We start from the raw sequence: 72,089 nt of genomic DNA, 5'->3' as shown, positions 1-72,089 counted from the left end.
TTCGGAATTAAGAACATCATTTTGAAATAAATTATAATGATCAATGACTTACTGAAAGTTTTAAACTTTCATTGTGATATGATTCGAAAATTTTTTATCAGGCCATTTTTTTTAGTTTGTGTCGTAATCATGAGTGAGAAACGGTGTTAGAAACTCCTTTCCTTTTTTATTGTTTATTTTTGGAATTGTTATTATTTTTTAGCTAAATTTGAATTTCGAACCACCCCCCCCCCCCCCTGGACGGGCCCTTCGCACGGGCCTGCTCCTTAGGGTAAAAGTTCAAGACTAAAAACCCTCTTTAAATAAATGTACAACAACAACAACATCTGATTACTCGTGTACGAATAATAAACCAAAAGTGAGTAACAATTTAAAAAACCAATCAAATCTTTAATGCGAGTTGCTCAAATTAACTGGAAATTGAATCGAACTCCGCTGTTTTATTGTCCTTTTTCCATTAACAGGAAATATACCGAAAGGGCCGACTCGAGTGTGGTCTTTTAGTTCCTACACCTTGAAGACTATGACCTACTCTCAACAGACCGATCTTAACCCATTCATTCACGTTTATGCAAACGAGTGCCATGCGCCGGCTGACATTTTCCGCAGTAACCCGTCAAGTTGCCAAGGGTTCTCCCGGGTTCATGAATGGCCATAAGTCACCGGGAGTCGTGGGCGATCCAGCCAGGCAGCTGGCGTCTATTGGTAATGCCATCAATAATTGCCGAGACACCGGGATAATCCCGTTTCAGGGTGCCAAGTGCAGCATCTTCCCTAGGCAGCCGGTCGGTCATTTCCATTTGCAAAACCGGCCACAATCTAGTTACTAGGAGCGACTCGATGCGACCGGGGTGGAATCGGTTGATTTATTGGTACAATGATTTATTCGCAGCTCCTTAAACGGGAACAGTTTTCTCCGCCATTCACGCGCCGTGGCCAGTTCGACGACTCAAGAGGCTACCTTAGGCCCAGCGGACGACGGAACAACCTAGACGACATGCCTTTTCCCAGATGCCATTTTTTCGCATGACTCTAGATTATATGGCCATTTTATTAGCCGTTGTAAATCACGCGCCCGGGGTACCATAAAATGATTAATAAAGCCCGGGATATCTCTTTCCGCTGCCCGGGGCTAGTGTAAGAACTTAAACGCGAAGATTATGTGTAATTAAGGGGCAACTTCGACGTAGGGCTTCCACTCAGTCCCGTGTGCCTTTTTCTTCATCCGTTGACTCTCATCACCTCCGGAGTAAATTGAGTGCTAATTTCATTCGATGGAAGCGCGTGAAAACTGTCAACACGTATCGCCAGATTCATCTGAAATTAATCAGATATGGGGACGCACGGAGTGTTGGAGTTTTCTATTTAGCTCTCATTTGGTTCAGCAGCAAAAGTTCACCCGCGGTTGATGTCTGTTTGTGATAGATTAGATTGAGCCATACCGGCGAGATGTTGACGAAGCTGTATGGGGCTGCAGTTAGCTTAATTGAATTTTAATTGCTACCACTCTCGCAAAATCGCAGTCAACCGATTACTTATCGTTCATTGCGATCCTTTAACATGGCCGTATCTCGCATCGCGGGAAATGGAGCAACATTCCTCGCCTTACAATTGGACTGGTCTTCCCGCGCCTCCATCCGCTACTTATGATGGAGATGATAAGTGATGAAAACGTTTTGAATTTTTGCCCCCCCCCCCTCCCCTTGAATAATGTGAATCAATCAGCCTTGTTAGATTATCAATTCAATACGGTCGGAATTTAAACTTTTTTCCCAAAAACAAAATTCAATTAAAACTCTAAAGCTACATCAGCAAACTCACTTCGTTCATACCATAACTTATTCAACCCTGTCAATACCTCCTTTTGAAAACCTACTCCCGCAAACCCGCGCTAATAAGACATTGAGTGCATTTTCTGCGTAGTTGGGCATGCGTTAATTATCCGGGCCCCGTTTAGCCACCTCGAGCCAGTTTCCGTAATGGCAGTTTTTAGTGAGATTGATGGCCACCGTTCGAGGAGCGATGCTGGGAAATGCTGATGAGCTTCGCATTGGTTCGCGATAGACAGGAAAGCCTATCGTTTACCGGAGCAATTGGCCAAAGCTATACGCGTTGACGCTGGCTGGCGAGTCGTCAATTCATCAAAGGTGAACGAGCTTTTGGTGCATGCATCAGATAGGGGAAGTCTAAGGTTTTCACTATAAAAGGAACTACCTATCATTATTGCAAACATTTTCAGCCACAATCCAAACCTGTGCAATGTCAAATAAAGATGAGCTGAAACCTCAAATTATGAATTGCAGATTCAATTCTCATGCAAATCTTTAACTAAAGGTCATGAATATCAAATTTTGGGTAATTTCTGGTTTATTTTTTGCATCAAAACTCTGATTTGAAATCAACTTCCTTTATCTTTGTTCGGAGTAACGTCAAAAAGTGTTGCAAATCGTGTGTTAAATTTAAGCTTGGTTGAGTACGCTATAACATTTTTGAACATGTTAATTTGTGAAATTAAATTTTGAATTTATAAAATTAAACTTTAGAATTTAAAGCGATTTTCACGTTACTATGCGTTTTTTTCCATCTTCTCCAATCTAAAAATTTTACGCCTGATGCGCAGAATAAAAATCTAGTTGACGATAAAAATGAAAATCAAAACTGTGTGAAGCTTTGTGTTTGAACAATGCAAAATTTTAAACGTTTTCAAATTTGACGATACAGTTCCTTTAATATTTGTTGCTTATTCCATAAATGTTTGAGGGTTTTTTCAAAAATTAACGCTAGAAAGTCCCAATTTCAACGAGATGTAAATTTTGCTGATTTCTGTATTATTTTGATGAACGTTCAAAATTAAAGACTTTATTGATACAGTCAAAGCCAACCAATAGATTGAATCAAAGCAAATGAAATTTTCCTTTAATTTAACAAAACAACGATATAAGAAAAGTTCAGGCACCGGTATTTCGAAAGCAACTTATTTTCTTATTCCGTGAGCGTTTTCAATTGATAAGGAGAAGATAGTTGCTTTCGAAATACCGGTATCTGAACTTCTTTTATACTATGGTTGGAATAAAAGGAATTATTCAACAAAGTAGGCTCACAAGACACATTAGAAACAACTGATATTTTTGAAGACCTCTGTCAAGATGAAACTGCACAGTGGTCCAGCATGGAACTTTATCATGACTTAATCATAAATTTATTACGAAGACACTTTGGAGATAGACAAATGGTGTCTTAAGCAAAAATGCTCATCAAACCATGCGTTTAATGTGGGCCGTGTCATTCATTCACATAGTGAGAGCCAGAATACACTCTATCATTTGTCTATCTCTTAAGGTATCTTCGTTATTAATTTTGTCATGTTAAAACTCCGTCCTGGACCACTTTTCACTGTCATGAGGTTATTTTGACATATCATACTTTAAATTCTACTGTTCAGCATCGATAATGCATTATTTGAAATCTTGGCTTTATTAAAACTTATCATACACCTACTATAAGTAAACTCGTGTCAATTACGCAAGGAAGATGAGTGAGATTCTAGCCTTGTTATTTTCAAAAGACGTATCATTAAATGGAGCAGGCGTGGTCCTATGGGCGGGGAGGGGGGGAGGTGATCGGGGTTACCCCCCCCCCCAAAAGCGGCCGAAAACCGTTGCAAAGTACTCGCAAACGCTGGATTTTATATAAAAATTAAGAACTTTTCCTAGTAGGTGTACTTTCGAATTCTCAAATTTTTCTACTCCGTGGGAGGTTTTGTCAATAAAAGAATTTACTAATCACTTAATAGATTAAAATTGAAAAAAAGTCGGTCCATCGAACTAAAACAGCAATTCCCTAGACCAGCGGTCGGCAACCTTTTGAGACAGAAGAGCCAAAAATTGCAAATTAAGGAAATGTCAAAGTTTCAGAGAGCCGCAATTAATTTTATCGCTAAGATACATTGCATCCTGATGTTAACTCATTTTTATTATCCTTTTTCACAACGCTACTGATTTTCGTTGTTTTATTGGCAAACGAAAGCGATTTTCTTTCTTCTGTTTCAATACATTTTCATAACGAGTACAGCTTAGAAACGTTGAAATTTTGGCGATTTACCATTGTGACCTAATAAAATTTATCATTTTAAACTTTGGTGCCATTCTTCCCTAACACCTTTTCCCAGATAAAAAAAACACTTCCGATGTGTTCTGTTGAAATATTAAAAAAAAGCATTGAAAATTTTATATAATGAAAATGTATGCAACAAGATGTAAATTAATATAAAAAATAACTATACGAGGGTTAGTCACAATTATTTTTTCTTCAAATTCTACAAAAAAAGCCTTAAATTTTTTTGGGTTTTGTACATCCGTTAAAATCCATAGAGGTTCATTTGTTTGTTATGCGCATAAAACTATCATTTTAAATCGATAAATATTTTTCGGGCCCTAGCATAAATAAACCAACAAATTTTAATTCATAAATACTCATTTTACGGATTAAAAAAAACTAGTCGAAATTTGACAAAATTTAACAATCGGTCGCGAGACGTGGTCTATAAAATGTGGTTATAAAATTTCTTTAAAAATTTTTCATTACAAGCATTCCGATTCAGCTTTCTAGTTCTCATTTTAATTTCTGATAAAATTAAAAAAAAAAAAAAAAAATATATATATATATATATATATATATATATATATATATATATATATATATATATATATATATATATATATATATATATATATATATATATATATATATATATATATATATATATATATATATATATATATATATATATATATATATATATATATATATATATATATATATATATATATATATATATATATATATATATATATATATATATATATTTCGATAACGAAAATTTAAGTTTAAATTCTCAATTCTGTTCAAAATCCCTTCCAAGTTTTTTTTCCTTTATTATAGAGACTATCAGCCTCGGACTGGTTTGTCTCTTTGCTTCCAAATTGTTTCTTCTCCATACTAATGAAATCTAAAAAATAATGTCTAAACCTCTGAGTCTCAAATATATCATGGATTCAGATTGATCCTTCTGTCAAAGTTTCTATGAATTCTAATCACAAATTCATATTCTGAATTTTTAAACAATTAGTGATTTGGAATTTAATTTATTTGATTTATTCAACAGATATTTTAATTTGTTGAATGAATTCTCAGTTTTCACTTCATTTCGTAATGTTAAACATTATAGTAGTTTGTTGGTGGTTTCCTGGCCGAAAATTTTGACAAATTTTAATGATATAAGATTCGTTGTGTGAATAATTTATTCTTATTTTTCAATATATCAAAACAAAACAATTTCAAATATTTTAAATAGTCAATAAATCATTTTTAAAATACTTTTAATTTTTGGCAGATTTGCTGTATTTCAGTGTATCTTGAATTTTAGGAATCGCCTAGAATAGATTCTACCGATGATGTAGAAATATGCTGGGGTCCAATGAAAGTTTTGATGGGTATCTCGCATCTTCGTGAACAATAATAAATCTTGCATAATAATAGACATTCGCTGTCTTTCATTTTTCAACGAATCTTTTTTTTAAACTCAAATTTTAGTTTTTTGACGTTATTTTGGTCATCACTTCATAGAAAAAACCGAAACCAAAATTCTCATAAACACTTAGAAATCAAAATCAACTTTTAGAACAGCCATGACGTTTTAAAAATAATTGCAGAATTATAAATTAGGTTTAGGATTTCCAAAAAAAAAGATGTAAAAGTTGTTAGAAGATATATTAAAGTTTATGGAAGAAAATCCTTCTTTACCAAATGAAGTTTCTTCTTCGAATAAATACCTTAAAAATATTCATATTATACATGAAATTCTAAAATTAGACCAGCACTCAGTTCCCGGTTTACAAAAATATTTTTTGGCAAACTTGAAAATTTCGTTCACTTGAACTCATGTTCAAAATTAGAACGAAGAACTAGATTTTTTTTCATGGGTTTGAAAAGGAACATTGAGAGATGGAATTCAATATTTGAAAAATTTAAAAACAAAATGTTTTAAAAAAGACATTTTTATGCACAAAATATTATTAGCAGTATTCAAAGCATTATTAAAATCATCATCTGATATTCATATTTGATCAGAATGGTGATAAATCAAATTTATTTTTAAAATATTCAATTCAAGAAAAACAAACTCAATTTCATAATCTTAACAGTGAGGACTTTATTTGACGATTAAAAAATGCTCGGTTTTTATCCGCTTAAATCAGAAAATCAAATTCAACGGAAAACTTCCCGTGTCAGCGATGAACAATTTCTCCAGGCTTCCAAATGCTATATCAGACTTTTATGAAGAACGTTAACTGATTTCTTAATTTCAACTTGGTTGCAAACTGACAAGATGCTGTTAATTTGTTCTATAGTAGTTTTTTGGTTTCTTTTTTTAATAATTCGTTTATTTGAAACGGCTCACACCGAAGGTCAGTGTTCCGAAAATCAATCAAAACAAACACTCAGGATGCGTTTCCTGTTGGAAACATTCTGATTGTATAATGGGATAGCGCCTCTCGCATGGCTGGTATGCAATCTCGATCAGCGCTCCGATCAGCTATGCAAACCGAGTCGCATCATTCAGAATCATCGGTTTAGCAAACATCGCATATCGGAGATGAGTGAGATACAAACTGATCCATTCTGAATGTAGCTCACTCAGTATCTGCATGAATTATATGAAATTCAAAATTATTTTATGCAGGACGAGAAAATCAAACAGTTGTGCCACACCATAAATTCTCAGTAGTTTCAACGTGACGGACGACAGTTTAATAAGAGAACTTGTAAAAATTGAAAAACACGGCGAAAGTGATCAACTTTCCCTCACAAACACAACTACAATTTGATTTTGATCATACTGATGTTAAAAAAAACGTTATAACAACAAATAAATTTATTAATTTGCTATGTATCTAATCAAACAAAATACGCTAATGATCGGCTTCATGTATCACTCACTCACTGCCCGATCCATTCACTTCTGATCGAAGACCAACATGATACGCCATATGCATTTCGCATTGGTGAGATTCCAATTTGATGATGGTGCTGCACTGTTTTGACAGCAAGCATCGTGCGAGGTGATCTGTATTTTAGCGATGAATTGAACGATCGATGATCGGGTAGGTCCAGTAGCAATCAATAACGAAACCCGACCGCTGTACCTTCAGATGCGAAGTGCAATCAGACACATTCATTGAAAATGAGTGATTTTCGGAACACTGCCGAAGGTTTTAAGGAGCCAAAGTCAGTTTTTTTATTGTTAAGAACTAGAATGATATAGGGAAAATAGTAAAAGATTGTTTAAAGACAGAGGTTTATAGCTTTTAAGAAGAGGTAGATTTTGAACATGTAATCAAGGTTTATCACAGCTAATACATCTCTTACAGGGGTGTAGGGTAGGGTTACCATACGTACTCTTTTAAGAGTACATGTACTCTTTTTCGATCGAGAAATGGGTGTACTCTTCTTTTTGTGAAATAAGACCACATGTACTCTTTTTTTGTTGAAAGACATTTGATCAGAAAAACCATTGTATTTTTTCACATTGTTTGCAGTATCTACGAAAGGAATACAGCTCACAAAAAATTATTTTAACATCTTGTTTCAATAAACATGAATTTGTAGTCGTTATAAACAATGAGCGCGATTAGCGCCTCTGAGTATGCAAACAGTTGCCCAAATTTTGGGAATAGCACATGAATATTTTAATAGAAAATTTATAATTGTCATGTAAGTCATATAATCTCCAAGACGATTGCATTGAAATATCAAGGTACCACCAAAAAAATGTACAGTAGATCCCCGCCTATCAGAGCTCCGGTTATACGAGCTTCTGCGTTGTCCGAGCCACCATTTTTATACAAAATCCATGCAAAAATGTGTTTTATCATCGCGATATTTTGTTCAGCTATTAAATCGACGATTTTTGCAAGTTTAAAGTTTAAGTATGAGAGAAACGTCGATTCAATAGAAAAATAAAATCCATGTAAGAACCGAGCTATGCGCTTGGATGGTATGCAATACTAGAGCAAAAGGATCAGGTTTGTCAATGTATTTCGTTGGATTCGAGGATTCACTGATCGCGTAAGCGGGTGTATATCCTTTTGCATACCATCGGGGCATAAATATCGATAAATTTATGTATCAAACTGATGGCTGGGATAACGAGGGAGCTTAGAAAACTAGAGTTCGGATAAGCGAGGTTCTACTGTTTAACGTTTCTCCTGACTTTTTGGATAGATGATCACAATGTACTCTTTTAGGTATTGCGGGATATGGTAACCCTAGTGTAGGGTGGTTTTCCTCGGGCCCGGAGGGAGTCCAATAAATTCGCTCTGGCGGCTAGATGGACCTCACAATGGTTTCTTTTGGAATCCTGGGAAATATTATCTGAACTGAAGGAACTTATGTTGCGTACGTCCGTTTACTCTAGAAAATTTCGAGGATTTTCAAAATTTTCACACATTGAGCTAAAGAGCCGCAGTTATACATCCAAAGAGCCGCATGAGGCTCGCGAGCCGCAGGTTGCCGACCTTTGCCCTAGACCGAATTTCACCAAATAGCTTTTTTTGAGGTACTTCCAGCAATTAATTCGAATTTGCTGACCATATACGCAGCAGCCATAAGTTTGGGACCCCCTAGAAAAAGCTAATTGTTTGGCCATATCTCAGTCATCTTATGGCATATTGCATTTTTTTTTCATCTCATTCTAAAGTCTATGAACAAAACCTTCTTCGTATATTATTGGCAAAATGTATATGTTAACTTAATATGACTTAAACTTGGCTTAAAGATGGAAAATTTCCAAATAATCGAACTTTATATTTAAACCCGATCAGTTCAGAGTTGGGTAGACCGAATTTAAAAATTTGAGTTGCATTTAAATCTTTTTTCATTTTAAATTTTGTGCTAAAAAATTCCATAGTGCTTTAAATAGATAAAATAGCTACCTAAGTTATCGATCAAATGTTATTTTTCATTGCAAAGTCAGTGTCAGTTATTTTTCATTGCAAACTCGGTTTTTATACAGAATGCATCTCCGAAGCCCATATTTTTTCTGAATTAGAGATACCGAAACTGATAAAGATGCATTTAAATTTCAGAACTTTTTTTTAAAATTATTTCTTCTTTTGGAACGTTTTTGAAAAAAAAGCTTTGATTGTATTTGCCTCGACGTTGCAAAAATGATCGATTTTGATTTATTGATATGAAACAATTCTTCATAGTTTATACATTTTTCAGATTTTTAGGATTTTAATTTACATGTTTTTACGTTCGGAAAAAAATACAAATGTTTGATAAATTTATGGCAAATGGGCAAACACATCAAATTAAAAATGTTTGACCATAACGAAATAAGTTTTTTTTTAATTAATCATTTATTTTTCATTCGAAGGCTCGTTTATTGTGATATTTTACGTCTTTCATTAGCCTTTATGCATTTACACCCCTTTGGCTCGTGAAGCGTCATACATTTTGAGCCGTTATCCGTTTATTAAAAAAAACCATTATTCAGTTTTGAACTTTCAAAATTAAGTTAATTCAGAAAGAAATGGTTACGATAAAGTTGTTCTGAGACCAATATAATTTTCTTAAAATGCTGAAAATACTACTTCTGAAACTAAAGGTAATGAATAAAATCTGATAAAAAACCAGAAATTTATTTCTAAAATCCTTCTTAAAGCATAGGCTCCAAACACTTGCCCAAGTTTTAATTTGACCAAAACGGCTGAGCGTCAGGTTTCACACCAATTATATCGTCGATACTGTTTTTAGCTCATCTTCACAATAATATTTAAAATTTTGAATAGAAATCCAGCCTAATAATTAAGGTTAAAAAATCCACTCTGAATCTGAAAGTTTGGCTATTTCAATTGCAACTGATTATGACTTTTCACTGAAATATTGAAATAGGATTAACTTTCAGAAAACAACTCTTTATTTAATATTCTTTTATTTCATCCAAACATTATACAAAAAGTTTGGAAATATTAAGAGCATGAAGCAAAAAATACAACTTTTCACTTTTTTCATAAAATATTTGTTGCAAATTAGTTACTATTTCGTTGGATTCAGTTACAATAAAATTAAAAATCTAGCATGAGAGCTTGAAATTCAAGAAAAAAAAACAAATAAAAATGAAGTTCCAAAAGCCTCATATCCGAGAATATGATTTTGTTGATCTTATTTAGAATCAAACCTATATTCAAAAATTGAAGAATTGAAACAAAAATTAATAATAATTCGACACCTTCGAACAACGATTCAGCAAAATACTTCAGAAAAACAATAAAATATTCAGTTTTTTATTCAAAGCAATCATTAACGATCACTTTTCTCAAATAATTGTTTTGGAATTGTTGCAAATGAGAATCATTAAAATTTTTGTGAGGGTCCCACGTTGATTCGAAGATGCCCAGTAAAAATATTGTGGATAACTTGAAGATTTTTCAACCAAAATGTGTGTTTAATTTTCGTTTGTGAAATGACATTTTAACGGTAAATTCCTTTGAAGAATTCTTAAAGTTATAATAAACAACCAGTTGTAAAAAGTTACGAAAAATATTTTTTTATCAAAACCTTTTTGCAGTGAACATCTAAGATTCGCAGGTTTTTTTTTTATAAAAGGACGTCAAGATAAGTATGTTGAGAAAATTTGTTATAAGTTTTCACTATTTTTCTCTAATTTCAAATTTTTCAAATTACAAACATACAAAATACATGTTTTATTTGCAACTGTAAACCCTCCCCTCCCCCTCTCTTCCACTATGTTTCTCAAAATAAACCTTTTTTTCGCCAAATATTTACGATCCATCTTATTGACTGATTTTTGAAAAAATTTGGAAAATCACCCCCCCCAAGAGCCAACTCTAGGACCGCCCCTGAAATGGAGAAGCTTTGATCACTTTTTTCATTCATTATTAATTAGCTTAGCTTAGCTTAGCTTAGCTTGATTAACTACTCACATCCACCTTAAACCGTAAAACCCGAAGTGCATGGTTGTAGAAAATGTATGCATTGCTTGTTCCAAAAACATATGATGATAACAATCACTTCGAGGTCCACGATCGCTGGCGTGGCTTAGTAGGCAAGTTCCACATTGCCAATGGTTGCTACTCCGTGATTGACCGAGGCCATCAATTTTGTTCAGAGGTCAAATGAATGGTGCTTGGGATTAGCAGCTCATTCACACTGCACAAAACTGATGCTCTCTCTTTTAACGTCAATAACGGCGCCGGCCACGTCCTAGTAGTCAATAGATAGATTGGAAGAAAGAGAAAAGGATGAAAGATCTATTTTGTGCTTTAGGACCGAGGTTACCTCTGCATCCTACCAAAACAATTTTGGTTGAGAGAGGGTTTGAAGGAATTGATTGGGAGACACTTTTGACTAGTGTTACGGTGAACCTTAAAAATTATTTTCCTAACTCCTATTAGTTCCTATTGAAAGCTTTCAGTTCATTAAAAGGCTTGAGTATGTTAAGTTTAATGGTGACCAAAATTAACTATGAAGGGACTCTAAAAATTCTTGTTTCTTATTTCGAGAGAAAATTTTAATGCATAGTGCCGCAAAAATATCGAAACGACTTAAAAAAGACTTGAAGTATGGTTGAAAACTCCACAAAGTTTGTTTTCAATTTTTGAAAAAAAAAACTTATCAAGAATGTTAATGCTGCTTTTTATTCCCAAAAGCATGAAAGTTAAAATTAGCAACTGTCGTTTCACGAAGATAATCAAGCAAAAAACTTTCATAGAAATTGTACACAAACGTCTATCAATTTGGCTATGAATAATAAAACTAATGCACTCTGTTATTATAAAATGCCAAATATTAATCGATTCTCACCGATAAAAAATGAAACCATTTGTAGAATTCCACTTGAAATCAATACTTGTCCAGAAAGTTTTGAGTAAATGCATTGAATTGCTTGAAATAATTCACCCTGACCCAGAATCTAAACTGACATTGTAAATTATCATACAAAGTTGATCAATAACATAGGAACTACCGATTTTTCACAAAATTCAATCTAAAGAATGGGCTTTATATAGAACTGAACATTGTTGTACACAATTTCATGAGATGAATGTATATCAAGATTCTAAAGACAATGTGAAAACCCATTTTTATATCATTTGTAATTAGAAATTCTTGTCCCATTTCTGTGTGGGTAAAAAAAACAATTTGATTGTATGTAGTCGGTACACCAATGAAAAAAATGGAAGTGTTCACTTATCTTTGTTCCGTATTTCGATGTCTTTTCAATCCTGTAAGCCATCATCAGGAAGGACAATTTTGTAACCTTCACATTTTCAATTTTTTAAATTAAGAACAATTTCTCAAGCTAAAAAAACACTTCTCTAATTAAAATTTTTTACCAAGGAAGTCAATCAAGGTACTCTTAATTCCATCACAGCAAATAGAATTCCAATCAGATTATTTTCTAATCAAAATTTTACAAGCTTGTAAAAACTATGTTAATAAGATAATATTTACTGGCTTTGCCATAGTCTCCCTCTTCTCCCACTAAAAAAAAAAAAAAAACAATACTCATCCGTCTTTCTCGATTCCGGATCCCTCGGTTCCATTCTTGATGGTATAGGTTTGTAATGTCCTTGTCACTTGAAGAGTTTCTGCATCTAGTCGTTCTGATCCGGTGGGCATCATTTGAATCCAGGTGCATCAGCTTTTCCAGATGCTCCTGCTTTCCGCAAATTCCGGGGGACAATCCAAATTAAAATAAACTGATTTTTCTTCAAAATTTTGTTTTCATATTTCTATGATTTTTCAGCTGCAAAAAACGTGTCCGTCACTCACAAGCACAGCCTACCGAGTTTTTTTTCATTCATTATTAATTAATTTGAAAAAGTCTTTTTTGTTTAATTCAAAATTAAAAAAGTGGCATGGATTTTTCCACCAATGTTCAAACAGCTAAATATTTTCGTAAAATACTAGAGAGCTCTTGAGTGGGGCGAAAATAGTGAGAGAAATTTTATTGTTACCATATCATATTTTTGTCAAGCATCGCACCGCCAATGTAGTTACGTCGCTAGAACCGGTATGAAATTTCCTTTCTTTTGCATATAATATTTTTGTCTAAACCTTACGATAACATACTCAAAATCCAGTGCAAAGCTGAATTTAGGTGTAGGAATTGTATCAAAAATCCGAATTGATGAAATGTTTGAAAAAACAGCTACCTTTGAAAATTCGTCATGAATTATGTATTTCGTGTTTTTAAAAATCTAAAGATGCCAAAATGTGACAAGTTACGTCAACTTTCCAATTCATTTTTTGAAATTTTTCTACTGTAACAGGAACAGCTTTAGCAGTTGATTGATTGAAAAGTATGGGTTTTACACAACTTTTTTACATTTTTTGTGGCCATGATTTTTAAAAAAATTTGATAAAAATTTCCGTATGTGCAACATATAGCTTCTAACTTCAGCTTTCTCATGCACTTAGTGAATTTTTTTTTCGAGCACTGATGAACAGATTTATAGCAATTTTACTGAAGCATGTTTATTCATAAAAAAATCTTGGACTTAACATAACTTTAAAATAATTGATTGTAGCTGAAAATTTGAGAAACATATTTGAGTCACATTATAGGCTTTTCAAAACTATGAATCTCAAAGAAATCGGTTAAGAAACAAGAAATTTTTAGCGAAAACAGTGTAAACCGTCATTAGACCGCTCGCGGTATGAATAGGTATACCACATGCGTTATTCGAAAACCACAACACTTAGAAAAAATTTAAAAACGCAAAAATACTTGCATTTTGAAAATTAAAATAGTGCTGTCGTTAAATTTGCGAAAAAAATTATATCAGGTGTAATCATCATTCAAAGTTCAAAAACCGTCATTTGACCGCCTCCGGTACGTTTAGTGTTAAGGCAAATACCCAAGTTTTTAAAGGTATTGAAAAAAAAACATAAATAATTGATTTGCTCAGTCCGCAAAATGCGGTAAAACTTCTGCATTGCTCACTCTTGGGGCCCCTTAACTTAAATTTGAAAGAAACTATCCGTGATATTTTTTTTCACAGGGGCCTCCAAGCTGTTATATGTATTATAAGTTTTCATTTCAGTTTTCTAGTATTTATTTCTTTTCTTTGATTTTGGGGGGTCCGGAACATTTCCCCCCTCCCCGTCATCCAGCCGTACAACTGTGTTTTGAATCAAACTCTTCACCTTAAAAAAAAAAGAATTCTTACAAAGTTAATTTTTAAATTTCACTGAGTTTTTAGTTCTGGGTTAAGTTACTTATTTCATATGTTCGTTTTTGCTTCAGAATGTTATTAATTTTAATATGTACCTACTCATTTATTTTGGTTGAATAATTATCACTAATCGTCATATTACATAAAAAACTGACTTCAATTTCAACTTTCCTTTTTTATACCACAATAATCTGAAATTGAGATATCACTTCGGAAAGAGGCTAATTAAAAGACCGGTAGCGTCAAACATTTGAACGATTTTCAAGAAACGTTAAACTGTGCTATCATTTCTTTTCCTTGCTTCGCCTTCAGGGCACCGTAAGAAAACAATCTTCAACCATTATCATCGTCGTCTTCGTCATCTTTATCATCATTAACCGGCACGTGATTGCTGTTTTGCGATCATTTAGGTGTTTCTTTTTTTTTTTTTTTTCAATTGCTCCGTCGAGTTTGATTCGACGATCAGCGTTGAAAAGGTTGTATGACGACAAAAAAAAAACCGAAAGGAACAGAGACATCAAATTGTTTACCTTACTTTGCTTTTCTCCCACCTTGAATAACATAGCCTCGGGGCCCCGATGATCTGGATCTGTCACTTTAGCATTGTCATCATCCCGTTGATCATCATCATTTAAAGGGAAAATTACAAAAAAAGAAGATAATAACACGAAACATGATCGCCAGAGATTCCAGTTGAACAGGTGTATCATCGCGTGGAATAAGTTTTCTACTGGCAATTATAAGCGATCACATTTTAAAGATTCTTTTAACTGAAGAGAGCCTAATGATAATTCTTAATGAACAACCAAGTAAAGTCAGGCAGGAGCTGTTCATTTTTGAAGGACACATTATCATGAAAGGTTGGCATAATTGTTCCAAACTCAGAAACATTGTGTCGCATTTATTTTCAATGTTATTAAACAATTTTCGAATAAAAGCTCACACCTTAAAAAATGAATCACAACTTTGAATGTGGCTCAGAACTCAAAAGTAAAGATTTTTTCAAGTGTATTAATTTGATAGCGCTTTTGGGATAAATGTGCACTGTTCACTCACTCACAATTCTGTAATTCCATCATGAATTCAAAATTTGAAACAACTCATATGTCATTCCAAAAGGAACCGTCACCCTAGTTCTCCGGGGGACCGGAATTGGTCATAATTTTACGACCAATATTGATACCTGATCCATTGATCAACGCAGCAGTAAAAGCGTTTTACAACCACTTTGGCCCCCGGACGATAATGATGATGGAGATGATGGCTGGAAAAAAGAAGCTTTCATTTGTTCGTGACAGCTTTTACTGATTTGCACATCGATGGCTGACTTGCGGGCTGTAAGTCAGCTAACCGACCTCGGTTGTCCTCCGATCGATGGTCCAGTTTTAATGGATCAACTTTCCGCTCTTCATGGTGAGTGACATAAACGCGGGGTGACCAGTGCCTACTTAGTTATCACTGACTGGCTGCTAGGGAACACGGTTGTGCCATTGAGGCTGACTGACTGACTGAAACTCTCGGCAGGTTCCCAGTCTGGTATTTGTGTAGTATAATTATCGGTCGATAATAATGGCAGCATCGATATAATCAGGACAAACAAGAAGCTGCTGAAATGTCCGTCCGTACGAACGTCTGATGGGTGATGAAGAATGGTGGCTTCATAAGAGCAAATTGAGGCAAAAAAAAAATTAAATCTCTGTTCACCGAAAGACGACGCTACGGACGACCGCGTCAAGTTTTCTAGTTCCCGTCCTGTCGGATTACCCGCATTTTCTTTCATCGCAGAACTTTTCAGGGACTAAATGGCATGGTTGTCAATGGCGCCATGACTGTCGAATAGTAATTTAGTGACAAAAATAGCACATGCATCTAAACTTTCTGCAAAGAAAAGTAATCAGATCATAGGAGTTTCATCGATTTTAAGAAGAGAAAGCTGCAAAATGAGTTAAGAAGATCACCTAGAAAGCCATCGAAAGATCATCTGTGTAATCTCTATGTTTGGTAGAACAAAGGCTAATTGAAGTTTTCGGTCTTGTTTACGTCAATAAAACAGTAATATTTTTCAGTTTATGTATTATCAACCGAGGGATTTGTTCACCTATGATTAACTATGAAGCAGGTTCCTTCCGAACAATGCTTACATTCTTGTAACCGAACTTGAAGCTAGGTACTGATAAGTTGTCAGTACCTTTTAACATTATCCTTCGATGTTTCTTATGTTTTTAATTTTTTTTTTAATTTTATTAAACTGCTAGTGATAGTTATTCGTCCTAGTTCAAATTCAATCGACTCTCTTTTTGTTCATGAAGAAGGGGAGAAGCAGGCTATATACGCATATTAAACAAAATACTGATTTAATCAAATACCTATTACATCAAATAAGTGTACAAAATTTCTATACACATGAGCAGGCATCTGTTTTATATACATTGGAGTAATTTTTAAGTTGAAATCTCCGCCAGTTTTCGGGGAATCGATTTTAATACAACTGTTGTCCAAAATGCTGAACCTCAAACCGTCTGGACTAAATGCGCCTATTCAGGTTTTGGGCTTCCAGTTCAAATTAATCCGACATCCGACGTTTTCCTTAAGCTTTACATTCCAGGGATTCTGCTAGGATTCCGAAGAAAAATCTTGAGCCATCATCTTTTGGAAGCATCTTAACGAATATGTTCTGCAATAGAAAAATATTAATATCGCAAGAACGTGCTTGAAGAACGCTGAACTGAACCCAATTCTTATGGTGATGCTAAGATAAGTTTGCCAGATTGGCCGGTCTTACCCGAACTTGCCAGGAAAATTGAAACAAAATTTTGGAAAAGTTTTGTCCGGCCCGGTTCCCTGGATTCTGTAGAAAAAGCCATGATTTTGCACAGATTTATTCATGTTGTTGTTGTTGTTGTTTTACATTTATTTAAAGAGGGTTTTTAGCTTTAACATCTACTCTCACGTAATAAGTAACATTAATTTATATTACATTTTTTCGAATAAGCTTTTTTTAAAGAAACTTTACTAGATTGTTCATACACTCAATATCATTATTGATTCTATCACTGAGATTTTCACTAATCTTGAAATGCTTTCTTGAAACGTCGTATGTTTTGCATTTCGTTAAAATATGTTTGATAGACAACGAGGTATTGCAAGAGGTGCAAACTGGTGTAGGATGTTTCACTATCAGGTGCCCATGAGTCAATCGGGTGTGTTATTTATTCATTTTATTTCCAATATTGAAAAAAAAAAGTTGCATCAAAAAACAATTTATTAGCAGGTTAAATCTAAATCATCACTTATTCAGAAGTCTAAAATAAGATTTGAAATCTGCTGATGTGTTTTGATGTTAAAATATATTTTCGAGTGAATTATTTTTGATTTATATTGAATAATTCAGTGATTTTGACCAAATTTGATTGGATATTGCCCTAGTTTTTTGTTGAAAATTTTGAAATTGTATACCCGGCTTCTGCCTGGTTTTAAGATTAAATTGCTCAGATTCGCCCAGTCTGGGTATGTCTGGAAAATATCTGGCAACCTACAACGCTAAGAACTAAACGAGTTTTCTTGTCTTATATAAACTTTAAAAACATGCTGCTAATTTTGAGAAAAAAAACATTATATTTAAAGGATTTCCTGTGTTGAACCAATTGAGGCTAAGTTGAGGTTTGAGGCAAAAATGACAGGAGATGAAAATGATCGATAAGAGACTTTGTATTTTGCGTTTTCTCAAGCACGGACCTACTATTTTGAAGCGGTTGAATCGGAGAAAGTTAAGTCTACCATAACAGTTTTCTCAAGAAAAAGCGGGACATTTCGATAAAAAAGCGGGACGGCGGGACATTTTGTAGAAAATCGGGGCATGTCCCGCTTTTGCGGGACGGATGGCAACCCTAGCTAAGCCCTTATATTTTTTAAGTTCATTAGAATGAGAATTAAAACCACGCAAGTTTTTGTTTTGAGCTTCCTTACGTATAATTTTTTACAGTTAAAATATTACATCGAAAGGTAACAAAAACCTTTCATGAATTTTTAATTTTTTTTTAAGTTGATTAATTCATGACACTCTTTTTTGCCTTATGTTCAAAGCGTCTCACCCTCAAAATGCATTGATTTAATATGTTGTTTTGTCAGCCATTTTGTCACACGGCCGTAGGCGCTTTTAACCCGCTAGGCGCATTTAGGAACACTTTTCCAAACAATTCACTTCAGGAGTATCACAAATACATGAATGATTTTGAAATTTTTATTATTATAAGATCAAGAGCTTATCTTGGACCACCCTGAATCTATTGCCCAGTATTTCTCTCTTTAAACAATTAATCATAAAAAATGACAATTTTGATTGGAAGCCTTGGTTAGACCTATTTGTGTCAAAAATTTTCGTGATATATTGATATTAGAGAGAAATATTGCATTAAATTTATGAGTATCAAAAAAGGGATAGGCTTAATAGCGGTACGTTATTTCAAACAAATGGGAAACTTGTGCCTAGCCATTTTTTTCACAGATCTTACAATATACCTGAGCGACCATGAGAACCTTTAAAATTATTAAGAAAATCATTTCAAAATAACAAACATTTAGTGGTAAGAATAAGGTTTAGCAATTGCTTCGGTGGCATTTACTTAGCTCGAAATCAAGCAAAAGAAAAGCTCAAAGCATTTGCTTAGTTTGGTATGAACAAACATTTGCTTAGCGAATGTGTGCTAGAACTTTAGAACTTAGCTTTTGCATTAAAAAATAGAGCTATCCAACAAGCAGAATCTGTAATTTTCTCAAGTAAATTAAAATAAAACGATCAGAAAATTGAAAATTACGGCTAAAAAAGCCACGATCTCAGCGGTGCGGGTAAGAATGATCGGAAAGTATTTTAGGCAAGCTCTAAAAAGCGCAGGTCGAAATGATCGTTTGTTGATAGGACAATTCCAATTGGTCTATCGTGCAAGAAACAGTTAGTTCACCTGAAAAACAAAATGTTTTATCAATTTTAATTAGCTACTTTAAAATCAATAAAAAACTTTTGTTTTGTTTAAACTTAAAAAAAAATCGTTAAAAATTATTAAAATGTTATTCCAAGCTCGGGCCAGTTGGGAATTTTTCACTATTCCTGGTAATCTGGAATATTTGCTATTCGATTTGTTCAATTTCATGTAAGACGAATCATTCCATACAACGCCAGGAATATGAAAAAAATTGGGTTTTCTTTTTTTTTTGTTTATCCATGTTGAAAATGCCTACTTGAATTGTTTTGAAGTGCAATATTGCCAATTTGATAAAATTATGACGTTATAAAAGAATGATTTATTAGGATTGTCTGCTACCGAGCATGCTTAGAAAATAAAGCGATTGCTTGAAAATTTGTCGAGCAATTGCTTCAGATTTGAGCTTTATTCATACCAAACAAGCTTGTTCTAAAAGTAAAAGATTCTGTCAGAGAAAACAGCTGTCAAAACAAACTTTATCCATAGAAACCGCAGCAATTGCTTCAAGTGACTACTCGACTACTCGATTTGGTTTAGCAAAAGCAATTGCTAGGTTTTTTTTATACCACCTATTAGCCTATTTCACCTGGCCTTGCCAGGGTGCACAAAAAATATGAGTCAAATTTGTCGTTTGACTTTTCAAAATTATGGAGGCTTTGTATTCATAATTATAATGATTTTGGCCTATGTTTGGCCATTTAAGCTTTGTGAGTTTAGTTAGTCTTTTTCAAGTCAACTGTTACCATTCTAGTTTGGTTTAATTATAAATTTCTCAAAAGACTTCCGCTGAAACCTTATTGATGTCATACTCGGCATGTTGATAATTGTATGTGCTTTTTTCGCTGTTTAATTCCACACTGTTTTGTAATTATTTTTTGTTATATGTTGAAAATTCTTCTAATACTTTTTGAAGTTATCTAAAAACACATAATCACAGAAACGAAATAACCCAAAATGTTATGAAAAAGGTGAGGTTTGAGTTATATTTCGATTTCTCTACTCTGTGATACAACAATTCCAATAATTATCGTAAAGACATCATTTGATTGAATTTGCTGTACGAGACGGTTTAAGTTTTCTCATAATTAGATGGTAGAACTGACACGATTGATGATCAATAAAAACTCACAAGTTATTAACTAACCAAAGAAATTGAATTGAAAAAAAAAATAAAAGCTTTACATTATTTTTTTTTAAGTTTCATGCGTGGGATTGGGTTTAAAGTTTTCCTAGAAAATGCACGTTGAATTGTATAATCCTCCGTTTGAATTCATACACGTTCTTTAAAGCGGTAAAATTGCAGCCTTCAACTAACACTGAATTTAATTTTCCTCTATGATGATCGGCTGAGCGGTGTGGATTTGCATAAGATGCATACAAACAAAAATAGTCTAACTCATCTTTATATACTAGATGGCATGAAGCCTGTTCAAGTGGAAATTTTATTATTACAGACCCCGTTCGTTTTTGGCAACACGCTCGTAAATTTTATGTTGCCAAAATCGAATGTTGCCAAAATCGAACGGTTTTTTTGTCACTTTTTTATTTTAAATTTTTATTTCAAATTATTCAAAATTTATGTAAAACCTTACATTAGCATAAAAATTTTCAATTTGGCTTAATTATATTAGTTTTAGGCAGTAAAACATGGAAAAATTCGTGTTTTTTCCAGTTTAAAACTGTTATAAATAAGCCGAATTGAAAAATTTCATGCTAATATTACGATTTTCATTAATTTTGATTAATTTGAAATGAGAATAAAAAATAAAAAAGTGCCAAAAAAAACGTCTTTTTTGGATGTTGCCAAAATCGAACGGTTTTTGCTCGGATGTTGCCAAAATCGAACGGGGTCTGTATTTATATATTTATTTAATTCCATAAAAAATTAAAACGCCTATAAAATTGGTTATTTGGATTTTCAGAAAACATGAAAGTATTATATCAAATTTATTATATATTATAATTGGTGTTGAATGAAGTGAACAAATTTGCTATCAATCATATTTAAACTTCATTTTTGTTCAAGAATTGTAGTACTGTTGATATTTGTGAAGTAATGATCAACAAAACAATGAAAAAACTATTTTTTTCCAGGATTTTTATTTTGACGACTGTTTTATACCAGATTCATGCATTGTTTTTTTTTTTTTTTTGTTATCTAGGGATTTCTATAGTTGATTCAAAACGATGTTTTCAAGAGGTTTTAACCAGAATTGGTAAAAAGTGCCAGAAATTATAATTATTTTACTGTAAAATTATTGCTTCTTTGAAGTTCTTTGAAATAATAATGAAGAGCTGCAGTGTTACTAAAATAGGTACGAGAAGAAGAAATCATGATAAATCCCACGCATTTTGCAATTCACTTTTGCATAAAATCAACAATACTGGTGGTTTTTGTAAATTTAAGTTCGACTAAAAGATAGAAATTATAAATTTGTGTGTATTACTTGGAAAAGTAAATAGTTTTATTAAAACTATACTTGATCCCATAGATGAATCAGTAAGATTCTCGTGGAACGAAAACAATTGGTGATTTAAATATATATAAAAAAAAAAGATTTGATACTTTTGAAAGGGTATTGATCCTTTATTGAGGGAATTTTTATGAATAGCAAAAATCAAACAAAATCGATCATAGATGAAAAGTTCATTGACTATTTTTGGCCATATTACTTTAAAAAAAAAGTGTTTTTACAGCCCTAAATTATGCCATAAATATGCCAAAAAATTGTACTTGTATAACAAAATCAATGTTTTCAGTCCATTTTCCTATTATGAGAATAATATTAAAATCTGGATAAATATGAGTAATCTTGTGCTTAGCGATGTACACGATTTAATTGGAAGAAAAATAAATGTGTTTGGAGACTACGGATCAAATAAACTCATAACCAACAACAAACTTTTTTCTTAAAAAATTAAAAATGTTCATCATCATTTTGAAAATATGGCATTTTGAATCTCATATTATGCTCTAGCGATTTACAAATCGTTATTAGTATTTAGTATATTTTTAAATATTTTTTCATGTTGGTGGAATCATTTTAAAGTGATGCAAAAAATGTTCTATTCACTTAGTGTTAACTTTTCAACCAAAGATCAGTTAATCAACAAATAATGTTGTTGAAATTTCAGGAGCTAACAGCATAGCTTTATGCTCCTTCTAGCACATTTTTCAAGAACATTTATTCTCTGTAAGACTTTCTGGTTTAGAGTTAGCAGCTAAAGAATCAAGTCACCCCAGATATGATGTCTCTTCATTCTTTTTCACCTTAATAGGGAAAATATACAATATTTCATCGAGTCTTTTTTGGTAGAATTGTATGTTTTGTCCATGCATATCAACTAAGAAAAGTAGATTCTTATTATTAGATTATTTCAATTAGATTTCATTGCGTATTGATGTGGTATTTTATCATTTTCTTTGAAAAATAACAAAGTTATGGAGCTTTGAAATATGATTGTTTTTTACAAATAAATCAAAATCTATCTCGAAAAATAAAGTTTTAGAAATCTGAAAAAATACATGTGTTTTTAACTTGCAAAATTTAAACAAATTTTAAATTTTGTGGAAGATATAATGACCCCCGGCGCAAATTGTCAGATAATTTATAAAATCCCCAAACGTCACGTTTCGTTTGGCAATGCAGTAATAACACTACTATCTATCTTTAAAAGAAAATTTGAACAAAATATATCATCAGGGTAAAGAGTGAAGAAAATTAAATTGCAGTGACAATGCACATGCATCTCGTTTGGAAAGAATTATTATCGGTTCTGTATATGTGAAAAAATCGTGATTCATGAAACCGTTTGAATATCTGAATTTGACGTTTTAGCGGTAATAGAATTTATCAAATTGCCTACTTTCATATTTATATAATGTGTAATGATGAAACAAATATTTTCGGTAGGATTTGGATCCGAAAAAAACGATTTTGGTTCTTCACTATTTTGCCAGATTTAAGTTTTAGGTGACAGCACAATCTTGCTGTAAATCTAAACTCAATCCAATTTTTGTTTCTCCAGCTTTTATAAAGCCTGCATTTTTCCATCATATTTTTTGGTTGTAGTTCACTCTGAAGGAATCTTATCTAAGTTTGCGAAATATCTCCAGTGAAAGAATAACATTTGTTTAATTGAATCATATACTGAAATCCATTTTTGAAAAAAAAAAAATTAACTACAAATATCGTATTAAAACGTCATATTCCAATGTTCCTCAAAGATTTGTGTGACCTTTATAAAGATTAATTTACTTCAAGAGTTCATTTTTTTTCTAAAACAATCAAATTGGATCCACGAAACCGGATCTACTCCCATAATGACTACTTTCTATTGAACAAAACGGTCTCCCAAACCGGACACTTTGTGACGGATCAAATTGTTAAACGAATGAGAAAAAAAACGCAAAGTGATCGATAGGGGCCCATATTTAAAACATTCCAAACAACCCAATTCAAATTGATCCACCAGCAGCAGCAACAACGATCGCGCCCTCGCGATAGCAGCTGATGTGTAGTAAAATTAATAGCCGTTGTACGCATGTGTCCAAATTTTACTCACCGAACTTGTTTATCGTATCGAAACGACCGGCGGCAGCGTGGCTTCCCTCAGAAATTGGATCTCGAGGTGTTACCAGCATCCAGCATCCAAAGCTTGTCCAATTTGACCTGTTGTTTGGGGTTTGGTTTTATTTCGAATTTGGTTGATGGATAGATATCATGGAACGTCTTTGGGTTTATTTTTCTCCTTTTCGAGGGAACAACAAGTTAGTCGCTTGCACTACCAAACGACTCTTTCACAGTTGATTACGTCTTTTGCTGTCAGCTTAGCTTCGTTTCATTAGTTGGACTTCGCGCGGCCAAACATTCCCGAAATTGTATCCTGAACACTTGGAAACTTCGATACTGGTTTTACAGAAAATCACAAGCCAGACTCTAACATTTTTTTTTCCCCTAAGCTTCACGATCACTCAAATTGGTAGAATTAATAAATCTCACCGCCTCGCCTGTCGGTCACTGTTTGTATCCGGTTGGCTTCAATGTTGCAAAAGCTTGATCTCGTTTTCGATTAGTATATTTCTTGATATTCATTAACCGGACAGGTCGTCGTTGCTGTTGCTTATCTGGGCGGCTTGTTGGCACACATCCAAAGGCAACGGCCGACATCCTCTCTAAGAAGTTGTTGCTCCAGCTCCAGCGGAGACCGATCGATCCGAATAATCATCACGTTTTCTTTATTTTCTATAAATTTCTCACACTTGATCTCCCTGGGCCCGACACAAGGCGGTGATTTGATTACTTGGCAGCATCCGTTTTCACATCCTCCGAGAGTCCAAGAGGCGCAATTTTCATGGGAAAAAACACGGCATCCCATCAATGAGTTATCGCGAGTCACATTCGCACAGTTCCAGTTTTTAATCATTATCGGCGGGCACACACATACGCACTCACACGCGCTCTTCCGACAGAATCTGGTTCGATTAATGGTCCACGGAAATTGCCGCCTGAGTGGTAAAACTTGTCCCTAAAACTAGTGAAATTTTCCTTCCTTAGGACCTCTTCTAATGCACCGAACTGCAACGGTCTAGGATCTTCGGCCGACTGTCTTCAAGGCTCAAACGAAGTCATTACGCCCTCCTACTTAGATCACTCAACGCTAGGATCCGCGCGTGTTGCGTGGCCTAATCCGATCGCGAGACCAACAATTACTAATAGCGACGTCATGTGCAAAACTATCAACAACCAGGCACCAGGTGGTGGACACACGATCTCCTAGCAGCGCTTCGGGTCTCCCATTCGGTGCCGCGCGGTAGTTAGGAAAACTGTAACTGACCCCTCCAACAAAATCTAGGGCTAGGCTCAAATCTTAGGGCCCAATCCGTAGTTGAGGACCCTCCAATCCAAAACCTAAACAAGAGAAAGAGAGCGCCAAACATTCCAACAATCTTTGGGAGAGAAAACCCTCAACTTGTTTGGGACCCACCCGAATGAACCCTCGGAAACTAGATCAGCACTCACGCTCTGCTCTCGTTTGCCAACTCGAGCTGGAACTTGCTACCAGCTGGATGCTGCCCCCAAAGGATTGCGTTCACCAAGCTGAGTCAATGAACCGAACCGAACCTAGTCCGACAAACGCCGAGCTCTGTTCGGCACACAGCTGATTGGATGCTGTGCTGAGCCTGAGCCGTTGAACCGTTTGTTTTGTTGTTGTTTTCGTTCGGTCGATCGTGAGGTGGGGAACGAGCCTCCTGGCAATGGAATTTTCTCTCCATCCCTTCTTGAGTTGTTATCCTACCTAATGATCGTCGACGACGATCGTGTTCTCCTAAGGAAGAGAATGAATTTGGCGAGAAGACGCGCGTGCTCATCTAAATTGTTGAACCTTTCGAGGTGAGATGGTAGTAGCGAGCAGCAAAGTGGTGGCACGCTTACGAAGTGTGGCATGCTTACTGCCCTTTTTCTAGAGGGATTTTGGGCAGCGACAAAAAAAACCAATCACGAACCAGTTGGTACGTTTTTTGAGTTTGGATGCTATTAGATGTGATTTAAAAAAAATTCAAAACTTGACAAAACTGATCAAAATTGTTGAAAATATGCAAAAGTAAGATAATCGTTTAAAGGAAGAAATGTCTGAAATTAATAATATCCTTCCACTTGATGATTGAATAACTAGTATCGCAAAGTTCTAGAATTTAGAATATAGTCCAAATTGTTAAAATTGTCAAAATTGTCAAAATTGTCAAAACTGTCAAAATGGTAAAAATTGTCCAAATAGTCAAAATTGTCAAAATTGTCAAAATTGTCAAAATTGTCAAAATTGTCAAAATTGTCAAAATTGTCAAAATTGTCAAAATTGTCAAAATTGTCAAAATTGTCAAAATTGTCAAAATTGTCAAAATTGTCAAAATTGTCAAAATTGTCAAAATTGTCAAAATTGTCAAAATTGTCAAAATTGTCAAAATTGTCAAAATTGTCAAAATTGTCAAAATTGTCAAAATTGTCAAAATTGTCAAAATTGTCAAAATTGTCAAAATTGTCAAAATTGTCAAAATTGTCAAAATTGTCAAAATTGTCAAAATTGTCAAAATTGTCAAAATCGTCAAAATTGTCAAAATTGTCAAAATTGTCAAAATTGTTAAAATTGTCAAAATTGTCAAAATTGTCAAAATTGTCAAAATTGTCAAAATTGTCAAAATTGTCAAAATTGTCAAAATTGTCAAAATTGTCAAAATTGTCAAAATTGTCAAAATTGTCAAAATTGTCAAAATTGTCAAAATTGTCAAAATTGTCAAAATTGTCAAGATTGTCAAGATTGTCAAAATTGTCAAAATTGCCAAAATTGTCAAAATTGTCAAAATTGTCAAAATTGTCAAAATTGTCAAAATTGTCAAAATTGTCAAAATTGTCAAAATTGTCAAAATTGTCAAAATTGTCAAAATTGTCAAAATTGTCAAAATTGTCAAAATTGTCAAAATTGTCAAAATTGTCAAAATTGTCAAAATTGACAAAATTGTCAAAATTTTAAAAATTGTCAAAGTTGTCAAAATTGTCAAAATTTTCAAAATTGTCAAAATTGTCAAAATTGTCAAAATTGTCAAAATTGTCAAAATTGTCAAAATTGTCAAAATTGTCAAAATTGTCAAAATTGTCAAAATTGTCAAAATTGTCAAAATTGTCAAAATTGTCAAAATTGTCAAAATTGTCAAAATTTTCAAAATTGTCAAAATTGACAAAATTGTCAAAATTGTCAAAATTGTCAAAATTGTCAAAATTGTCAAAATTGTCAAAATTGTCAAAATTGTCAAAATTGTCAAAATTATCAAAATTGACAAAATTGTCAGAAGCTAGGCACTCGAATAGAATTTTGAAACCTATCTGGAATGTCTTAAAACAAGTATTTTTATTTAATCCACTAAGTTTTTGTGTCTATCGGTGAGCGTTGATTGCGTTATCAGTTGTAGCTCCAATAAGTTTTTCAATTTTATTTATGTAATTGAATTCCCATAGAATTTCCAGTAGTGGGTACCTTCAGTAGGGTTCAATAATTAGCTGAAAATGGCCGTGGTATAAAAATAAACCTTTGGCGGACAGATAAGATTCCGGTCTGTTCGATTAATGCAATCAATAACCGGGCCAGGAGCCAATAATGAGTTTATTGAAGTATATGCGGCTATACTTAGGCGTGTTTGCAGTTGCTTTTGCTGCCCAGAAGGCAAAACTGGACAGACATATTTATCAGAGCGCGGCAAAAAGCCAACACAAAACAATCAATGAAACGTCTTTCGTGGATAATTAAATAGGTTTTCTCTCCTTCGGGAGGATGAAGTAAAAAAAATGGGAATCGCGCCGCTCCGAGGAGCAATAAGGAACAAAAAAAGAAATATCTGTATAGTCTGAAATTACATTACATACGCAACATCGCGCAGCCGTTGGTCTGTAATAAATCTAACGGAAAATGCGGCCGGGATGAGATGGGTTGGGATGGGAAATGGAATGGGATGGCCTCTGGCTGGCTGACTCGCTGACTGGCCCCAGATTTGCCCTTCGGGCCATCAAATGCAGGAGCCCTGACTGGTGGCAGAGCTCGTTTTTTTGATCCTGATGGGCTGAATGAAGGTGCGCCCGTAATTACGTGCACAATTGCATGTTATCGGCACTTAATAGAAACTTCTTTTCCTTTAATAGGTCCCTGACATTTTAAGTAGCATTTAGGCCTCGTAAAACACAATGTTATCGTGTTGCGGTAGCTTTTAAGGTTATCTCGGCCAGCCAGCGCTTCTAGGCTGGTCTCGAGCAGTTTGGACCTCTGGCCCCTAACAACTGGCAAGGCTGGCTGGCGGCAAACAGTTAGTACACTAGAAGAAACCTAACGATCATGCCCAGTTGCAGTGCCACACCGCAATCGCGATTTGGTGTCGATTCTCGTGCCGGATTCCAATCGATTACTATTGGAATCGTGGCACAACTTGGATAGAGAAAAACTGAAAAAAAATTTGAAGCATTCTTAGCATAACCAAGTTTCCATTTTTTTCATCTAGAAGTAACAAAAATCAATATCTTCTAAATCCAGCATAGCACTTTAAAAGTTTAAAATGAATTAATCCAGCAGCCTTTTACAAAAACGGAAATGTTTGTGGCCTGAAAAAAGCAACAAAGATTATCCAATATTCGTAAAACTATTAAACTTATCTTTCTCTCCGTTCATACTCTCTCCTGATCCGTATCAGATCGCACATGATCTGCGAGATTTCGCCACCATGAAATTCTTCGCGACACATTTCATTCACAGCATGCTCAGCGTTCACAGTTAGAAGTTTCCTACGTCCTGACATGAACCTGGAGTAGACAAATATCGCATGTTCTGTCAATTCCTCCATTTCTATGCATTCCGGACAATATGGCGCGCTGATAAGCTTAAACCGATGAAGGTATTGTCCAAAAAACTTTTGGCTCGAAAGGAACTGCGTCAGGTAAAAGTTGACCTCTCCATACTTCCGATTTATCTCATCTGAAAGCCGTGGGGTGAGCCTACGCGTCAATCTTGCGTTGTTCTCCCATTGCTCTAGCTACGTAACACTCTTTATCATGTCGATGGGAATCAAAAGCTGCATCGTTGAGATGGTCATGTACGCGCAGCAAACTCGCACGGCTATCAGCCGATGTACTCCGTAAATTCGATGTGTTACGCTCTAGCTCTAGGGCAAAGCACCAGACCGCTCCTCCGTGTCGTAGTTTCGATAGTGCAACGCTCGAGAGGAGACGTCTCTGGCTACTCTTTGACAGTTCGGCATAATCCACGTCAATGAGTCGATGACTTATGACGAACTATCACAACAGTATTTGACATGCGCCCCAAAACCTAAGCGATTGTCGACCTCTAAGGTATATCAGCTGCTGCTTCGAAAATGTGGTGTTTCTTCCAATAGTAATCTCTATATGCGGCACAACTCTTATGTTGAGCACGAGTAGTACTTCTGTTTTATGGTGGGCTATCTGAAGCTTGACTCCTTCGATACAGATCTACCTCCTCGATTGTTTCTCCGGTGATCAAGAGCACGATACCGTCTGTAAATAAAACTATCTGCGCGCTTGCTGATAGTTTCAGCGTTAACACATCATTATACATGGCACTCCATAGCACAGGTCCTAGTATGAAACTCTGTGGAATACTCGCTGTTAGGGCATTAGATCGTTACTCGATTTCGGCTTCGAAGGTAAAGACACGATTTTCAAAAAAACTTTCTATTATCCTATAGATGGTAATGGTGCAATGACAAATACCTGTCCTCTTCTTTTGATATACCTCTTCACTTGCTCTGTCACCATTCAGACATCTCCTTTTCTGAAAAACGAACTATCTGTTAGACAATCCACTTTCCCCTTCTGTACCGACAGTTGATCTGTTAAATGTTATCCTCTCTAGTAGTTTACCGAGAGTATCCAACAGAAAAATGACCGGGTCTGTACGATGATAGATGTCCTGGGGATTGACCCGGTTTCGGTAGTAGCACCAGCTTCGCGATTTTCCACAGGTTAATGAAAGCTCCCTCGTTGAGTCATTTTTGTAACACCACTCTGGAAGTATCCGGAATGGTCTGTACCGCCATCTTCGTCACTGAGCTCGGGATTCCATCCTGGACCGGGGCCTTATTCATCGCTAGTTTCTTAGCGATGGCTCCAACTGGCTAGATGTCGTGGACTCCGGCGCCGTACGGTGCTAGTGGCCACTTTGTCGGGTCATGCTGCCGGAAAAGATGTGCAACGATCTCCTTCAATTTTTTCGGACACTCATGGGCTGTCATCTACGCTCTGATACAGTGCTCTGTAGCAGTTTTCTTTGCTTGTCCTTATAGCTCGCTTGAGTGCAACATCGGCTGCTCGATAAACGACACCTCTCGTTTCTCTTTCGGCATCGTTTCTCGCTCGTTGAGCTCGCTTCCAGGCTTTTTGACAGCCTTCACGCAGCTCAGCAAGTTCTGATGTCCACCAGTAAGGCGTCGTACACAAATTACGTAACGCAAAAAATCTAGAATTTAGACCCCCTCCCCCCATATGTAACAATAAGTAACGTTTGATAGGACCCCCCTTCTATAGTTACATAACGCTTAATACCCCCCCCCCCCATAAATTTAATTTTGAAATTAAAAGTAAAAGTACAAAAAAGTTTATTTGATGCATTTTTATTCTGAAACGTTCTTATAGGGTTAGTTGCCCTACTTTGGCCCTTTTAAGCGGTGGTTTTAAACAATCATGTTTTTCTAATAAACAAACGGGAGGTTTCAAGAAATTTAATGATAGTTTATGATCTTATCTACAAGTTTCAATGAGAATAATCAACAAAATTTCCATCTTTGAACCTACTGTTTTTATTTTAGTATGTACTGTTCTGGTGCCTTTAATTGGACCTACAGTTGCGTTCAAAAAAGAATGAAATCACGCGAAGCTGCACACCCACTTTCAAATTTGACGAGCAGCCATTTCTCTCTCGGTTGATATTTGTTCATGAAAATTTTGAACAATTTAGTTCAACTATTCAACTAACGCTCTACAAAATTTGAAGTCGTTACAATGACGAGAAACAAAAATAGAGCTATTTTCATAAAAAAAGGAAATTTGGAGTTGCTTCACTAAATTTGCTGAATCTTCGACAATTTTCATTGAAAAATCTTGAAATTTGGTTCAAAGATGTAAAAATGTTTAATCTAATACCAGGCCAAGTTTCGTCAAAATCGATGAACGTGATCAAAAATGGTGCCGGGTAGAAAATCAGTTTCATTATCGCCCAGCAGACCATTTCATTCTTTTTTGGACGGATGTTTGAATGGAAAACATCATTATCCATGTATTCTTGGTTTTTTCTTTCACAAAATCAAAATTTATTACAAAGAATGTTGTAAATTGATAAAAAACTTCATTCTTGCTATGTTTAGGAATAGAAATTGTTCCAACAGAGCTGGTATTGAAACACAAGAGCGAACCCAGCAAACATTTAGGAGGGTATATCGCATGAACAAAAGAATTATTAAAACAAAAACACCAGATGAAAAGATTGTATTAAACTTACCAAAATAGCATATAGCTACAAAAGTGGAGGCGATATATCTACAATGACAAGATTTTAACGATTCAATTTCTCCACATAAAGCAAAATAAACGATTTTAAGTAATTTGAGTTTAACAAAAAAACATTTCCCCGACCGAGAATTGAACTCCAGTCCTCCGAGTTGACTGTCCGGTATCTTACCACGATGCCATTTCATCAGTTGATATGATTCGCGCTATAGCTCTATATCTTCACTCAAATCATAAATGTCGAACTAGCATATTCTCAACTTTTTGGAGACATATTTACGAATTGACTAAACTGCTATCTGATTCAACTTTTTTGGGGCAAAGCTTGTCGTAAATGAATGATAGAAAATCACTCAATACCAACTTGTTTACCAGGGTTATTTAAAATGTCTTAATATTCGATTTGGATTATCATTTCTATTACGATTTCATGTTAGCTGGGAATAGAATACTCGCTTTAATTTCGCTGTCATTTCTGAAACTCTGTTTTTCTAATTTTGAACTCTGTTGAAACATTTTCTCTTCCGAAACAAAGCACGAAAAGCCAGCAAGCTCGTTTTCAGTTTTTTATTGCTATTGTTGCTCTCTGCCAGCAAGTCGTTCAATTAGTTGTACCTGCCGTCAGCAGCCGGTCGAAGTGTGAAGAGATTTGCCAGTCACTCTCAGGAGAAATTTTGACCATGTGTAGGAGCTTCGCCAGTCGATGATGGAGAAATGTTGATTGTTGTCGTGCTTTGTCCGTCATGCGAGTAGTGAGGCTCCGTCAATTGAAAACAGTGCCAGTCGTTTGATGAAACAAAACTAATCGGGTCAAGCGTGACGGGCGAAATTTACCATCACTGGTTACAACAGCCGTATCAATTTTGAACATCAGTAAGAGCAAGTTCACCGGTGTTGGGAAAAAGTGATAGAAATGTTGACATTTTGAAAATTTTTCCATGCAAAAATGTATTCAAGATCTTGGGGCGTTGTATTTTTTTACAATACTGTTTCTATTTCAGCCGTATGTGATAGAAATATTGCTACTTTTGCATCACACCATGCGAAAATACAACACGTGTTGAGAAAAAACTAGAAGGCCACAGATCTTGAAAATGTTTTTGCATGGCAAAATTTTCAAAATGTGCCGTAATTGTCAAAATTTCTACCACTTTTTCCCAACATCAGTGAACTTGCTCTAAGTAAAAGCAACTTCACTGGTGTTGGGAAAAATTGGTAGAGATTTTGACAGCTGTAGCACGCTTTGAAAATTTGACAATTGCTTAAAAAATATTAATGATTCAGGCCGTAAATTTTTTTAAGTAGCACTGTATCTTTTTAAGTCGTAGGTGAAATAATCAACTTATTTTTTAATCACAGCATGTGAAAATAGAAAAAAACGGAATAAAAAAATCGAACAAAATTGGCCCGGGATTCGGTCCTATCAACCCGTGAATCGGTCATAAAACAGACCAGAAAACGAACCAAATCCGGACCAATTCAGTGCCCTAGTGACACAACTTTCCTAACGTCGTGACGGTAAGTTTTGACGAGTGAGTTGTCAAAACAATCAGATCTTTTCAAGCCCAAAATTGGTTCGTTTCCAGACCTAAAATTAATCCGAATTCGGCTCATTTTTCTCCACCAAATTGGGCCAGGTTGCAAAAATTTGCATTGTAAATTTCTTACCATGTGCAATTATTTATTTTATTGTTTTTTTTTTTTAAATTATATTTATTGAACGACTGATGAGTGGATCAATCGCTTGTTTGCTAGAATAAGAAAAACAATTGTAAAAGGCTACTGATTCGCCGAGAAAACTCCATACCCCGTTTTGCTCAGCCACTCGACTCACATTTTTCGTTTTCACGTTTTTTTTTCATTCGCAGATTCGCAAACCGGTAGACTTCGTTCCAAATTGGTACGGAGATCGCTTCATTCCACGTCGCTACACCCGCACCAGCTCCAGTCGTTTCAAGGCGGAATGCAAATCGGACCGCGTAACCGACATGATGCGTATGGTAATGCGAGGCCTTAACGCAACACTCACCTGAACTTCTAATGGCAGATTCGATTTATTTTCAGAAGGAACGGAATTGCTACTGGAAGTCCCATGCATTTACGGTGGTCTTCAACGAAATGTTCAACCTTAATCCGGACACGGATAAGGTTCTCAACTTTCGGGACGTGAGTACCCAGCAAATTTGCAAACGCCTCGAGATTCGCAAACCGCTGCAGACTTATTTGGAACCGTCGTTCAAAAATGTACACAAACTCGATTGGAGCTGTAAGCCGCGTGCAAAACCACTAGCTTTCATAGAATCGGTACACGATCTGCCCAGGATCAAGGTGGGATTCACAAACATTATCGATTGGTCGGCCGAGGGACAGATAGCGGCTATCTTCAGCAAAAAGCTGGTTATCTGGACGCCAAACACGGAAGTTACGGTTGCTTACTGTGCTTTGAACACGACGGCCGTCGCCTTTAATCCAACTGGAGATACACTGGCCCTGGCCACTTATTCCAGGACCATGGGTCCCGGCATACGGATGCTGCGCAATTTTAATCCCAATTTCAAGGGTGAGGCATCAAAAGTGGCCGTTTTTGACTCACTTGCAACTGACATCAGCTGCCTGGCATGGGACACTTCCGGTCGATTTATTGTCTGCGGTCTGGGAAATGGGTTCCTGATTGTGGTGCGTGCAGCGGATCTGGCAAAAGTCAATCGCACTGGAGAATACTCTTCGCACATTACCAGGGTGATGTCGGTGAAATTTTCCTTCGCTTCTAAATATTTAGCGTCTTCGGATGAGTATGGTCACCTGATAATATGGAGCTGGGACGCTGGTCGACTTGAGCCCATGACCTCCTGGACTAGTGACAAGGGGCTGGTCCTCTTTGACTGGCATCCCTGGCGGGTGGATGAGATCGTTGTTGGTAATGATACTTGAATTTTTAAGGCCGTGCAAAGGAGTTGAGTTTATCTGGTTGTACATTTCCTTTAACACACTAGTTTCATAAATATTTATCTTCAGTTTCTCAGGCTCACATCCGACCATCTTAAAAACACTAGTTTACAAATTTATAAAAAATCGTGATTTTTTTTTGCCTATACATCTAATGTCAAATCGGGCGCTGAATTCGAAAATGAAACTAAAAGAAAACCTCAGAAGAAAAATTTTTGAGTTATGATCCAAATATGGAATTTGAGAATAATAAAAAAATGGGCTTGTACTAAGATTTAAATGTATCGGGCTGCATAACATCTAGAAATCTCTTTTTCAAATATTGAAGGTGAATAAATTGGCTACGGATCATTTGAACTTCACTTTCACGTATAATCGACAGTATTACCACAGACAAACATACAAGACACTTAGAAGAAAAATGCGCTTTTGTTGACGCATTACAAACTAGTTCTCATCCAAAGGAGTTCAGATTAGAAGATTTCTGAAATCCAAAGGATTGGAGTTGGCACCAGTCTTTCCTACATCTCACAAAGTTTGGAGATCAAAAACCCCTACTGTAAACAATTTCAGGTTATGTCAATTTTGTCATTTTCGTCATTTTTGTAATTTTTGTAATTTTTGTCATTTTTGTCATTTTTGTCATTTTTGTCATTTTTGTCATTTTTGTCATTTTTGTCATTTTTGTCATTTTTGTCATTTTTGTCATTTTTGTCATTTTTGTCATTTTTGTCATTTTTGTCATTTTTGTCATTTTTGTCATTTTTGTCATTTTTGTCATTTTTGTCATTTTTGTCATTTTTGTCATTTTTGTCATTTTTGTCATTTTTGTCATTTTTGTCATTTTTGTCATTTTTGTCATTTTTGTCATTTTTGTCATTTTTGTCATTTTTGTCATTTTTGTCATTTTTGTCATTTTTGTCATTTTTGTCATTTTTGTCATTTTTGTCATTTTTGTCATTTTTGTCATTTTTGTCATTTTTGTCATTTTTGTCATTTTTGTCATTTTTGTCATTTTTGTCATTTTTGTCATTTTTGTCATTTTTGTCATTTTTGTCATTTTTGTCATTTTTGTCATTTTTGTCATTTTTGTCATTTTTGTCATTTTTGTCATTTTTGTCATTTTTGTCATTTTTGTCATTTTTGTCATTTTTGTCATTTTTGTCATTTTTGTCATTTTTGTCATTTTTGTCATTTTTGTCATTTTTGTCATTTTTGTCATTTTTGTCATTTTTGTCATTTTTGTCATTTTTGTCATTTTTGTCATTTTTGTCATTTTTGTCATTTTTGTCATTTTTGTCATTTTTGTCATTTTTGTCATTTTTGTCATTTTTGTCATTTTTGTCATTTTTGTCATTTTTGTCATTTTTGTCATTTTTGTAATTTTTGTCATTTTTGTCATTTTTATCATTTTTGTCGTTTTTGTCATTTTTGTCATTTTCGTCATTTTTGTCATTTTTGTCATTTTTGTCATTTTTGTCATTTTTGTCATTTTTGTCATTTTTGTCATTTTTGTCATTTTTGTCATTTTTGTCATTTTCGTCATTTTTGTCATTTTTGTCATTTTTGTCATTTTTGTCATTTTTGTCATTTTTGTCATTTTTGTCATTTTTGTCATTTTTGTCATTTTTGTCATTTTTGTCATTTTTGTCATTTTTGTCATTTTTGTCATTTTTGTCATTTTTGTCATTTTTGTCATTTTTGTCATTTTTGTCATTTTTGTCATTTTTGTCATTTTTGTCATTTTTGTCATTTTTGTCATTTTTGTCATTTTTGTCATTTTTGTCATTTTTGTCATTTTTGTCATTTTTGTCATTTTTGTCATTTTTGTCATTTTTGTCATTTTTGTCATTTTTGTCATTTTTGTCATTTTTGTCATTTTTGTCATTTTTGTCATTTTTGTCATTTTTGTCATTTTTGTCATTTTTGTCATTTTTGTCATTTTTGTCATTTTTGTCATTTTTGTCATTTTTGTCATTTTTGTCATTTTTGTCATTTTTGTCATTTTTGTCATTTTTGTCATTTTTGTCATTTTTGTCATTTTTGTCATTTTTGTCATTTTTGTCATTTTTGTCATTTTTGTCATTTTTGTCATTTTTGTCATTTTTGTCATTTTTGTCATTTTTGTCATTTTTGTCATTTTTGTCATTTTTGTCATTTTTGTCATTTTTGTCATTTTTGTCATTTTTGTCATTTTTGTCATTTTTGTCATTTTTGTCATTTTTGTCATTTTTGTCATTTTTGTCATTTTTGTCATTTTTGTCATTTTTGTCATTTTTGTCATTTTTGTCATTTTTGTCATTTTTGTCATTTTTGTCATTTTTGTCATTTTTGTCATTTTTGTCATTTTTGTCATTTTTGTCATTTTTGTCATTTTTGTCATTTTTGTCATTTTTGTCATTTTTGTCATTTTTGTCATTTTTGTCATTTTTGTCATTTTTGTCATTTTTGTCATTTTTGTCATTTTTGTCATTTTTGTCATTTTTGTCATTTTTGTCATTTTTGTCATTTTTGTCATTTTTGTCATTTTTGTCATTTTTGTCATTTTTGTCATTTTTGTCATTTTTGTCATTTTTGTCATTTTTGTCATTTTTGTCATTTTTGTAATTTTTGTCATTTTTGTCATTTTTGTCATTTTCGTCATTTTTGTCATTTTTGTCATTTTTGTCATTTTTGTCATTTTTGTCATTTTTGTCATTTTTGTCATTTTTGTCATTTTTGTCATTTTTGTCATTTTCGTCATTTTCGTCATTTTTGTCATTTTTGTCATTTTTGTCATTTTTGTCATTTTTGTCATTTTTGTCATTTTTGTCATTTTTGTCATTTTTGTCATTTTTGTCATTTTTGTCATTTTTGTCATTTTTGTCATTTTTGTCATTTTTGTCATTTTTGTCATTTTTGTCATTTTTGTCATTTTTGTCATTTTTGTCATTTTTGTCATTTTTGTCATTTTTGTCATTTTTGTCATTTTTGTCATTTTTGTCATTTTTGTCATTTTTGTCATTTTTGTCATTTTTGTCATTTTTGTCATTTTTGTCATTTTTGTCATTTTTGTCATTTTTGTCATTTTTGTCATTTTTGTCATTTTTGTCATTTTTGTCATTTTTGTCATTTTTGTCATTTTTGTCATTTTTGTCATTTTTGTCATTTTTGTCATTTTTGTCATTTTTGTCATTTTTGTCATTTTTGTCATTTTTGTCATTTTTGTCATTTTTGTCATTTTTGTCATTTTTGTCATTTTTGTCATTTTTGTCATTTTTGTCATTTTTGTCATTTTTGTCATTTTTGTCATTTTTGTCATTTTTGTCATTTTTGTCATTTTTGTCATTTTTGTCATTTTTGTCATTTTTGTCATTTTTGTCATTTTTGTCATTTTTGTCATTTTTGTCATTTTTGTCATTTTTGTCATTTTTGTCATTTTTGTCATTTTTGTCATTTTTGTCATTTTTGTCATTTTTGTCATTTTTGTCATTTTTGTCATTTTTGTCATTTTTGTCATTTTTGTCATTTTTGTCATTTTTGTCATTTTTGTCATTTTTGTCATTTTTGTCATTTTTGTCATTTTTGTCATTTTTGTCATTTTTGTCATTTTTGTCATTTTTGTCATTTTTGTCATTTTTGTCATTTTTGTCATTTTTGTCATTTTTGTCATTTTTGTCATTTTTGTCATTTTTGTCATTTTTGTCATTTTTGTCATTTTTGTCATTTTTGTCATTTTTGTCATTTTTGTCATTTTTGTCATTTTTGTCATTTTTGTCATTTTTGTCATTTTTGTCATTTTTGTCATTTTTGTCATTTTTGTCATTTTTGTCATTTTTGTCATTTTTGTCATTTTTGTCATTTTTGTCATTTTTGTCATTTTTGTCATTTTTGTCATTTTTGTCATTTTTGTCATTTTTGTCATTTTTGTCATTTTTGTCATTTTTGTCATTTTTGTCATTTTTGTCATTTTTGTCATTTTTGTCATTTTTGTCATTTTTGTCATTTTTGTCATTTTTGTCATTTTTGTCATTTTTGTCATTTTTGTCATTTTTGTCATTTTTGTCATTTTTGTCATTTTTGTCATTTTTGTCATTTTTGTCATTTTTGTCATTTTTGTCATTTTTGTCATTTTTGTCATTTTTGTCATTTTTGTCATTTTTGTCATTTTTGTCATTTTTGTCATTTTTGTCATTTTTGTCATTTTTGTCATTTTTGTCATTTTTGTCATTTTTGTCATTTTTGTCATTTTTGTCATTTTTGTCATTTTTGTCATTTTTGTCATTTTTGTCATTTTTGTCATTTTTGTCATTTTTGTCATTTTTGTCATTTTTGTCATTTTTGTCATTTTTGTCATTTTTGTCATTTTTGTCATTTTTGTCATTTTTGTCATTTTTGTCATTTTTGTCATTTTTGTCATTTTTGTCATTTTTGTCATTTTTGTCATTTTTGTCATTTTTGTCATTTTTGTCATTTTTGTCATTTTTGTCATTTTTGTCATTTTTGTCATTTTTGTCATTTTTGTCATTTTTGTCATTTTTGTCATTTTTGTCATTTTTGTCATTTTTGTCATTTTTGTCATTTTTGTCATTTTTGTCATTTTTGTCATTTTTGTCATTTTTGTCATTTTTGTCATTTTTGTCATTTTTGTCATTTTTGTCATTTTTGTCATTTTTGTCATTTTTGTCATTTTTGTCATTTTTGTCATTTTTGTCATTTTTGTCATTTTTGTCATTTTTGTCATTTTTGTCATTTTTGTCATTTTTGTCATTTTTGTCATTTTTGTCATTTTTGTCATTTTTGTCATTTTTGTCATTTTTGTCATTTTTGTCATTTTTGTCATTTTTGTCATTTTTGTCATTTTTGTCATTTTTGTCATTTTTGTCATTTTTGTCATTTTTGTCATTTTTGTCATTTTTGTCATTTTTGTCATTTTTGTCATTTTTGTCATTTTTGTCATTTTTGTCATTTTTGTCATTTTTGTCATTTTTGTCATTTTTGTCATTTTTGTCATTTTTGTCATTTTTGTCATTTTTGTCATTTTTGTCATTTTTGTCATTTTTGTCATTTTTGTCATTTTTGTCATTTTTGTCATTTTTGTCATTTTTGTCATTTTTGTCATTTTTGTCATTTTTGTCATTTTTGTCATTTTTGTCATTTTTGTCATTTTTGTCATTTTTGTCATTTTTGTCATTTTTGTCATTTTTGTCATTTTTGTCATTTTTGTCATTTTTGTCATTTTTGTCATTTTTGTCATTTTTGTCATTTTTGTCATTTTTGTCATTTTTGTCATTTTTGTCATTTTTGTCATTTTTGTCATTTTTGTCATTTTTGTCATTTTTGTCATTTTTGTCATTTTTGTCATTTTTGTCATTTTTGTCATTTTTGTCATTTTTGTCATTTTTGTCATTTTTGTCATTTTTGTCATTTTTGTCATTTTTGTCATTTTTGTCATTTTTGTCATTTTTGTCATTTTTGTCATTTTTGTCATTTTTGTCATTTTTGTCATTTTTGTCATTTTTGTCATTTTTGTCATTTTTGTCATTTTTGTCATTTTTGTCATTTTTGTCATTTTTGTCATTTTTGTCATTTTTGTCATTTTTGTCATTTTTGTCATTTTTGTCATTTTTGTCATTTTTGTCATTTTTGTCATTTTTGTCATTTTTGTCATTTTTGTCATTTTTGTCATTTTTGTCATTTTTGTCATTTTTGTCATTTTTGTCATTTTTGTCATTTTTGTCATTTTTGTCATTTTTGTCATTTTTGTCATTTTTGTCATTTTTGTCATTTTTGTCATTTTTGTCATTTTTGTCATTTTTGTCATTTTTGTCATTTTTGTCATTTTTGTCATTTTTGTCATTTTTGTCATTTTTGTCATTTTTGTCATTTTTGTCATTTTTGTCATTTTTGTCAGTTTTGTCAATTTTGTCATTTTTGTCATTTTTGTCATTTTTGTCATTATCCAGATTGTCCAGTTTTATCCAAGCTTGCCCGTATATTTAGATCAAAATTTGGGAACAGTCCGGCCCGCATTTTATTGAAAAAAGCCCGGATTCCGCCCGGATTTATTCGATTTATTTGGAAAACTAAACAAAATAAGCCAACGAACGCCTCTTAAACGATATTCATTGAGCAAGTTTAATAAAATAATTATAAAAGGTTTTGGAAGCCTAAAACACGGTGCAAATTCTCTCGAAAAGTTGTGAAGAAATTTTTTTTTTATTTCTTTTCTTGATGTTTTGTTGTGTAATTTTCGGGTTTTTTATTGAAATTTGCTTGGATATTGCCTGGATTTCTGGTAGTCACTTTTGAAATCAAAGGTTTTTGTATAAAACTGCCAGGTTTGAACCATCTTTTGGATTCGGTATTCCCGGTTTTGAACACTTTTCTTTGAAATGGTTTGGGCAAGGGAGCAAGGGAGACTTCCAGTAGAAGCTTCAATACAATATCGCTTGAGTTCTCAAATTTTAATACCACATATTCGGCTGGATCTTCACTTCCGGACCATTTTTGATTCATCAGTTCTCTGACCAACAACTCACGCACCGAAATTAAATCTACATGATTTGCCGCCTTATCCGCACAATACACAGAGTAAAAAGTATAGTTTTATCAACCCATATTTCGCCTTTATTCAATCATATTGATGATTGATTCTCGATAAACTATATTTATTAAATATTCAACTATATTTGTATGATTGGTTTTATGAATGCAACTATAAATTTGATAGCTTCAATACAATTGTATGATTTATTCAACCATACATATAATAAATTCAACTTTATATACTGATTGATGTTTGACATTCTTTTAAATATATTGTAGATTCAACCACATTCAACTTTACAGCTATGGTTGATTTTTACAACTCCCATAACTTTTTTTGATTGTTTTTGCTGCCAGTAATAGCAATAAAAATTTTCGAAGCGATCCATTTAGTCCTGAATTAGCGCAACGAGTTTTAATTTTGTATGGAAATTTGTATGGGAAAACAATTTTTTTCATTCGAAAATCGCCAGAGATGTTTTGTAAGTTTCAAAAAGTACAATTTTGGATGAAAAATATTTATTGATTCTTACAGAACATATCATGTGAACAAAGCACAATCCTAACTTGTATTTCAGAAAAGATATGCGATTTTAAATAAAAATTTTGCTTTCAAATTTTTTTTAAATGTTAGCGGTTTTGACTGCTAATTTGAATTTGAAGAATAAAAAATTTTCAAAAATTGCTTTGCATAGCGACTGAACTTATTGATTTAGAACATTTTTTCAAAAACATTTCATGAAATTATTAAAAGCTCCAGCAAGCAAAGTCTGCCATTTTTAATTACTTTGCAATGGATTCTGATTTTTTATTGTGAAATGGTTATAACTTTTTTCATGTAATGTTTAGCTGCTTGTCATATTTGCAAAAAATGAAACTTAATAATAGTCAAAACCAAATATTAAAGACCAACTTCATTTCAAATTTATTTGAATTTTCTGGATGATTTAATGTGTAAAAACTTCTTCTTCCATACAAATTTCCATATAAAATTGAAACGCGTCGCGCTAACTAAGGAATCAATCAAATCATCTCAAGTTTTACACTGATGTTTGGTGACCCAAAAGGCATCGAAAAAACATATGGGAGCAAAAAGTCATTTTTGCAGCGGTCTAATCATAATGCTTTGTTCGGGTTAGCGGTCAGAACATCAATGGTTTTGGCGTTGTCCAGCCATTTTTGCTTCTCAATGAAACGGAAATCGGTGCCACCCAAACGGGATGTCAACTTCCAATTCCTCCAGCAGCATTATTTCCTTCGCTTGCAAATTTATTGTTGCCGCATCTAGTTGGAATTAACCAGAATTCTTAAGGGAGGAAAAATTATGTCACAATTTTATTTAAACAAACAAATGTGCTATCCAGTTATACCTCCTTTGCTAATTATCTCCTGTTTTGCCATTCATGAACACAAGCTGTCTGCTACTGAGGGCACACCTGCTAAACTTATGATGAATATGTAGTGTTTGGATGAGTAGTAATTATTCAAATGCCAAACAATCAATCAAAGAAATACAGTTGAATTAACTATATTTATAGTTCAATGCCTAAAATCAACAAGACATTTGTAGTTGAATCTATCATATTTACAGTTCAATGAATTATACCATTACATTGAATCTATCATATTTATAGTTGAATGTGAGAGGTCAACCAGGTATTTATAGTTAAATCTGTTGATACTTACGGTTTCGAATAGGTTCGGAACATTCCTCGACTCCAGCAGAGGACATCTGCTGTTACTCGAGAACCAACACATTGTTTTGGCTTGAATGTTTTTATCCAATTTGCTATTGAGAACAATAGCGTTGATGAATGCTGTTGACAGTTGATGATGAAATATGTACACGGTATAAATGTTTACATCATCATGTCACATGAAGAGCAAAGCCAATTCAAACTAAAGTTCGGAGCAACACAGCAGTGCTGCCAGCAAGGTTGCCGAAAAAAAAATCTGTGTATTTGAGAAAAAAATTCTGACTCTCTGTGATTTTACCCAAAACTTCTTTGATGGTTTTCTGTGATGCTATTTCCATTAATTTCATTGAAAATTCATGGTTAATTAGATCTTTTTACATTTAAGTAGGGTTAAATCAATCACACTTTTCAAATTCAAAGTTCAATTCTAAATTTCAAATTTTCTTAAAGAAATATGGTTTTGGAAATACATTCAATATTCAAAAATTCTGTGAAATCTGTAAATTTTCTCAAAATTCTGTGTTCTGTGACACAAATTCTGTGATGAAAATTTGTTCAAAATGTTGTGAAATTACAGATTTTTCTGTGATTTCGGCAACCTTGGCTGCCAGGTATTCTGAGTGGATAACTCAGAGTATTCACACAGAAATGAGTAGTTTCTCATTTACTCAATCAGTAATGAGTACTTTTCCGGATAGGTAATTCATTAGCGGAGAGTGCGACAACAGCATCGCATATAAATTATGTAGCTAAGATATGACGTGATAGACGAAATGTGAATATGTGTGTTCCACCACTGGAACCAGCGTTTTAAACAGAATCTGCTACCAAGATCGAAAATCTTGTATTCGAATGCAGTGCACTTTAGTGTCGACTTTGCCTAAATGCCTGTGGTAAATGATGCGCTTTTCGTTTTACCTACACCTCCTATGCTCTTAGACATTTTCTCAGGAAACTCTTACTAAAATGTGCGAAGCGATTTATGACCGTGCAAAGAAAAATCGAAGAAGGCTGTCAGTTTTTTTTTTTCATTATTTGCAAATTTGTAATGTTACTTTTACATTTGGAATGTAGTTCAGAATGCTGAAACGTAATGAAAAAGTTTTGTTAGAAAAAAAAATTTGAGAGCTCAAATAGGTTAATGGTGTAAAGTGTTCTCTTTTTGGCGTTAACAAAATCTGGTAACTTTACCTTAGTCTAAGGACGCGTATGGGAGTTCAATATGTGTTCAAGATTTTAATGACTTCTTTTCACGAGTCTGGTAGTTCTAATCGTTTGTTTGAAAGTTGCTAAACTTAGAATTCACTTTGTTGACAACATCTTAATTATCGCTGACCGTTAGCTAATGTTTCCGTTTATGTTTTCCCCACAGCTGACACCGAACCGGTGGCCATCGCCCAGTACCACGTGCCAACGGATGCTGTGCTATCGTGCTACCGGCGCCAGAATGTGGACTGCATCGTCACGGCCGTTTCGTTCAACAAAATCTCCGGGGAGCTGGTCGTGTCCTATTCGTATCCTTGTAAGTACCAATTAATGGTGATTAAGTTTAAGCATTCTGGTTGACAACGAGCCGCAGTTCAGTTGCTTCTACCTACTTTAAATTGCCTATCGCCATTCATCGGCACCGATCGTGGTGGACATCACCCCCATCATCAAGATTGTGATGGAACGGAACTTCAGACTACCGACTGGTTTTGCGAGAGTCAGTTGAGAACTTGAACCACCTCGCAAATCAAGGCGTTGGAAGTGGAAATGGGATGTTTGATCAGGAACGATAAGCTACCGGTCGGTCGCGCGATCGTTTTGTGGACAGCAGCCAGGCAGCCGCCATTTTATGTTTGCGCATAATTGCAAAATTACGGATTGATTTGAGTGACCAACACGCGCCTGCCCGGGCTAATCGGTGCTAATGGCAATTATTTTTCTGTAATTGCGAAACGCCCATTTCGATCCACTGTCAGTGGCCACACTCAAAGGGCAACTTGCTAGCTAACTTACATACAGATGGACCTTCGAGCCGAGAAATTATAGGGTAAAATTATTGCTCTGATTACCGGCGGGTGGGTGCTTTTGGTAAACTGATTAGTCCTGAAATTAATGATTAGATTCAAACCAGTTTCAACAACTGGCAGCAAGAAAGAATTTGCGGCCGATCGCGATATGCAATTAGCTGAAATCGAATTTACAAGCAAATTACTTACAAGCGTAACGATTGCTAGTTAATAGCGATTTAGTTGCGCGTATTGTTGCTGGACAATAAAAAAAGTCGTTAGCACTTATTTTACTCAAGATCGATTATGGACTGGCACAAATATCGTTACTCATAAACGTGAGGTGGGTGAAAAAAAAACTCTGTGATTTTATTAATCAGAAATTACAAAATATCAGAATCTATCGACGATTGATGAGTAAAGAAATTTTTAGGAACTAGTGCCCAGCGTAGAAAATTAAATTTTTAAGTTTCAAAGTATCTATCAAAATTGTTGAAGTATACCAGCAGTTCCTATTAATGGCCAAAACTACTTCCAGATATACAATTGTCCTGAAATGTTTTTGAAAACGCTAGTTTTCACATGTTCAACTAGCTGACCCGGTGTGCTTTGCTACACCTTCTGAAATTGATGGAAATTTATCAAAATAGATTCTTTTTTTCTTAAATATTTTTTCTGATTCCCAAACCTGTCCTTAAATTTGTTTTCCAATCATTATTTTGTATCTAAAATTATAATTCTGAATTTTTTTATTCATAAATTTCTTAATTCTGATACAATAAACGTTTTAATTTTATAAAAATCCTCTCTCAAGCAAAACTTGATTCCATTTGCTTGATCACTTTCCAAGTCATAAAAAAAAAATTGCTATAAATTTTCTCGACCATTTTTTTCCAGAGCACTTTAAAAAGTTTTTAAAGATAAACCAGCAAACATTTTTGTAGCTATATTTCTCAACAACTTTGTTATTTGTTTCATATACATTATAGAATGATCGTATGAAACTCTAAAAAATAGCATTTACCTACCAAAGTGGAGGCAATATGTATACATATTTTCAAATTCTGGCTTAAGCGGTAAGAATATACGAATTGGACGATATTCGACACCTTATTCCTCCATGCTGGAAGAAGGCAAGAGAGCATAAGTTTTTTTTTCTCTCAAAGCATGCGAACCGTTGCCAGCGACAATATTTGCTGCTTCTGTCATTGGATGACTCTTGCAAATACACTATCTGATTTTTAGCAATCTGTTTGCACTGTTGGTCGCAGAGATAACAACTAAGCTGTTCTCTCATTTAACACACGCGGCAGAAAAAAATGAACGAAATCGACTTCAAAATCTGTAAACATGGCGGACTTTTTATCATATCCGATTTAAACCATTTATTCCGACTTCGAGTAACGAATTTTACGACCTTTTACTTGCGTTAGTTGTTATTACGATTCGCAGTAACGTTTCAAATGACTTGAGTTATCATTTTCAATGCGATTTTATGTTTGCTAGGAATACGCTATTTTGGTTGGATCTTAAATCATCCCATTCTGCAAAAACTGTGGTAGAGTTACAAAAAGTCAATAAAGTTGTTTTCTTGTAGAAGGTAGACTATCTGCTGGTCATAACTATGAAGTAATAGAAAATTTTGAGTTCTTTTGAAGGTCAAGCTCCAGGAAAGGAATAATGTCTACAAAAATATCAATTTAGATGGCGCATATAATCCCCAAACATTTTTCGTCAATAAACATTCATTAGACGCAATCTCAAAAACTACTTTGCAGATCGTCACCAAAATTTGCAAATGCAAATTTGCAAATTTTGGTGACGATCTTCAAAGCAGTTTTTGAGATTGCGTCTAATGAATGTTTATTGACAAAAAATGTTTGGGGATTATATGCGCCATCGATATTGGAATTTTTGTAGACATTATTCCTTTCCTGGAGCTTGACCTTCAAAAGAACTCAAAATTTTCTATTATTTCGTAGTTATGACCAATTTAGCAGATTATCTACCTTCTACAAGAAAACAACTTTATTGACTTACATTACAAGGTAGTTTTTCTGAAAATTTCATCAATTTCCATCCATCCGTTCAAAAGTTATTTGCAAATGAAAGTATTGCATTTTTTTCGAATACAGTCCTTAAATAATGATCAATTGAAAGCAAAATACAGTGCTTATATTCAATTATCCGATATTGTTCGAATATTATGTAGCAACCATAGAGTCTTTTTCCGTATTCAAATATCCTCCCATGCCATTAAATTTTCAATGACTATTTCACCAGTTTTGCAAAAAAAAAATGTATGGGAGCCCCCTCCCCTTTTATGTTTTTTCTAATGGAAGGTGGGAAGAGCATCAAACCATCTTGGGAACATTTCGTTCACCCAAATACCCTCGCATGCCAAATTTGATTACCCTCGCTTGATCAGTTATCGAGTATTGCAAAAAATTTGTATTGTTACCCTCCTCTCTTTCTATCCTCCCAATGCATCCTCCCGGGAGAAGTTTTCAAACCATCATAGAACCTTTTCCAAAATCTAAATATCCTCCCAAGCCACTTTCTGTCCATCCACTAGTAGAAGAAAGGGGGAGGGGTCTAGAATAATCAATGACACATTTCTCGTATCCAAACACCCTTACATGCCAAATCTGGTCCCATTTGCTTGACTAATTCTCAAGTTATGTTTAAAATTGTAAGAGATCCCCCCTCCCCGCTTACTTTTTCCCCACTGGAATAATCCCCTTTTTTTAAAACATTAATTGAAAAATTTCTCGTAGCCAATCTCCCTCTCATGCCGAATTTGGTACCATTTGCTTGAATGGATCTCAAGTTATGCGAACATTTCGTTTTTGCTCTCCAGAATCTCTACCCCCTTCCAGTAAGAGGGAGGGGTGTCAAACTGTAATCGGAACCTTCTCCGGCCTCATAAACAGCCACCTGCAAAGTTTCAAAAAAAAAAATTCAGTAGTTTCCGAGTCTATAGGGCACAGACAGACAGACATAAATGCATTTTTATATTTACAGACTAGCTGACCAGGTGTGTTTTGCTACACCTTCTAAAAATAAACTAGATTTGTTATGTAATTGAAATTTAGTTTATCTCTAAGGCAGCATTTCAAACAAAATTTCAACATAATTTAGAAGCAAACGCTTTAAAAAGAGAGCTGCAACTGGAGTTTCGAGTTTCAGTATAAAGATGATTATAATGATATTTTCTTAGAATTGATCTCAAAATTTGTTTTTGGAGATCTGAAACTTTAGAGCACAGCTTGGCTTGTTTCGTCTGTCAATTTAGCCTATTGGTAAGGTGTCGGAGAGGTAATCAGTAGACTCGATTTCGGTTCCTGCTCGAGGGAATTTTTTTTGCACATGATGATTTTTTGCACATGATTGATTTTTTTTATTGTTACATTATACGGCTAATAGCATCAAAGCATCATCCGTCAAACAAAACACCAGAAACATTATGTATGAGCATGTGTTAATTCTTTGAATTCTACAAACAGACCTAGAATATTTTGTTATTGCTTTGTTTTATGAATCTACGCCTCACCGTTTAGTGCAATCATGATCATGAATGATAAATGAAAAAAAAATCCCAGTTACAGTGCGACCAGGAATCGAACTCGAGCCTAGTGATTACCTCTCCGACACCTTACCAATAGGCCAAATCGTCAGACGATACAAGTCAAGCTGTAGCTCTATTACTCAGTTGACTTCATCGAGTCGAATTTGCTGCTAGAATCCCCGGCAGAGAACGCTCATTATGCCTTCATTAATGGTGCTCATACTGCCTCGGGGGGGTTTCTCATTATGCCTCTACAGTGACTGGTTTTTAGCTTTCGGCAAAATTTTTTAAAATGCCTTTTTAAACGTTTTTATCTCCTTTTTCAAGTTTCATCCAATTAGGCAATAGACTATTTGAGTGTCTGAACACGAAACAATGATGTAATTCACATATTACAGCTGTTCTCTCTGGTTAAATAAGCGTTTTCCTTAAGGTGGCCATTATGCCCCCATCTCCCCTACTTTTACTTTAACTCTGCTTTTATAGACTTCATCGAGTTCATAGAATGATGTGTGGCTTTATCGCAGGCCAGGAAAAGATTTAAGCCTTCAAGGTTTTGATTCTGGAAAATGTGCTTATTTTTGACCACCCTGCAATAAACTATTTATCTATAACATTTGAAATGTAATGAATCGTTTTAAGCGTTTAAGCCCGTTTTCAAACTTAAAATCCATAAATAATGTATGCATCTTACCGATAAATGTTATATTGCTCGAGAAAACCTCTTTCGAGTTCCTATTGCAAAATAATAGTCAGTTAGTAGACTTAAACAAAATGGTATGTGAAATTGTCGAACAATAATTCTGATTCCGAAATAGTCAAAATTTCAAGTTATTAGAAAGTAAGTAAGTAAGTTGGTGCGTCAGCAAATTTTGAGATGATGAGATTTTTAAGAGTGAACTTTCATAGTAAATAAATGTAACAAATGTTCACCAAAGAACATCTCATAACGTATTGTTCATGAAGATCGGTACACTATCCAAAGAGTAGGAAAAGCTCTGGTTTGTAATAATAATTTTTTAAAGACCCCTTCTTTGATTGGTCAAGGGAAGTTCCTTCATATCGTTCAGCATGAATTAAATTTTAAAGCATTTTTTAAAATGGTTACCAAACGTGTTTTTAAATAATAAGTATTGTTGTTCGATTGGAGAACCTTTTATATTTTTGGTGCATTCTATTTTATTTTAGCAACCAAAATAATTCACTTCCTTAAATTTGTCTATACACGGAGAAAAAAGTATTTCCAACAGTAATCCACTTATTTTCAATCATTTATCTGATTGATTCTCGACCAACTATCAAAATTTCAACAATACTTGTATTAGACAATCTGTTGATTTCGTACATTCAACAATATTTATAATACATTCAACCCCGGTTGTATCATTGATTTTGTACATTCAACTATAAATATTATAGACTCAACTATAAAGTACAATTGATATGATACGTTCAACAATAATTACAGTAGATTCAACTATAACAATATGATTGATTTGATTGTAAACATAATAGATTTAACTATAGTGATTTTATCGATTTTATTATAATTATGATGGATTCCATTATATTTATATGATTGATTCAATGAGGTCAACTATAAACACAGTAAACTTAAATTTCGTTTATATTGGAAGTAATTATATCTTATGATGTTTTTTCTTCAGAATAATGATGTGGCCAGTTTTATTTTCTTTTAATTTATTATTTCTGCATTTTGCATCTAGTTAGTTTAAGCCGCTACAATGCTAGAAAAGTTGACTGGAAATCCCGAAAGTCAGGTCCTGGTTCCTCCGCTGATATTCTTTTTGCATCTTGCATGGTTGCTCAGCAAATTGTGCGTCTTAACTTATCGGTCCCTGAAGACGTCCTTAGAAGTCGGTGCTTCTGGGGTGGAGGAAAATTCTTTCAATATCGTGACATCAATCTATCGTTCGTTTTACCAACCTTACTGACTTACAAATATCTACTAATTTCCTGTGGGATCCTGCCAAGATCATGTGAAGGAACGTCGGGACCCACGTCGATTTTGTTGGCAGCCAGAGTAGGTGTACCTTTCCCAATTCCAGGAATTGTCGGCCTACAACACAACCGCTGGCATGAACTGGTGAAGGATTTTATGTTTTCCTATCGTTGGAGCGCTTGCGCTTTGCCACCGATATCAGGAACTGGCTGAGGCACCACGATCGCTGCAGCGAACACGCACTGGTCTCAAATTTACGATTTTTTTTGCTGATGAACACTCTAGTATTCAAGTATCACACAATCAATCACAAAAATAAAGTTGAACTAACTACATTTAGAGTTCAATATCTAGAATAAATCATAAATTTGTAGTTGAATCTGACATATTAACGGTTCAATCAATAATACCACTACAGTTGAATATATCATATTTATAGTTAAACGTCAGAGGTCAACCAGAAATGGTTAGTTGAATCCATTATGTTTATAGTTATATACCTAAAATCAATCATACAAATTTAGTTGAATCTATTATATTAACAATTGAATCAATTATACATTACAGTTGATTCTATTATACTTATTGTTGATTTTGTAAGGTCAATCAGCAGTTTGTAGTTGAATCAAATATATTTATAGTTGAATGTCAATCATAGTCAATCATAGTCAATCATAGTCAACCATACAGTTGTAGTTGAATCTATCATATTTACAGTTGAATCAATTATACCATAACAGTTGAATCCGTTATATTCAAAGTTAATTGCGTTCGGTCAATCATCAGTTTGTAGTTGAGTCTATTAAATTTATAGATGGATGGGAAAATCAACTAGGCTTTGATGATTGGGGTAACCAGTTGAAATAATTAAAACAACTGTAGTCTTTTTTCTCCGTGTACACATTTTGACTAGGTTAATCAAAATGTTTACAGTATTTGAAAAAAAAAATTAACTTGAAGTGCTGTCAATCGCTTAAAATTAAATTAACAAATTGGTTCGAAGGCTGCCTCGTGTTGGCCGATATTTATTTCCATCCTCCTTCCTCTTGTAATGGGATAGGGAGGGATGTGAAAATTATTTTATTTTGTTTCTCTCATTCATACGCAACTCGGTTGCGCTCTGAGGTTAATGCCTGCGGTCTCAAATCGAATCACCGCCACTCGCGTTGTTTTCATATGACAATTACGACAAGATATCGGGAACTCATAATTAGTGTAAACGCCTAATTTTGGGTGTAAAAACAGACAGAATTCAAAAAGTATAATCTCATATCTCCACTTTCGATCTCCCTAGTTGGCGAAAGGATGATTTATCTCCAACCAATGTTTTTGATCGTAGCATTTCAGTTCTTCCTTTTATTGCCATTTCATTCCACAGCCGGTAAAGCCCCGGACATCGTAGTGCTGGCCTCAATGGACCGCGTCGTAGACGTTATGAAGAATCACGATGACGTTGTAGCGCACCTTTTCTGGAGCCCCGATGGAAAACAGCTCGGTAGGTTTTTGTTTTAATGCATATTTTTTTTCTATTTGTTTGTTTTTATTTGCTGTCCGCTTTATATGGACCATCGGGCAAACGGCAATCGGAATTTGCCATTTGCCAAGGATAGCCAAAGGTATGCAACATTTTCCCGACACACATCTTATCTTGTTCCAAACTTTCGTGTTATTCAAATGCGATCAAATTAATAATGAATCTATAAGGTAGAAGTTTATTCATTTTTATTTGAATACCATTTTGGTAAATAAGAGTTTCGCATTATTTTTTTGTTCTTTTCTATTTCAATAATAAAAGAAATTAAGTTTTACATAAATGTGATAAAATAATTTTTTTAAAAATATTTTCCAATTTTCAGCTAGCGCTGGTTACGACGAGGCTCTAACGATCTGGAACTTTTTCGGTGCCCCACCGGCTAAGCAAACGGACCAAACAGCCATCCAAGGTCCTTCCAAACAGCAGCAACGATGGAACCGGAATCGTCGAGGGGCTCCAGATTTTGACTTCAGCTTCCTCTTCAAACCTCTGCGCTAGGAAGGATGATGGGTGAAGCAAAAAATACATATTCCTCCCATTTTTTCGTAAAGCTTCACCTTTTCTGCAATTTGTCGGTGTTTTATGGTTACCGTTTTTCTTCTCATGTGAGCTGGAGCAGTAAGTGGTTTCAGCAAGGTGCACCCATTGGCTTCCAGTTGTTTGTTTCTATTTTTTTTTATGCTAACGCTAGCGATATGACAGGCTACATGGAAGCATCCCGCCCAGAAGCACCTCCAGGTCTCTGCTGAAGATCTCAGATGGAATAAATCCTAACGAAGAAGAAGAAGAAATGGGAGGGGTCCTCGAACAGTCGAACGATTCCGACAGCCGACAACCACTTTTACTTATGCATGCCAATCGCACAAGTCGACCTCTGTGCCCCTCCCCAGAAGCCTAACTTGAGGCGCAACAGCCAGAACAAACGACGACCGGGGAGCACAAACAACTCAACAATATATCTCGGCACCTCGCGGAACCATATTGAGAAGAGCATTTAACCCCGTACCTCCTAGTCAGCGTCCTCCTCATAGCCATCATCATCCTCAAAGCCCTCTCGATGCCTTGCGCACCTTTTAAGTGAAATCCAGCCATATAGACAGCACGAGCTCCGTTGAGGGTAATTAAATTTAAAATATTTATTCTAATTGAAAGCCACCCACGCGCCACTCGGAAGAGATATAGAAGTAAAAAAACAGAGAAACATCGACAAATGGCTGAAACGTGGCGAAACGTGCCCGCTCAGGACTGTCCGTCAATCAGCAGAGCTGAAATATTGCGAATACTTAAGCCGAGCAGACAGGAAGGCAGCAGCATATGTTACCCCCCTTAACTCCTCATGTGAGCCACGGTCGCCATGAGAGATGAGGAGCTGGACTCGCCGACATTTGGCCGACATTACCGGAGGGATATTTACTTATAGTAGTTACCTAGTCGTTCGGTTTCGCGGAAAATTTACATACAAATAGTGTTTGGAGGCAGTCGGAGCAGCGAGGATTTGCATAAATGCATAGCAATTTTTCGTCAAACATACATACCTACCAACTAACTATAATAGTTCAAATCGTTTTATTAGTGCTGCTGATTGAATGTTAACAATGTTTATGATTGAATAGATACGTGATTGATTAGTTGTGATTGGTTGTTTGGTACTGTTTCTACTTTCACGACATCATTTTTTAATTTAGACTTGTTTTCATCCTGAACTCACCCGACGCCCTTCATATCTTTTACTTGAAAACCTACATTTTACCAAATTAAACAATCATGATTTTTAGGAGGTAGGTACCGAACATTCGGCCGGCCCAATTTTCAGCGCCGAATATCGCCCAAAAACCGTTAGGTCGAATATTCGGCTCACCGAATGATCGAACCAAGTATTCGGCCGAATAGATCGAATTTTTATTTTTTCAAATTGTTACAATAGCATAATTTTTAAATTTTTCAAATGTTTTTCGGATAGTTTATAAAACTCAGAGCTTAATTTCAATACTTTTTCTTTGCAAAATCTGACAAAAACTGGGCATCCGATTTCAAATTTTCCAATCAAAAAAACCCGGCAATATCCGGACAAATCTGGCAGAATTTACCCATTATTTGAACAAAATTAAGAAAAAAATACGTTAAAATCACTTGAAACTTCAAACGTTCTTACGATGCTTGCAAAATCAATTTTTTTTATTTTTACTGAATACAATACAAAAGAATTCGTTTTTGGACACGAAAGTCAAAGCTTATCATTGCTCAATTTGAATTTTTTGATAAGTTAATGAGAATAAATCTGGGAAAAAACCGATCAGTTTTTATAAAATCCGGGCATCCGTGCCGGACTGGACTCACCTTGTTTTTCTTTGAATATCCGGGCAAGCCCGGATAAAGCCGCGCAATCAGGAATCTTTACTTCAGACTGGGTTTATATTAGGGTGGTCTAACCGGTTTTACCGAAACCGGTAAAACCGTCCATTTTCTCAATACCGGAATACCGACTTTTGGGACGGTAAATAACCGGTATTTCCGGCAAATTTTTCATTATTTGGCATTGTTCTAAAATTGACACAGCTGAATGTTTTCTTTACCAAATATTTATGAGTACAAATACTCAAATTTTATTCAATCAGCTTCAAAGTCCAAGCTCAATAAAACTTACTGCAAGGTTTTTGTGAGATATGATTATTGCTAAAACTGGTCGTTGTTATTTTTTGAATCATAGCTTTTTTCATGAAACTTTACACATTTCAGTTCAGCTATCGAACTTACGCTCCACAACATTTAAAGACGTGCTTTTAAAGTGTACAATGACTGAAAAAAAGAAACAGCTACAAGAAATTTAACAATGCTTCACAATAATCACTGAATTTTTCATTGATAAGCTGGAATTTGAATAAATTTTCAAAAATGTTTTATCTATAAACAGGCCAACTTTATCAAAATCGTTCTAAGCGGTTCCGGCCTTTCGCAAACTTGAAATTTTAAACGAAAAATATTAAAAACTGATTAGAAACTTCCTAGTTTGATTCAAAACATAAAATGTTTCAACAGAGTCAGCATTTAAACAAATGTTAGACTGTTTGAATGAATTTTTTTTATCAATATTTTCAAGGTAATTGATGGAACTTTGTTATTTTTATTTTAAACGCCGTTGAAGAATTTTTTCCAGGCATAGCAGTAATAAAGTTTCTATAAATTTGCAACAGTTTTATAGCAACAAAAAGCGTATGGATCAGATCCAAACAATTTTATTTATTGCTGAATTTTGACCGGTTTTAAATAGATTTTTATTTCTATTTGTTTGTTTTATTTTTGGGGAGGCAAACTTAATGCGATCACGACCTAGGTTGCGGGGAAAACATCCGTATTTTAGTTAACAATAATCTGTAATTCTGTGGGTCATTTAAAAACTTTGTGACAGTGTTTTGAGTTTTGTTTATTAATTAGTTAAGTCATTCCCGCATCCTCACAGCGAAATTATAATAATAAAATGAAGATCATAAATATTTTTGATTATCATGAGGATGATGGTAGATTTATGAGAAAGGGATAGTTAAAAATATTATTAATATATTGCATCATAAATTCTGAGCGTATTATGCCATTACTACTGCAATTAGACGAAACCTTTTCATGAATTCGAAATATTTTGAAAAATACCGGTTTTACCGGTTTTATCGGTTTTATAAATTTCAAATACCGAAATACCGGATTTGAAAAAAACCGGTAAATCCGACCACCCTAGTTTATATTTCTTTTTTTCTGACTAACATGTTAACTTTTCTTTAAAAATAATTCCAAAAGGGTGTCTCGGCGTCAAGACTTCTCTGAAAACTCGCTCTAAAAAATCATACAGAGACATGTTGTTGAATTCTTTGCCAATCGTCTCAGAAAACCAGTTTGGCCTTCTAAGTGAGAATGAGTCCGAAGGGGAGGATCCATGTGAAGGGACATCAACTGGGCCATTTTTAAAAAAAAATAATGTTTCACAGGCTCCGAATAGGAAACGCAAAACTAATACACAAACCACATTGGTTGCCAGTATAATTAAAATTAGAAGAAATCCTCAAAGTGGAAATAATAATTCTCCCCCTCCTATTCAGAGTCCTCCGGGTTTTAATCCGTCCCCGAAGGACTTCCCTCCACTTTCTGGAAAGTCAAAACCCCAGGCTTTCCTTCAGAATTCAAGCCCATCAGTAGCGAACAGGAATGCAACAATTCCCAGAGAAACTACATCTAATCCATATCGAAAAGTTTACCCAGCTTTTCGGCTGATGGTAAGATGAATTTCTCGGAAATTGTTGCATTTATCCTGGACTTTTTCAGCGTACCAGCAGGTTGGAGGACTATGATTAATATGTTTGTACCTCTTTTGAGAGAATTCTTGAAAAAGAAAGCTCTCACCATGACCCTCATCGCAGAAGCAATTTCTTTCGATGGATAATTCATCCAATGAGGGGAGAGAAATTGTTTCTGTATTGCAATGGAACTGCAGAAGTATTTTACCAAAATTGGACTCATTTGAAGTATTGGTACACAATTTGAATTGTGATGTGTTCGCCTTATGCGAAACTTGGCTTTCTCCAAACGTAGATTTCTCCTTCCAAAGCCACAACATTATTTGCCTGGATCGTGATGGTCAAAGAGGGGGCGGCGTTCTATTGGGGATCAAGAAATGCCACTCTTTCTATCGTATTCCACTACAACCATCCCCAGGTATTGAAGTCGTTAGTTGCCAAGGTCAAGATCTTTGTCTAGCCTCGGTTTATATTCCGCCATCTTCAAGCGTGAGCCGGAACCAATTGGCGAATATAATTTCACTTCTCCCAGAACCCCGGCTAGTTCTTGGGGATTTTAACTCCCATGGCGTGGGCTGTGGTAGCTCACGTGATGATGAACGTGCTAACACTATTTATGAGCTGTGCGACGATTTCAACATGACTGTCTTAAACAATGGGGAACTGATTCGAATTAATGGATCCCAATCACAGCATAGTATCTTAGACCATGGGTGGCCAAACCATGGCCCGCGGGCCACATGTGGCCCGCGACCAGCTTTTTGTGGCCCGCGAAGCTCTTCTTGCAAAAATCATGTTCTAAGAATTGAACGTTTTTCTTAGTTTGCATACATCATTTTTATAAATATACTCGAGTCTACACTAACTAAATTCAAAATAAAGATCTGAAAATCTCTTTGAATTTATAAAAGTCAAAGGAGTAAAAGTGTATGAAAACTAATTTCGAGAAAAAAATATTTAAAATTATTGTGTTTTGTCATTTTCCATACATTTTTCGAACATTTGCAATTTTCTTTCAAACGATAAAGTATTCGAAAAAACTTAAAAAATTTGAAATAATCACCAATTATAATTTGAAACGTGGAAAATCGTTTGGCATTTTTTACTAAAAATCAATCATGTTTTCACTTATGCTCCTTAGGTTCTGAGGGCCTCATATAATTTTACAAAAAAGGCTACCGTCACTGAATAAAAAGGAATAACGATTACGTACAATTATACGGTTTGACACATTATTTGTAAATTCCATTACAGATTTTTCAATGTTTTCCGATTGGGTTTTTATGATTACATATCATTGGTATGAAGAGCCTTCAAGCGAACTCTAGTTGGGTGGCCTCAGAAAAAATGTAAGATCTTATCCAAATCGTTTGAAAATCGTAAAAAAATCACCGAATCACATCATAACTAAAATTATACTTTTACAGCAAATTCAACCTTTCGTAACTTGAATTCTACTTCAACAACTTCGTTCATCCATAAAAATTAACTAACTTTGACAAACTAAGTGAAATAAAGAAGCTAAAGAAAGGTCTAAGACATGGGTGGCCAACATTTTCAACCGGCGGGCCAAATTTCAGAATTTAGATTGGCTCGCGGGCCAAACAAAAAATTGTTCTGGAGTATTCAAAGAAAACAAATAATAACAAATTTTTTGAAAAAATATTTGCCTATCGACACATCGAGTATAGATTGATCTTAATAAGTCATTTTGGATCCCTCATATTTTTACTAATTTTGCTCCTTTTGATATTTAGTTGAAATATTACGCAATACGCAATGAATTATCCCTCCCAACTAACGTGAGTACGTCAATCTTTTTATGTAATTTAAAAACTTCCCGGTTTATTCATCCCAGAAATAACAAATCACGTGTCTACAATGGACGTTTAGTCAATTTCATGGTCTCCAAATATAAAAAACCGCCCATTTTCCAAAGTTTTCACCGTTCTCCTTAGACAAATTTTATCGACAAATTAAAAAAAAAGCAGAATAGAATTATTGTAAAAAAAAAGTTGATGAGCTTTTGAAATTTAAATTAATAAATTTTTCAACGAAGTTTCGTTACATCATCAATAATATTAATTTTTAAAAGTACGGAGCAAGGTTGCCGAAATCACAGAAAAATCTGTAATTTCCAGAATTTTGAGCAAATTTTCATCGCAGAATCTGTGTCACAGAACACAGAAATTTGAAAAATTCACAGCTTTCAGAATATGTTTGAGTTTCAAATGGATTAACAAAATTTTAACTATTTTGCCCAAAACAGAATTTAATTTTTTTTAAATGGAATTAAAAAAGAATGATAATAATGGTAATTTTTGATGATTGTACCCAACGTAAATGTGAAAGCAAAAAAACCAACTTATCATGAATTTTCAATAAGATTAAAGGAAATAGCATCACAGAAAACCATCAAAGAATTTTTGTGTAAATCACAGAAAGTCAGATTTTTTTTTTCAAAAACACAGAATTTATTTCGGCAATCTTGGTACGGACCCCAACCTCAATTCAATCGAATTTTAGAGTATCTCGATTTGACAAGTGTATTGGGAAAGCCTTCTATAAACAGGATGAATATGAATAAGATTTTTTTTTAACAATTATTGCATCTTTTTGAAGCAATAATTTTGCTTAAAAAAAGTCGGTTTTTTTTTGAGAGATTTGTCAGCACAAAACCGGTTGTAGTTGAATTCTACTACCAATCTCTAAATTTTGTCTAGTTTTCCATTATCGATGTACATAAATACAGAGCACGTTGCCAATTAAAATATATTTGGAATTGATTTTATTTTCGTAAATATACCCTTTTCTGTTGAAGCTTAGCAAAAATAACAAATTATAAAACCCCAATAAGTAACAAAAATAACATGTTTTTTTTGTTAACAAAACCCAACAGGATGAAAATCCCTGAAAAAAAAACCAATTGGAAAAAATTACAGAGCAAACTTTTAATATTTCACTTAGTTTGTCAAAGTTAGTTAATTTTTATGGATGAACGAAGTTGTTGAAGTAGAATTCAAGTTACGAAAGGTTGAATTTGCTGTAAAAGTATAATTTTAGTTATGATATGATGCGGTGATTTTTTTTACGATTTTCAAACGATTTGGATAAGATCTTACATTTTTTCTGAGGCCACCCAACTAGAGTTCGCTTGAAGGCTCTTCATACCAATGATATGTAATCATAAAAACCCAATCGGAAAACATTGAAAAATCTGTAATGGAATTTACAAATAATGTGTCAAACCGTATAATTGTACGTAATCGTTATTCCTTTTTATTCAGTGACGGTAGCCTTTTTTGTAAAATTATTTGAGGCCCTCAGAACCTAAGGAGCATAAGTGAAAACATGATTGATTTTTAGTAAATAATGCCAAACGATTTTCCACGTTTCAAATTATAATTGGTGATTATTTCAAATTTTTTAAGTTTTTTCGAATACTTTATCGTTTGAAAGAAAATTGCAAATGTTCGAAAAATGTATGGAAAATGACAAAACACAATAATTTTAAAAATTTTTTTCTCGAAATTAGTTTTCATACACTTTTACTCCTTTGACTTTTATAAATTCAAAGAGATTTTCAGATCTTTATTTTGAATTTAGTTAGTGAAGACTCGAGTATATTTATAAAACTGATGTATGCAAACTAAGAAAAACGTTCAATTCTTAGAACATGATTTTTGCAAGAAGAGCTTCGCGGGCCACAAAAAACTGGTCGCGGGCCACATGTGGCCCGCGGGCCATGGTTTGGCCACCCATGCTCTATGAGTTTGGATTGTACGTGGAAGGCAATCCAAGACCCTCAGGGAAGCGATCATTTGCCTATCAATATTTCTATCATCAGTGGTCGTAGTCCACCCGAAGAAATCAATATTCCTTATGACCTCACAAGGAATATAGATTGGAAAAAGTATGCATCGGATGTCATTGAAGCCATCGACTCAACAGACGAACTGCCTCCGGAGGCAGAGTACAGTTTTATTTCCAGGACAATTGAGGACTGTGCAATCGGGGCACAGGTCAGACGGAATGAAAGCTCGACGATACAGAAACGTTCTCCCACTCCGTGGTGGGATGGAGATTGCTCGCGCGCGCGAGCTGAAAAGTGCAAGGCGTTTGTCAAGTTTCGCAGAACCGGATTGCCAGAGAAGTTCCAACGTTTCTTGGCCCTCGAACGCAAGTTCAAGAACTTGATCAGGGGCAAGAAACGGGGGTACTGGCGGCGATTCGTGGATGGGTTATCTCGAGAAACGTCTCTGCACACGCTTTGGAGAACGGCACAAAACATGCGAAATCACACTCCTTCGAACGAAACTGAAGAAAGTTAAGTCGATGGCTGATACAGTTCGCGAAAAAGGTCTGCCCGGATGCAGCACCAGCTCAGAAGCACTATCGGGATACAGAGAATAGTTCCGAAACGGAGGATCAATTCTCGATGGTCGAACTTTAACTTGCGCTCTGGTCTTGCAACAATGCAGCTCCCGGACTGGACAGAATCAAATTCAACTTGTTGAAGAATCTGCCAGATACCGCTAAGAAAAGCTTGTTGAATGTATTCAATAAGTGTTTGGAGCTGAACATTGTTCCGCATGACTGGAGACAAGTGAAAGCCATCGCCATCCAAAAACCGGGAAAACCAGCTTCTGAATACAATTCGTATAGGCCGATTGCAATGCTCTGCAATGCAATGCTGCTCGAAAAAATGATTCTCTTTCGGCTGGATAAATGGGTTGAATCAAACAATCTGTTGTCAAGTACACAATTTGGATTCCGCAGAGGCAAGGGTACGAACGACTGTCTAGAATTACTTTCATCAGACATTCAATTGGCGTTTGCCCAAAAAGAGCAGATGGGGGCAGTATTTCTGGACATCAAAGGGACATTCGATTCGGTGTCCATAGAAGTGCTATCTAGTAATCTTGACTCTTGTGGACTTTCACCAATTTTGAACAATTTTCTATATAACCTGTTGCCTGAAAAAATCATGCATTTTAGCCATGAAGAAACCAAAGTTGAACGAATTATTTACGTGGGTCTACCCCAAGGCTCATGTTTAAGCCCCCTGATATACAACTTTTATGTCCGAGAAATCGATGCTTGTATGGCACAAAATTGTACGCTAAGACAGTTTGCGGATGACTGTGTTGTTCATATCACAGGTAAAACAGACACTCAAATAAAACCTCCGCTACAAGAAACTCTAAATAATTTATCACATTGGGCTAAGAATCTAGGCATCGAGTTTTCGCCTAGTAAAACCGAGTTTGTAGTTTTTTCAAGGAAGCATTCCCCTCCTCAAATAGTGCTCCTTACTCTAACTCAATCACTTTGTTTTAAATATTTGGGTGTCTGGTTCGACTCTAAATGCCTCTGGGGAAAACATATTAGGTACTTGACTCAAAAATGCCAAAAGAGAATCAATTTCCTTCGAACGATTACTGGAACCTGGAGGGGTGCTCATCCACAGTACCTCATCAGGTTATACCAAACAACGATACAGTCGGTCATAGAATACGGAAGCTTTTACTTTGGGTCCGCCGCGCAAACCCACTTAATTAAACTAGAACGAATACAGTATCATTGTTTGTGTATTGCCATGGGATGTATGCAATCGACACATACGATGTGTCTCGAAGTACTGGCGAGAGTAATGCCGTTAAAAAATCGGTTCTATCGCTACGTTTCCTAATTCGAATTGAAACTATGAATCCTTTGGTGATAGAAAATTTGGAAAAGCTTATGAATATTAATCCGCAAGTAAAATATGTAAATGATTATCATACTTTTAGTCAATTAGAAATAAATCCTTCTTTATTAAATTCGGACACGAGTCACTTTTACCCGATTAGCAGTTCAGTTCCTTGATAAAATTCCATCTGTCCATGACCGCTGACATCCGTGGAATACCAGATCACGTCCGACCCAACATCATTCCCTCAATCTTTGCTTCAAAAGTACGCGAAATTGATCCTATAAAAATGTTCTTTACTGATGATTCTAGAATCGACAACGCGACTGGCTTCGCAGTGTATAATGAGGGCTTTGAAGCTTCGTTCAAGCTTCGAGAGCCATGCTCCGTTTACACTGCTGAGCTAGCCGCTATTCAAAGCACCTTGGAACACATTCGCACACTGCCCGCAGACCACTATTTCATCTATTCGGATAGTCTCAGCTCCGTTGAGGCAATTCGATCGATGAAACTGATGAAGCGCTCTTCCCATTTCTTGCTGGAAATTTCTGGAATATTGGGCGCTCTGATCGAAAATTCGTATAGGATTACCTTAGCCTGGATCCCGTCCCATTGTCTTATACAAGGCAATGAGAAGGCGGACTCATTGGCTAAGGTGGGCGCGTTACAAGGTGAAATCTTTGAGAGGATTATAACTTACAATGAAGACTTTTCAATAACTCTCACTTTAGCGATTAACGCTTGGCAGTCTAGCTGGGATAATGGCACACTGGGACGTTGGCTCCATACGATTATCCCTAAGGTTCCGACGAAGGCATGGTTTAAGCATTTCAACATGAGTCGCGATTTCATTCGCGTGGTTTCTCGGCTCATGTCATATCACTACCGGCTTGACGCGCATTTGTTTCGTATACAACTAGTTACAAGCAATGTGTGTGTTTGTGGGGATGGCTACCACGACATTGATCAAGTTGTGTGGACGTGTGAACGGTTTGATCGATCGAGGGCTTGGCTACTGGATACCCTTAGGGCCCGAAGTAAACCACCTGGTGTTCCAATTCGAGACATCTTGGTAAACTTTGATCTTGAATATTTGTACCCATCTATTAGTCTGTGCCCTATCTACAAATATTTTAAAATGTCTGACTTGGTCGTTTAGTCCTCCTACCTTCACATCTTTCCCCCTGTATATGTACCCTATTAATCTTGGCTTCGTTTAATTAATAGAGTAACCTCTCATGCGATAGGTCCGACAAACTCTTCCAGAAGGCTGGCCAGGAAGACGATCACCTGGAGTAGCTACCGGAACCTCAGCTACAGGACCCAAATGGAACCACCAGCGAACCCAAATGGAAAATTTGTATAGTGAACCCTAGACGTTCGCCTCCCCTCTCCTAAATTAAATTATAATCTAACGGTTGAGTCGCCGCGACTATTACGGCTCCCCCTTCTACTAACATAGATAAGATAAGTGATACGCTCGGCAAAATGAAACTTTTTAGTAAAATGTCTTAATTAACAAACCTTTAATTAAAAAAAAAAATAACAATTCCAAAAGGGGGATAAATTTTAGAACTTTTGATTTCAGATATTTGAGATCGGAAATACATTGACCAGGAAATATCAACGCTTACAAAATGATAATTTTTCTAAAAATTGGTTCATTTTCACTTTTCTCATGTTTTAAAGCTTCTCTTAGCTGTAGTTTTTAACAATTGCTTGTCATTGGTAAAGAATGTTAGATTAACATATTTTGAAATATTCTGCGTGAAAAGTAAATGTTAATAATGGTTCGCTTTAAATTTTTTATCTTTCAAAAATTTTCAATTTTACAAAAATGTATGTTTTAAAAGAACAGGCAAAAACTTTTTCTCACTTATTTTCTCGTTAATCTATATCATTGCCTGAAGTAACTTTGGCTTAAAAAATTTGAAACATTGGAATGCAGCGATTGATTTTTTTTGTGATAACCTTTAAAAAATTTCAATTCCAAATTTCTCGATACACTTCTAATAGCAAATCCCGATTTTGGCAGAAAACATCTCAAAATCCCATTCTTTTTTTCCAATTAAACTATCTAGACCACTGGTTTTCAAACTTTTTTTTACGCACTACTCCTTTTTGTCGTATTTCTGAACTCCCCTAAATGAATAGAAATAGTTATATTCAAAAAATATATGAAAATCTGACACTACAAAACTATTTTTTTCGATTTAATTTATCAGATGGTTACCCAAGTAACAATTTTAGCTTTATTATTGTCAGCAAAACTTCATTAGGACTATAGCATTAATCTTCATAAAAAGCTAAAGCGCATTCATCAGAACTTTATTAAAGCAAAAATTCGGCTAATTGGCCCTGTCCTAGAAACGTCATCGTGACCAATTTTTTAACCTCGATAAAATCATTATGTTTTAAAATTTGGGTCACCAAAGCAAAGTTTTATAATGGTTTTATGAGAGCCATAGAAAAAGCTAAAATTTGACTTTCTCTTGCAAGCTAACAAATTACACGCTTAGTATGAGTTCCTTCTTTCTGAGTTGATAAACATTAGTACAGTGCGGTTGTTTTTTCTGCGTCAATTTGGTGGTTTTCTGTCATTTTCGAGAGAAAGTTTTGATTTTTGATATCAACTATCAATTGATGAATGGTTCATGAGATACAAAGAAGAAATCACTGCTGATAAGAGAAAGAGACAAGTGTGAAATTATGAATTAGTTTTTATTACACTGAATATCGTTGTTGTTTTAATAGTGCTTAATTCGGTAGCATCGGGATGTTTGTTTACACAGTTAAATTGAAGAGCAGGGTTTGATTTTGATGGTTTAGAAGTGTTGTAAATGCAAGGACTCTGTTGGGATATCGAACGGGCAGTTTTGTTTAATTGTTTAGATACGTGCGGGGGTATTGGGGGATGGACTTTTTTATGGTACATTGAAAGTGATTGAATATATTTATAACGGTCACTTTTGGGTATATTTATACAAGTGAAAATTGAAGTTGAATGAAATGTGATGGGACAGAAACATAGTTCTAATGTGTGTTCCGAGTTGAAGACAATGCATTCCGCATAATACGCTCAGGAGTGGAATCAGGAAATTAAATTCTTGAGAAATGTGCGCTTATAATGACAAAAAAATGTATACCTAAAGAGCTGAGCAGCGAGAAGCGGAAGTTAGCAGAAAACCGATGAGGACCTTCTTTTTTTTCTAGTTCTTCAATTTAAAAATTTTCAATCAGTTTTTTGATCTATTACTTAAGTTAAGAACTCTAAACTAATGATTTGTGGAGAACTTTCGAGGTAATTTAATGATTAATGTTTATTATACGATTACAAATTTTTTAAAAACTTTTCGAACTCCTAGGAGATCTCAAAAGATTTATTGTTTTATTAATATTTTTCGTTATCTCTTTTTTATTTTCAAAAGCGAGTAAAGTCGCTTTATCCTTGGTCGATGACTATAGAAATTATTGTATACTGAAATCCAAAAGATAACAAGTTTTGGGATTTCTGTGTACAAAAAAAAACATTTTCCGCCTCAGATCGACCCTAGTGATTGGAAAAATAGCTTTAGATTGCAGATGGTTTCTCCATCAAGGAGCATTTTTCTTAGCATGCTTCCAACAATACTGCCAATTTGAAACGTATGGTACTGGTGATCCATGTTTCTTCCTGTCCCTGTGTTTTAGAAGTGAATTTCATGATGGCGTTGGAAAGGAAAAATTTGACTTCTACTCGTTGAGCCTTTTCACTAAATACCAATATTGTGGGGCTTTCATGCGATTTTCAGTGATAAACAGCATTTTAAAGTTCAGCGGAATCCGCCATCTTGAATTTCAAAATGGCGTTAGATAGTAAAATTTGACTTCTACTAGTTTAGCTATTTCTCTCAATACTCATATTGCGGGGGTTTATTTTGATTTAAAGTGATTGAAATCATTTTAATGTTCAGTGAAGGTAGCCATCTTGGATGTCAACAAGGCGTCGTAAAGGAAAAATTCAACTTCTTCTATTTTTTCCCCTTTTTTCAATACCCATATAGTGGCGGTTTAATGCGAGTTTTTGTCATTCAAAACGTTTAAAGATAAGCGAAAGCCGCAAGATTTCAAGCTGGCGTCAGATAGCGAAATTCGACTTCTTCTCGTTTTTGGGGTTTCATGCAATTTTCAGTCATTTCACAGTTTTTTTAAGTTTTTTGCAGCCACCATCTTGGTATTCAAGATGACGACGGACAGCTAAATTCGATTTCTACTCGTTTAGCCCTTTCACCTAATAAACATTTTGTGAAGGTGTCATAAGATTTTCAGTAATTTACAGCTTTGTTAAATAAAAAAGGAAGCTACCATCTTGGATTGGTGTCAAGCATCAATTTTTTGTACTATTTGGGTTCTTTCACTCAAAACCCGTATTGTAGAGATATTTTTACCACTTCCGGTGATTCGAAGTTTTATAATGATATTTATATTTTGTATTAAATTTTAACTCAAAAATGTGTAGCAATGGAAATTACAATTCATAAATATATGTGCAATCTAACCTGCGCTTGTCCTGTTTTAACATCTTGATCGAGATCTGTCACTATGTTTTATAGCGGTTTAATAATCAAGCACTGAATGCTATTATTGAACGTACAAAAGAAAGCTTGGAGAAAACTTCTAAGTTTGTGTTTTATTGTAGTTTTAACAGACCATCATTACTTTTAAAACTACTAAAACAATACGCTTAATAACAGTTTTTTTAGCGTTTTCAAAACTACCTGAAAACAAATGGTCGAAACAAGAATACACCAAGGTCTTTTTTTACAATGATACATGTACCGCGAAAAAAAACCGTGTAAAAAACCGTGTTAATTCCCGAAAACCGTGTAAAAAAACCATGCTAATTGCGGAAAACCGTGTAAAAAAAGACCTTTAAATTTATGCAGCTCTGAAACTTGAAACAATAAGACATGTAACTTGACACTTTAGAGCTGAGGCCAGAGACTATAGACCTGAAACTTGATACTTTAGACTTAAGACATGAGACTTGATATCTGAGACTTGCGAACTGGTACCTGAGACTTGAGACCTGACAATTGAGACATGAGACCTGAGAGCTGATACGCGAAACCTGAGACTTTCGACATGACACCTGAGACCTGAGATCTGAGACCTGAGACCTGAGACCTAAAACCTGAGACCTGAGACTTGAGACCTGAGACCTGAGACATGAGACCAAAGACATGGGACATTAGACCTGAGACCTGAGACCTGAGACACAAAACATGAGACCTGAGACATAGGACCTGAGACATGGGACCAGAGACCTGAGACCTGAGACCTGAGACCTGAGACCTGAGACCTGAGACTTGAGACCTGAGACATGAGACATGAGACATGAGACATGAGACATGGGTCCAGTCTCCAGTGTCTCTTGTCTCAGGTCTCAGGTCTCAGGTCTCAGGTCTCATGTTTCACGTTCTTAGTCTCAGAGCTAAGATTTTCCCAACTTCAAAAAGATTCTAAGTGTTTTCCTTTGACAAGGACTTAGAACTAAGACTTAGACTTCTCTCAAAAACCGTGTTAATTCGCGAAAACCGTGTAAAAGAAAACGTGTTAATTCCCGAAAACCGTGTAAAAAAACCGCGTAAAAAAAACTAGCTGTATAAGCATTTTGCATGACTATAATAAAAACGAGCTGCACAACAAATTTTCATAGTAAAACCACATTAAAACTTCTTATGCCAGTTAGTTGAATCTGTAATAGGGTAAGGACACAATATATTGAACACCATCTTTGGGATTCAATGCATTTGTGGCCAATAAATAATAACGAATGGTTTCTTGGGATTTTTTTTTATGTTGTAGCTTAAGCAAGTTTCTCAGCTTAGAATCGATATATTTTTTTCGCGGAAATATGTTTTGAAACTATCTTTTAAGCCTTTTTATTCAAAATTATTTTGTCCCAACGATTGAACACAATGTTTCAAATATTGAACAGGCAATGTTCAAATTATTGAACACGTGAACATTGAATGTCATAGTATATATTTAGGGGTATTTCGCTTGATAGTATGCTTTGAAGGGGCGATTTTGGTTGAGCTAGCAACCAAGAAACAGTTTGTTTATGTTTCCAAACACCAACTGATGTTTGTTCAATAACTGGTGCATGCATTTCTTTACGTAACGAGTACTGCACGATTGAACGTTCAATAATTGAAACATTAGCGTTTTCTGTGATCCAATGATTGAACACGTTAATTCGTTTAATTTTAAAAAATAAATAGGGATAATTAAGACTGCCACTCTTCCAGAAATCATTCAAAAAGACTTACTGGAAAACACTCATATTATTATCTAAGACGTTTATTTGTCTTTAATCCAATTTCCTCCCAATCGGAAAAGGCTGTTTTCTTCATCCAGTCGAAAAATCAAGCTAAAATTTGATAACACATTCTAGTTCCGGGGATTTTTGCTTAAAGAGTCCGAAATTTTTGATAAAAATTTGAACAGAGGTAGAAACGCTTCAACAGTGGCACAACAATTTTAATTAATTTTTCTACTGCATATTATTGATTTAATTGGTTAATGTTTTACGAGTGTTAAATATCTGGTACCTATTCAATAACTAGTGCTTCTACTCTACTTGGGAATATTTGGATCATTTTTATTATCATTTAAGATTTGAAAGAGAGGCTAATTTTAGCATGATTGCTAGCACTGGTAATGTATTTTGATTCCTATTCAATATTCTTAGACAATTTTTAGACAACAATTGTTACGCTTTTCCATAAGATTTCATTCTGAAGTCGTTGAAAATCAAGGTGAGAATAAGTTTCATATCTATTTTTAAATGGTTGGGCAACAATTAAATTTATAAAAAAAAAACATTAATGATGATGTGAAGTAACAATGGACAAAACCCTCTATTCTGTTAAAATCTCCAAAAACTAAAATTACAAATTGTTTGTGTTTTCCCCAATTTTGGATGTGAAACGCCAAAACCTGTCCGCTTCTGAGCCTTTCCTGAGCCAAAGTTTTAAAATTAGTTTTAAATTCATAGCGATTATATAAAAAAATTCTAAAATATTTACTTTTTCGAACGTTGCAAATGAGAATCTTTCAATTTTCGTTGTGTTAACCTTCCGCTAACCTTAATATGAAGAAACTAAGAAAAAACAGATAATTTAAAGCTATTTCAAAATATTTTTCTTCTCAACAAAAATTATATTGTGTACTTTCTTTAAATACATTTATAATGAGAGATTCCTCACTGAGCTCATAAGTCGATAATCTTTTGACTCTTTGGTCAACAAAATACGAAATAGTCGAAAAATTATGAAACGACTATAATCGAAACAAAAAAAACTTTAAATCATCATTTTCTCGCAGGGAAAATTATAGATTCGCAGATTGAAGTTATATCAAAAGATATCAAAATAAGTTTCAATAGAACAGGCGTTAAATAAGATTCGATTTTTTTTTCTAATTTTGAAAATTTTCAACATACATCTGAATAAGCTTAATAAATTAGTAGGCTCAAATTATTTGAGAAGGTGAAGGGTGCCGGATTCCCCCTCCCCCCCCTCGCGATATGAACCTTTTTTCACTAGATATTAAAGTTGGATTTATTGACCGATTTTTTTAAATTTCTAAAATCCATCAAAGCCCCCCCCCCCCACCCCAAAGGGGTAACTCAAGGACTGCGCCTGATTGAATTATAAAATCATAACAGGATTATACATAAATATCTCGTTGTGATATGTTTCAGTTATTATTTAAATATGCTCTCCAGATCGGGATTTTGAATATTTCATGCAATTATCAGTCCTTTTCAGCTTTGAATAGTAAAGCGGAAGCGGCTATTTTGGACTTCAATATAGTGTCAAACTACAAAATTTGACTACTTTCCATTGAGCCTCTCCATAAAAAAAGAAAATTCATTCAATTTTTATAGATGAGATTTGAGATAATCATTTTCTGCTTTTTGTTAGAGCTTTCAGTGCAGTTCTAAGAAAAGCCCCAATACACCCGCTAAGAAGTAAGCTGCATTAAAAAATCTTACAAAATCCAAAATAAAATTAAAGAATTAGCATATCCACACCTGTAAATTATGCTTATTTATTTTATATGGAAACAAGAAAAGCAGGGAAAAAAATCACATTTTCAATGTTTCTTAAGTTTAATTTTAAATTAACGAAAGGATAGTCAAAAGCCAAATTTATTTATCACTTAGAAGATCATACATCGCAATATTTCAACAGTCATGGCCAAATCACAAACATTCCAAGTCCTTTGGACCACACAACATTTCCATCGAGCGCCCCCCGTTAACTCGACCGGAGATTTATGGCGGATCTACGCCGGTGGTAACGAGCAATTCCACAGATGAATCGAACGATCGATCGATCGATCGCGGCAAGATTTCAAATCCGTTTATTTAGGCTTGTGGGCATAACAGAAACAACTGGGGAACCCAATGAATGATCGAATACCATCGGATCTGATCGGATCGGTCACCGTCGACAAATAGCGCCACCCAAAACCCCCTAGAGGGACATATGGACTCCAGCAGAAGACATCACATGGAGCGCCGACTTAAGCCGATGCGTATGCGAAGGCAGATTAGCTTTACGCGTATGGAATTCAGGAGATGCACCGTAAGTTGGCAGAGCGATGTGTGTACAATAACTGCACTTGAGAGCGAGGATGGATTAGCAGTGGAGCTCCTGCAGCTTAAACTCGTGTTGGCGACAGGATGATGAAAGATTACCTAACCCTAATAACAGTGATTGAACACGGCTGCCATCGTCGATGCCATTAGGTCGTGAAAATTGTTATATGTTTATCGAAATGACCAGAAGGGGTCCTGAAGTTTGCTTCTGTGCGTTTAAAGCCATATTATTTCTATGATTAACGTCATTAAGTTTCTAAGATTAAGAATCCGATAAGCAGACGGATGTTCCTTTGCTTTTCATGGATAGCATTACAAAAAAAAACTTTCGCAATCCTTAATAAAATGTTGTCATAACCAAATTTCATCGACAACTAACAAGCAGGATTCAATGTTAGCTTCGAAAACCACAGTAAGTCAAAATTTCCATACGAACCGGCTCGATTCATGTTTCCCATAAATGCATTAAACATGAGGAATTAGCTTAAAGTAGTTAATCATTTCGGAATCATCTGGCTGTCAATGGTTGCCCAAGTTATGAACAGCACACGGATGGCAGCAGCTGGGCAAATTTTGCATGTGCTGCTCACACATCGCTGCTCATTCATAGCAGTCCAAAACATGAGCCCGAAGCGCAACAATCCAAAGGGTGGAAACGGAAATTTTATTCATTTCTCCGAATGTTTTTGCACCAAGGAAAAAACAAAATCAATGCTCCATTTCTGCAGCAGCATCCCCCCTCCCCGTTCTCCCTTCAAATGCACCATCATCATTTTCCATCATCACTCGCATCGGGAACTTCCCCGATTGGAAGTTCGGTCAGTCGGAATGGAGTGCAGCAGCATTCTTGGGCAGCGTTTAATGAACATCGTTGAATCCGGGAAGAAATGCTGCTATTTACGGAACGAGATGAAGGCCCAGGCAGGCAGATGGAGCGTTAAATTCAGAATTGTTGTTCCCCTGTGGCCGATGAGATCTGGGCTGGGTGAGACCCAACTACGCCTTCAGCCTTCCGCAGGTCACGATATTGACCCGCCGCGCACCGATTCGGTTTTGTGTATCTGCCGTTGCCACACTTTGCAGCTATTTTCGCACTGCATTCGGTGGTTCCTAAGCTATGAAGGAAACTGTCAATTCAATCAGTATATTTAACAGTTAATTTTCAACATAGGTGATGGAAGCTAAAAGTTAAGGCAGAAACACAATACAGCGTCGGTCGTCGCGTCACGTCAGCGGTCAACGCTGTCGATAAGTACTAAAACGCGGACGCGACGCACCCGACGATTTTTGCATCACAATTCAGCGTCAAGAGACATCTAAGATGTCTCTTGACGCTGAATTGTGATGCAAAAATCGTCGGGTGCGTCGCGTCCGCGTTTTAGTACTTATCGACAGCGTTGACCGCTGACGTGACGCGACGACCGACGCTGTATTGTGTTTCTGCCTTTATTCTTTCTCTCCTAAAAAAAACTCGTAAAATCTGTAAAAATTGGGTTAAATTTTAACTGCACCTCACTTGCTCCAGTGGACAACCATCATCCAAGCTCAGCATTGCTCCCTATTATCTGAAAAAATTTAATGAATAAATAAATAAATAAATAAATAAATAAATAAAGCACAAGGGAAAGTTGTGTTAGACGAACACCTTAAGATAGAATCGCAATTGAAAATCAGATATTGCTTGTTTCATCGCTGGTTTCGTGCAGATGGGCAGTTTATGTTGTTTGCTAACGCATTAACTATTGGTATCAGTAAATTTCCTTCATCAAAACTGTTTTTAAAGCGATCTAAAATATACTTGCAAATTACACTTTTTAAAAATGGTCGGGTAAAACGGACACTGCTTAGAAAAGGTAGATATTCCCGGAAAAATTTCTGTTGAAGTATATAGTTTTGTGATTTGAACAT

General features: G+C 34.5%; 1 protein-coding gene across 1 annotated transcript; it reads left to right on the top strand.

Annotated features, from left to right (window-relative positions):
• The first annotated feature begins 25,238 nt into the window (after positions 1 to 25,238).
• LOC129743320 (protein cortex) lies at positions 25,239 to 53,135 on the top strand. The gene is made up of 6 exons (XM_055735304.1): positions 25,239 to 25,400; positions 33,192 to 33,323; positions 33,388 to 34,240; positions 43,867 to 44,016; positions 51,398 to 51,514; positions 51,876 to 53,135. Exons 1-6 carry the CDS (start codon positions 25,239 to 25,241, stop codon positions 52,049 to 52,051), a joined length of 1,590 nt encoding a protein of 529 aa, XP_055591279.1. The 3' UTR covers positions 52,052 to 53,135.
• The last annotated feature ends 18,954 nt before the right edge of the window (positions 53,136 to 72,089 follow it).

The sequence above is a fragment of the Uranotaenia lowii genome, chromosome 2, assembly GCF_029784155.1.
Source record: "Uranotaenia lowii strain MFRU-FL chromosome 2, ASM2978415v1, whole genome shotgun sequence".
Taxonomy (NCBI): Eukaryota; Metazoa; Arthropoda; class Insecta; order Diptera; family Culicidae; genus Uranotaenia; species Uranotaenia lowii.
This window is presented reverse-complemented; position numbering and strand designations above follow the sequence as displayed.

Excerpts from the sequence above, each read along its gene's own strand:
- LOC129743320 (XM_055735304.1), top strand. The coding sequence starts at position 25,239 with ATGAACCCTCGGAAACTAGATCAGCACTCACGCTCTGCTCTCGTTTGC. Across the intron at positions 34,241-43,866 it reads GGTGGATGAGATCGTTGTTG|CTGACACCGAACCGGTGGCC; the intron begins GTAATGATACTT and ends TTTTCCCCACAG. Across the intron at positions 44,017-51,397 it reads CGTGTCCTATTCGTATCCTT|CCGGTAAAGCCCCGGACATC; the intron begins GTAAGTACCAAT and ends TTCATTCCACAG.